This window comes from Triticum urartu, chromosome 4 (assembly GCF_003073215.2).
Source record: "Triticum urartu cultivar G1812 chromosome 4, Tu2.1, whole genome shotgun sequence".
Lineage (NCBI taxonomy): Eukaryota > Viridiplantae > Streptophyta > Magnoliopsida > Poales > Poaceae > Triticum > Triticum urartu.
This window is the reverse complement of record NC_053025.1, coordinates 583,920,689-583,992,777: the sequence shown is the minus strand read 5'-3', so window position 1 is coordinate 583,992,777 and position 72,089 is coordinate 583,920,689.

The window sequence follows — 72,089 nt, the reverse complement described above, 5'->3', positions numbered from 1 at the left end:
AACTTAGGCCAAAAGCCTAAGCTTGGGGTACATATTTCTCACCGACATTACATTCATGTTCATACACTCATGCCAGTAAATGACCACGGGTAGCCTAGCCGGCTTCCCCTGGCACTTCAGAAAAATTACAGGCCGAACAAGCCTCCAAGCTTCCAAGACATGGGGCCGTCTTCCCCCAGCCGGCTACCTCTCAAGCCGGCTGCGGAAAGGCAGCCCAGCCCTGAAATCCTTGAGAAACAAGACCACGAGAAGGCCGACTTCCAGAAGCCGGCCATAAAAGGGCCGACCCAGGAGCCGGCCCCTCAGCAGGCAGCTAATATCTTGCCCTCAGAGTCTGCACCCACATAACGGCGACGAGACGGGGCGTGGCTACAGTAAATCCCGCCACCCCCGAATCCCAGCACACGCATGGCCACAGTGCACCGTACGGGGCGGCCATCCCCGTCCGGCGCGGCACTGTTTCCACGATGATCATGACGTCACCCACGGCGAGGGGTCAGTACGACCCATGGGTGGCGGGCCCCCTCGGTCAGGGAGATCCCGAAGGCGGCTAGGCTTCCCACAGTCGGCCAATGATATGGCCGGCTTCCAACAGCCGGCCAGCTCTCTCCCTCCAAGGAGGTGCTTCATTAAGGAGACAAGAGAAGGTAAGGCTACAGTGATGAGCCGCGTCGCGGCGGCACTGTAGCCATGCTTACCACGACAAAGCCATCGTCACCAGGGGCAAGGTAACAGTAACCAGCCCCCGACAAGACCCCCGAGCGGTGGGGCCGGTCTGTCGGCCAAAGGGTCGGCAGCCGGCGGGCCCCACCAGTCGGCGGAGAAGCCGGCGGGCGTAGACACAGACGGTTGGGGCCCACGCCCAGCCGGATTACCATTGTACCCCTGGGGGGTAGGCCTATATAATCCCCCCAGGGTTCCCATGCAGGGGAGGTCACTTTTTGGATAGATTGGGCTTGCCTGGCCCTCCCTTATCCTTTCACCGAACATCTCAAGGAGCATTCTATAGCAACCCACCGAGCTAGTGATCATGTGGAGACCCCGCAGAGCAGCATTAGGGGTGTTATCTCCACGAAGAGCCCTGAAGCTGGGTAAGATTCGCCGGCGTGCATGTCTTCGCCTTATCCCGTTTCCAGGCACCGGCAATGTTTTATTGGCTCCCACAATGATAAGCCATCCATTGGCATATGTCGCACCAACCACCCGACATTTGGCGCCCACCGTGGGGCCAGGTGCACTGTTGTCCGGAGACCTGCTCTAGGCAGGAACCCTTTTCCTTCCCAACGTGCGTAGCCAGCCTGGCTCGCCCGATGGCGCTTGCCCCGACGCGCTGCAAGACATCGCCGACGCCTGCGCGGCGAGCTGCCTCGCCGATCTTCTTGGCGAGGCTCGCATCTCTGACAAGCCCGCATCCGACGCGGGCACAGACTGCCCCGAGAGCCACCTCGTCAGCCTCCTCGATCAACTCCACGTCTCCGGCGAGCTTGCCGCGAACTCGGTTGGCCCCACCGACCCGATGCTTGTCGACTCCAACACGGCATCCCTTGACGCCTTCCCCACCAACGTGGTGGTCATCAATGACCTTCTTCCTCAAGCCAACAGCAGCGGCAGCGCCATTACCGAGGTACTGGTTATCAGCCACGGCGCCTCCTCAAGTAGAAACGCCCACGACGCTCTGCAGGCGGCGCTGCACAACTTGTCCGTCCCCGTCCCGGCCGACACGGACGCCAAGACATTGGAGGCGCGCCCCCTCGCCCTCGTTGCGGAGGGCCAGAGGCTCGCCACCATGAGACGCCTCACCGAGGCTCACCAGCGCGAGGTCGACCGAGCCGCCTTTGGCACGCCGCCTCCCGACGGGCCGAGCCGTGTCGGTATTGTCAAGAAACTCGGCGCGGCTATCGCCGACATGCTCGTAGCAGACCGCCTAGTCTATGCCACGCCTCTCGAGAACTTCCGCGCCGCCCAGGCGGCCGCAAACGAGTTGAATGGGCTGGGGCTTGATGAGCTCTCTTACATGACCAGACGCATCCAGCAACTTATCGACGCGGCCACAGAGCGGCATGAAGCTGGCGTCCGCGCCGTGAGCATGGCGCGACGTCCCGAACACCGACTGTGGGCAACACCCGCGCGAGAAAAGAAAAGGAGCCGGCTGCCAACCGCAGCCGGACTCGAATCTCCATCGAGCGTGACGCCGAGGGCCGCCCTCGAGCCATGGAGTGGCGGGGCAACCCCCCTCCTCCTCCGCCTCGTGGGGGGAGATACCCTACCCCGCCGCCAGTCACGCAGCCGACTCTCAGCGGCTGGCTGGGTCGCCGCGAAGGAGTCGGTGAGAATGATGCCCGCCACCGGATCGACCACCTTGCGTGATCCTTGGCCCTGGAAGAAGAGATGATGTCGGCCCGTCTTGCTTCGGCCCCCGCATCTACGACGAGCCCTTCCCCAAAGGGTTCTCGCTCCCAAGAGACACGCCCAAGTACAATGGCTCCGTAAAGCCGGAAGATTGGTTGATCGACTACTCCACCGCGGTTAGCATCGCAAACGGCAACAGGCGTGTTGCCGTAAAATATGTGCCCCTCATGCTCCAAGGCACGACGTGCACCTAGCTTAACAGCCTCAAGCCTTACAGTGTCAACAGCTGGCTAGACTTCACTGAAGCCTTCATACGCAACTTCACCAGCACCTACAAGCGGGCTCCTAAGCCCCGACAGCTCTCCTTGTGCGTCCAAGGGCCCAATGAATTGACTCGCGACTACCTCACGCGGTGGGCCGAGCTCCGCAATTCCTGTGAGGGAGTGCACGAGGTCCAAGCTATAGAGTACTTCACCGCCGGGTGCCGAGAAGGCACCCTCCTCAAGCACCGACTCCTCTGCGACGAGCCAACTATGCTTGACGAGCTCCTGGTCATAGCTGATAAATACGCCACGGCCGATTCCTCGATGAAGACCGAGCTCTGAGTAGACGCCTCCGGGAAGGTGCTCGCTCCGAGTCCCAAGACGCCGGCTGGAGAATCCAGCCGACGCCCGCACCAGAACGACCACAAGCGCAAGGCTCCCATGCCGCCTTCCACCAGTCGGCAGGTGGCCACAGTTGAAGACGAACAACCCGAAGGACAACCCGCACCCAAGAAGCAGAAGGGCGGCAAGCCGGCGTGGCAGCCGGCTACCTCCTACGAACAAGCGCTTGATGCCCCCTGCAAGTTTCACAGCGGCGCAAACCTTCAAACCACACGACCAGAAAATGCCATTGGCTCACTCGGTTCTCCAAGGGTGAGGGGATGGCGCCGTCTCCGCCTGCTGGTCAGCCGCCTCCGGCTCCCCCGCAGCCGGCCGCTCGACCAGCGGTCGGGGCAGTTCAAGACGAGTACCCCGACGAGCATGCCGCCTATGTCGTCTTCACCAGCTAGCCAGAAGATCGGCGTAGCCGGCGCCGACAACACCAAAAAGTCAACGCAGTCACCTCCAACAACCCAGAATTCATGCACTGGTCAAAAAGGCCTATTAGCTGGAGCCGCACAGATCACCCAGAGGTAATGCTGTCTCCTGGATCCTACGCATTGGTTCTGGACGCCACCCTCGTTACGGAAAGGCGAGCCGCCCGTTTCTCCCATGTGCTGATAGATGGTGGGAGCAGCATCAATATCCTATACCGCGACACCATGGAGAAGCTGAGCATCAAGACAAAGCAGCTCATGCCCAGTCGGACTGTGTTCCATGGCATCGTACCCGGCTTGTCCTGCTCCCCAATCGGCAAGATCAAGATAGATGTCCTCTTCGGGGACAAGGATCATTTCCGCCGAGAGGCGGTGTGGTTTGAAGTGGTGGATCTAGAGAGCCCTTACCACGCGTTGCTTGGCCGACCTGCCCTGGCCAAGTTCATGGTTGTACCCCATTACACCTACCTCAAGATGAAGATACCAAGTTCCAAGGGCATCATCACCATAGCCGGAGACTACAACAAATCCTCCGAGTGCACGGCTGCCAGCAGCCGGCTGGCCAAGTCCCTTGTAATTGCTGAAGAGAAGAAGATATTGGACCGAGTCATGGCCATGGACGGCAAGCAGCTGGCCCTGTCCCCCACCCCCAAGGAGTGTGGTGCCTAAGGTTCCTTTCAGCCGGCCAAAGAAACAAAGAGGGTACCTCTAGACCCAGATCACCCAGAAAGGTTTGCCACCATCGGGGCAAACCTGGACTGCAGATAGGAAGGCAAGCTCGCCGATTTCCTCCGTGAGAATCAGGACATTTTCGCATGGTCCCCCAAGGACATGTCGGGTGTGCCGAAGGAATTCGCCGAGCACAAGCTACATGTCCGAGAAGGTGCGAAACCAGTCAAACAGCCTCTCAGCCGACTATCGTAAGATAAGAGAAGGATTATCGGAGAAGAGATAGCCCGGCTTCTGGCAGCCGGCTTCATTATGGAAGTTTTCTTCCCAGAATGGCTCGCCAACCCGGTCCTCGTGCTGAAGAAAAACAACAATTGGCGCATGTGTATAGACTACACTAGCCTCAACAAGGTTTTCCCCAAAGATCCCTTTGCCTTGCCAAGGATTGATCAAGTAATAGACTCCACAGCCGGATGCGAGCTGTTGAGCTTCTTGGATGCTTACTCAGGCTACCACCAGATAAAGTTGGATCTAGCTGACCGCCTGAAAACCGCCTTCATCACACCATTCGGAGCCTTCTGCTACCTGACTATGACATTCGGCTTGAGAAATGCCAGTGCCACTTTTCAGCGTTGCATGCAGAAATGCCTCCTCAAGCAGCTCGGCAGAAATGTTCACGTCTATGTAGACGATATTGTGGTGAAGATGGAGAAGCGCGGCACCTTGCTGGAAGACCTCAGAAAAACATTTGAAAACTTGCGCCGATTCCAAATCAAGCTCAACCTCGAGAAATGTGTGTTCGGAGTACCAGCCGGCCAGCTCCTAGGCTTCCTGGTCTCCGAACGCGGCATCGAGTGCAACCCAATAAAGATCAGGGCCATAGAGAGAATGGAGATTCCCACGAAGCTGCGGGATGTCCAGAAGTTCACCGGATGCCTGGCTTCCCTGAACCTCTTCATCAGCCGGCTCGGAGAGAAGGCCCTCCCCCTCTATCGACTCATGAAGAAGTCCACTCATTTCGAGTGGAACGACCAGGCGGACCAAGTCTTCCATGAGCTAAAGAAGATGCAGACCACACCGCATGTCTTGGCAGCTCCGGCTGAAAAGGAGCCATGCTCCTTTACATTGCCGCTACTAGCCGGGTGGTCAGCACTGTCATCATAGTCCAACTCCCAGAAGAAGGCCGGGCTCAGCTGGTTCAGAGGCCGGTGTATTATTTAAGCGAAGTCTTATCCACCTCGAAGCAGAACTACCCACACTACCAGAAGATGTGCTATGGTGTGTACTTCGCTGCCAAGAAGCTCAAGCCCTATTTTCAAGAGCACCCCATTACGGTCGTATGTACTGCTCCGCTTGCCGAGATCATAGGCAGCCGGGATGCATCCGGCCGAGTGGCCGAATGGGCCATTGAGTCGGCCCCCTACACGATCTTCTACCAGCCCCACTGAGGGAGTCCTAGATTAGGGGGTGTTCGGATAGCCGGACTATACCTTCAGCCGGACTCCTGGACTATGAAGATACAAGATTGAAGACTCCGTCCCGTGTCCGGAAGGGATTTCCTTTGGCGTGGAAGGCAAGCTTGGCGATACGGATATAAAGATCTCCTACCATTGTAACTGACTTTGTGTAACCCTAACCCTCTCCGGTGTCTATATAAACCGGAGGGTTTTAGTCTGTAGGACAACATACACGTAAACAATCATACCATAGGCTAGCTTCTAGGGTTTAGCCTCCTCGATCTCGTGGTAGATCTACTCTTGTACTACCCATATCATCAATATTAATCTAGCAGGACGTAGGGTTTTACCTCCATCGAGAGGGCCCGAACCTAGGTAAAACTCCGTGTCCCTTGCCTCCTGTTACCATCTGACCTAGACGCACAGTTCAGGACCCCCTACTCGAGATCCGCCGGTTTTGACACCGACATTGGTGCTTTAATTGAGAGTTCCTCTGTGTCGTCGCCATCAGGAAGGATGCCTCGCCCCGTCTCTAAAGACGGCACCGTTGCTAAGGGAGCTTTGGTTGTCGACCAAACCCTCCGGCTAGGTGGTTTTATTATGACCGCCTATTCGGCTTCTGCGCCGACGATGACCTCTCGAGCCATCAAAAAAAAATCTTCATGTCAGCTCGGAACTCGCCGAGCAGTTAGATCCAATGGAGCTTTCCTCCATCAACGAGCTCTTGGATCGCTTCGCCGCACTGGGAGTCGCTACGGATTACGACCAGATTGGGCCTAAAACCGATCTGAGAGAGATTACCTCTCCCCAAGTCACCCATCACGTTGTCGTGGTAGAGGGACAGTGCGGCGACCCTTCATCTATCTTAAAGACTCGCTACGTCCGGATTCCCGACCCCTCCAAGCCGGATACCCGCGGAGGGGAGGATATCACTCAAAACCTGAACTTAGAGTCAGGCGATGGGCTTGATTCATTAGACAACATCCAGGAATCCAAATTTTTGAGTTCCGAAATTCCTCGGCCTCTGAGCCTTAGATGGGGTGAGGCTTCGGAATTAATTCCACCCACCCACCCCAACATAAGCGATCTATCCAAAATCAGGCAAGAACCCGATGAAACAGTACATCATAATCGGCCTCTGGGCCAGATTCCTCCTGATTAAGAACAGGCTAAGGGACTGCCGCGAGGAAGACGCAATCACAATCTTCTGCAATAATTGCATGGACAAGGGAATACTCAACGCCATAAGTCGCCGTGATATTACACGCTTCGCTGACTTGGCGTCCATTGTACAAAAGTACTGTGCGATGGAAAGCGCCTGGAAAACCGAAATAAAATTTTGGGACAATCCGGCCCTGAATACAAACCCAGTCCGAAATAAAAGGGTGCATCATCACCAGTCACCCGGTTCAAGCACTAAAAAGCAAAAAACCCTCTATAGGGCATGGAACCGTACTGGAAGGATGGCTTAATGGACCCTGTAAAATTCACAGTACAGAGGACGCCACACCAACTCACACCCTCAGAGCATGTTGGATACTCCGACAGGTGGCCAAAATTGGCAAAAATCTCCTAATTCCGGAGGCCACAGAAAGCCACCCCAGAGACACCAATACGGTATTAACAGTCTTCGAGAATTTCGCATCGAATAATATGCGAAAAAGGACACTCCACAGCCTTGCCGAAGTCTACCAAATAGCAACAATAAACCCATGGAGTGACACGGCTATTACTTTTAACGCCAGTGATGAACCTAAATTCCGAACAGCCCGAGCATCAGCCGCATTAGTCCTCAGTCCAATAGTGGACGGCTTTCGGCTTACCAAGGTACTCATGGACGGCGGCAGCGGATTGAACCTCATTTATGAGGAGACCCTTCAAAAAATAGAAATAGACTGGAACCGCATTGAGCGAAGCAGCACAACCTATAGAGGAATAATCACCAGTCGGGAAGCGCGCTGTACAGGAAAAATCACACTAGATGTGGTGTTCGGCACGCCGGATAATTACAGGTCCGAAGAGGTCACGTTCCAGGTGGCTCTGTTCAGAAGCGGTTATCACGCTCTGCTAGGGCGGGAAGCGTTTACAATCTTCCAAGCAATACCCCATTACGGGTACATGAAGCTCAAGATGCCCGGGCCTAACGGGATCATCACTCTCGCTAGTGATCCAGACATAGCACTCCGCGCCGAAAACAAGACAGCCGCACTGGCCCTCGAGGCACTATCCGAAGCCCTAGCGGCTGAGGAGCTGACTGCGCTGCGCTCTACGGTGAATAGGGACGATGTGGTACTCGACAAAATATCCAAGTCCACCTCCTTTACACCGGCGGACGAAATAGTCAAATTCTAAGTCCATCCAACGGACCCCAATAAAACAGCATCCATCGGGGCACAGTTAAACCCTGATGTCGACGCCGCATTGTGAGAGTTCCTATGAGAGAACTGGGAAATTTTCGCCTGGCACCCTTCAGACATGCCAGGAATCCCACGCAAGCTGGCCGAGCACAGCTTAAATATCCAAACATGATTCAAACCTGTCAAACAGGCTCTTCGGCGTTTTTCCGAACCTAAGAGACAGGCCATGGGAGAGGAGCTAGCAAAGATATTGGAGGCCGGATTCATCAGAGATATAAAACATCCGGACTGGCTAGCAAACCTGGTGATGGTACCAAAGAAGGACAAATCTTGGCGCCTGTGTGTTGATTTTAAAGACCTTAACAAGACTTGCCCAAAGGATCCCTTCCCCCTCCCCCGCATCGATCAAATTATCGACGCTACCGCATGACACGATTCGTTGTGTTTCCTCGACGCATATTCTGGCTACCATCAAATCAAGATGGCAGAACCAGACCAAGCCGCAACGGCATTTATCACACCATACGGGCCATTCTGCTTCAACACGATGCCCTTCGGGCTCAAAAACGCCGGCGCAACATATCAGCGCATGATTCAGACATGTCTGGCAAGCCAGATCGGCAAAACAGTGGAGGCATATGTAGATGATGTGGTCGTCAAAACAAGACATGTTGAATCTCTAGTAGACGACTTGAGGCTCACATTTGATAACCTCCGAACATACGACATCAAGCTCAACCCGGAAAAATGCGTTTTCGGCGTTCCAGCCGGAAAGCTCTTGGGCTTCATTGTATCTGGTAGAGGAATTGAAGCAAATCCAACCAAGATCCGAGCTCTGTCGCAACTGGATATCCCAAAGGACCTCAAACAAATACAAAAGTTAACCGGATGCGTGGTGGCTCTAAGCCGCTTTATCTCCTGCTTGGGAGAAAAGGCCCTACCCCTTTACCGCCTCCTTCGGCGCACTGAACACTTCAAATGGACGGATGCAGCCATGCCCGGACTCGACGAAATAAAAGCCATACTGGCAACAAACCCAGTCCTGGCCGCGCCAAACATTGGCGAGCCAATGCTATTATACATCGTAGCAACACATCAGGTTGTAAGCGCAGTGCTCATCGTCGAACGAGAAGCGGACGGACACAAATTCCCCCTTCAAAAGCCGGTCTATTATGTGTCCACTGTCCTCACTCCCTGCAAATCACGGTACCCGCATTATCAAAAGATTGCATACGCGGTATTCATGGCATCCCAGAAGCTATGACACTACTTTCAAGAGTGTTCAATAACAGTAGCCTCGGAAGTACCACTTAACGATATTATAAAAAACCGTGACGCAACGGGACGGATTGCAAAATGGGCCATTGAGCTCCTCCCGTTCGACATAACTTATAAGCCACGACGAGCCATCAAGTCACAAGTCTTGGCCGACTTCGTCGCAGAATGGACGGAGGCCGAACTCCCTAAAGAGTACGGCACATATTCAAATTGGATCATGCATTTCGACGGCTCCAAGATGTTGGCCGGACTGGGGGCTAGCGTCGTTTTGACGTCCCCCATAGAAGATACGGTTCAATACGTACTACAGATTATGTACACGGACTCCAACAATGCAGCAGAATATGAGGCCCTTTTACATGGTCTCCGGATGGCAGTATCCATGGGCATCCAACGCCTAGAGGTGCGCGGGGACTCAAACCTCGCAATATCCCAAATAAATGGAGACTTTGATGCCAAGGATCCAAAAATGGCAGCTTACCGCAACGCTGTCCTAAAAATGTCAGCTCGGTTCGAGGGGCTTGAATTTCATGACATAGCCCGCAAAAATAATTAGGCGGCAGACGTCCTGGCACGCATCGGCGCAAAACGCGATGTAGTCCCCCCAACATCTTCTTGGAAAGGCTGTTCAAGCCATCCGTAGCATGGGAAGGGGAGCCGAACAATAACAGCCCGGACCCAATCGCACTGCCCGACACCGAACATTCTGACATAATCGGAGGCTCTGCCAATGAAATAACACCTTTAGCCCACGTAATAATGGCCATCATCGCCCCGTGAACAGAACCATTCCTCGCCTACCTTACTAGGCAGGAACTCCCCGAGGACCAAAATGAGGCACGCTGCATAGTGCGGCGATCCAAAGCCTACAGAGTCCACGAGGGAGAGCTTTATAAGAAAAGCACTACCGGAGTCCTTGAAAGGTGCATCTCCGAAGAGGAGGGGCGGAATCTCCTGGCTAAAATTCATGCCGGACTCGGCGGTCATCACACTCCAGCCCGGTCCCTTGTAAGCAAGGCCTTCCGTACAGGCTTTTATTGGCCGACGGCCCGGGAAGACGCTCAGGACTTAGTCCAACGATGCACCGGTTGCCAGCTCTTTGCAAACCAAAGCCATATGCCACCCACCGCCCTCCAAACTATCCCCATTACTTGGCCCTTCGCGGTCTGGGGGCTTGACATGGTTGGACCCCTTAATGGTGGAACCCACAAGCAAAAATACTTATTAGTCATGGTGGATAAGTTCACCAAATGGATAGAAGCCAAGCCTGTTAAGATGGCCGAATCCGCACCGGTGATAGACTTTATATCTGGGGTTGCACACCGTTACGCTGTCCCCCACAGCATCATCACTGATAACGGCACGAACTTCATGGCCAACGAGGTAAAACTCTGGTGCAAAAACATGGGCATCAAGCTCGATTATGCTTTCGCCTATCACCCACAAACTAACGGCCAAGTCGAACGCGCAAATGGTCTTATCATGAGCGGCATCAAACTCATATTAGTGCGGCCCCTCAAGGAATCTAACACGCAGTGGGTAGAGGAGCTCGACTCCGTACTCTGGGGGCTGCGGACCACGCCGAATCGCACCACCGGATACAACCATTCTTTATGGTGTACGGCGCAGAGGCAGTTTGGCCTTGCGACATAATCCGTGACTCACCTCGAGTGCGCATGTACGAAGAAAGAGAAGCCGAGCTCGATCGGCAGGACAGCTTGGACGCATTGGAGGAGGAGCGTGACGTGGCAAAAGCCCGTTCCGCATTCTATCAACAGCAGGCTCGAAGATACCAAAGCAGAGAAGTACGGGCCAAAAATTACAACGTTGGCGAATTAGTTCTACGACTACCGGACAAGAAAAAGGACAAACTCAAGCCCAAGTGGTATGGTCCCTTCATAATTGACCAAGCCCTGACTGGTGGAGCGTACCGCCTGCGGGATGCATCGGATAACCGACTCGAGCCAAACCCATGGAACGCAGCCCGTCTCCGAAGATTCTATGCCTAGCGCCGGACTCTGTGTTCGTCTCCTTCCTCTGTCCATTTTTTATATATTTTCTGTCTTGCATTTCTCTTGTTCTTCTCTCTCTCTCTCTTATAGCCTTTAAAGGCTCATAAAGTGACGCTCTATCCGCGCTCACTAAACCTAGGGGATTCTTTAAACAGAAGCTTATTCATACGGGCTTCATGCCCAACACATGTGTCACACTTCCGCATGTACGTTTCTTTCACCATTATATGCATCGATATGACTTAAGTTTTGGCCAAGCTGGGTTGCGTGGCTCCTGTGCTTACCCCTATGTTCCCGATTGTTCGGCTAGGTGGTAAAGGGGGCACCTCTGCGATTGTTACTGCCCTGTCAGCCGGATGTGTACCTCAGACTGGGTGAAGCCGAAAGCTAGCGTTCTTAAGGGAATATTCGATCCGTGAACTAAAGATGATCTTTTTTTATTTTTATTTATACGCCCCCAGATGTTTTTCCTGCGTTTCTTTTCGCAGCATGGACATGCACCTTAGGGCATGCCTCCCAGGGAAAGGAACCCCTAACGGAACTATTTTCCCTGGAAGATGTTTCTTACTAACCATGTAATATAACATACCTAGTCGGGCACTTGTCTGTTCACGCCCCAATGACCCCTACGCCTAGTCTCCATGCATTCCCCGGTTCCTATATAAGCGCATGGGAATTCGGACACACTCCGGACCGTCAGGTCCTGAGGCTGAAGCGAAAAGGTCGGCCATGACAAATGATCTACAATCCGGCTAGAAGGCATTATAAATGTCAATTAAATTACATAGTCATCTTGACTGGTTGTATTCCTCTTCAATACCATCTAACAGGCTGTCTAATTTACAGTCCTGCTGGGAATACTTTGCGGCCAACTCTACTTGGCCGTATACTAAGCTTACAGGGATCTCCTTCCCATCGGGCCCTATAGGACCGACCTGGGCCATGTGTTTGGGGTCAGCCTTTGCGTACCGTGTCTTCACCATGGCCCAGGCCTCCCTAGCGCCTTGACGGCAGGCTGATATCTTCCACAATCGGAAGCGCCGCCGTGCTCCCTTTAGCTTCTCTGCAAGCTCTCCAAGACCTTCGGGCATGGAGACGGATGGACACAGGGCCTGGGCGACGCCTTGCATCGCCTGTCGAACTCGATCGAGCAGTTGCGGGAGCTCGGGAAGAAGGTCACCCGTAGAACCGGGCATCTCCTCTGCAGGACGACCTGTTAGTACACCTACATACATTGCTCTGTTAGTCGACTTCCCCACCGAACTTTCTTTCAAAAGGTTCGTTCAAGCACTTACTAAATATGCCGCGCCGAAGCCGCTGATTCTCCTTCACGGAGTCTGACAGCTGGGCGCAAACATCTTTCAGCTTGACGCCCAGCTTGGTGTTGGCATCTTGGAGATCGTTCTTCTCCCCCATCACCTTTATCAGCACCCTCTCACCAGCCTTTAACTGGCGTAGGAGGTGTTGCCTTTCCGGATTCAATCCGGCGCCATCTGCAATTTCATTTGTCAGATTGGCATCAAAGAAGTGCTTGGCAAAATACTTATCTTTCGAAGTGTATATTACCCGAGGGGGTCTCCTTGGGCTCCCCTGTCGCGGCTAGTGCGGCCTCAAGTTGGGCTTTGCACTCTTCCAACTCCTTGGACAGTAGGGAATTCTTTTCCGTAAGAACCTGCATCACAAATGATCCTTAAATAAGTTATTCTAACTGTTTCAAGTCTCGGGGGCTACTGGTATATACATATAATTACCAGAATTTTCTTACCCGTATGTCTTTTACATACTGCTCCGTGGCTCTAGCTAGACCATTTTGAGCGGCACGGAGATACGCATCTCCCGAGTTGACGGCATCTAACGCCCCTTGGGAAAAACAAGTGTCGCGCAGAACTGTCCGGCGACGCCTGTGGTTCATGGCACTCTCCACCTCAGAGTTGGTGGCAGACAACCCGTCCACATCCTCCGTCAGAGGAGCGTCTGGCGCGCGCCTTGCGTTCGCCTCCGCCTCCTGACCAGGCTTCGGAGCCTGGCTGGCAGAGGCGCGATTGGCAGCCTCTCCGGATGTAGTCCGGCGAGGTCTCTTTGTCCTGAAAAGAGCGCGAGTGTCAATATGCCTCTAAGATATAACACCTGGGATAAGGGGGCGCGTCATACCTTTGCACTGACGCCTCAGTCCAGACTGCACTTCTTTTCTACCCGCGGGGCCCTACGGCCCCTCGTTGGCTTATCGCTGCAGGTTCGGCCTTCCGCCTTAAATACCTCCCCTGCAAAGTTCGGTTGCAATTAGGAAACTGAACACGAGTGGGCGGACACCTATTCAGGGTACTGGGACTTCGATCTCAGGTACCTGGGGCGTCAGGATTAGCCCTGGGTAATCGGCCGTAATGGCCACCAAGGCGTTGTCCTTGCTCAATTGATGGAACACTCCATCAATCAGCTCCACAGATATGTCCGGATCCTCTTGAGAGGCCGGGTCGAGGGCCGTCCTGGGTCCTCGGGTTGTGGAGGAGGGCTGCTTATTTCCTTAACATCCCGGCGCAGTTCCTGCGTTAAAGTCGTCAGACGGAATATTTAACAATGGGAATACAAAACGGATGGACAAGTAAATACGGCCGCTTACCCAGCTCGGGGGATTGTGCATGGAGAATCCACCCTGAGGGTTGACGCGGAGAAATTCCTCCTGTTCTCCCTTATACAAAGTGGACAAGATCTTTAGTAGAGCGGCAGCTGAATCCGGCCCCTTACGACCGTAGCGGGTGGCGTCTTCCTCCCCGTTGAAGTCCTACATGGGGTGGCTTCTATACTGAAGCAGCTGCACCCCCCGCATAATGCATTCGGCCATAACCCCGATCATGGTTAGTCCGGAATGTGCTAACAATCTTATTCGGCCCATCAGGTAAATGATGTCCCTGTCACTTTCCCTCTGAGGGCTCCGTGGGCGCCAGCTTAGGCGCTTCTTTAAGGGGGCACTGTTGAATTCAGGGAGGCCGGTCCGGACAGGATCCGGCAGCGGGACGTCTTCTACATAAAACCATTCTGAGGGCTAGTCTTCGGACGCCTTCTTTGGGGTTCCGGACAGATATCCGGTCCCGGGGATGTGCCACACTTCGGCTCCGCCCACTTGATACATTGACCCCTTCTTGGAACGGGGCACGAGGCAAAATAGCTCCGTCCACAGTCCGAAATGAGCTTCAACACCCAAGAACAGCTCGCAGAGGGCTACAAAGCCCGCGATATGCAATACTGAAGCAGGCGTGAGATGATGTAGCTAGAGGCCGTAGACCTCCAGCAGCCCTCGGAGAAATGGATGGATTGGAAATCTGAGCCCCCTTATTAAGTAAGGGACGAGGCACACCCGTTCTCCTTTGGAGGGATTAGGGGCATTCTCTGCTTGCTCTCCGCCGTTGTAGACAGCAAGACCGGCTCGGATCGGGACCATAGAGGCCGGGGGGAGAAATCCCTTGGTCTGAAGTGTCACTAGCTCGCTATGCGGGATGGAACATCTCTCCCAATATCCAGGCTTAGGGCTGGAAGGGCAAGGGGAGGAGTTGCGACTGCTGGCCATGGTGGAATGGACCTTTGTCTGATGCACTCTGATGAACACTCGCGGAGGGGAGAAGGTGTGGATTGGATCTAAATCCTCGTCCCCTTAAATAGGGCAGCTCCTTTACGCGACTGGGGGTGTGAATGTAAAAACACTCAGACTTTTCATACTCGTTTGACACGTGGGAAGTGGCCATTATTGGGCGCAGAAGCCAAGGAGCGCAAACATCTACAAGAAACCGGACTTTATTCAACAGGTACGCGGAATTTGGAGGAGAACCCGCCTTGCAGTGCCGAAGACAATCTGTGCGCCGGACTCATCGTCATTGAAGCCTGGTTCGGGGGCTACTGAGGGAGTCCTGGATTAGGGGGTGTTCGGATAGCCGGACTATACCTTCAGCCGGACTCCTGGACTATGAAGATACAAGATTGAAGACTTCGTCCCGTGTCCGGAAGGGATTTTCCTTGGCGTGGAAGGCAAGCTTGGCGATACGGATATAAAGATCTCCTACCATTGTAACCGACTTTGTGTAACCCTAACCCTCTCTGGTGTCTATATAAACTGGAGGGTTTTAGTTCGTAGGACAACATACACGTCAACAATCATACCATAGGCTAGCTTCTAGGGTTTAGCCTCCTCGATCTCGTGGTAGATCTACTCTTGTACTACCCATATCATCAATATTAATCAAGCAGGACGTAGGGTTTTACCTCCATCGAGAGGGACCGAACCTGGGTAAAACTTCATGTCCCTTGCCTCTTGTTACCATCCGTCCTAGACGCACAGTTCGGGACCCCCTACCCGAGATCCACCGGTTTTGACACCGACACCCGCACCGCCATTAAGTCCCAGGCACTGGCCAACTTCCTCATCGATTGGGCCGAAACCCAATACCTGCCACCGGCTCCCGACTCCACTCACTGGCGGATGCACTTTGATGGGTCCAAGATGCACACCGGCTTGGGAGCCGGCATCGTCCTCACCTCTCCCAAGGGCGACAAGCTCAAGTATACATTGCAAATTCATTTTGCCGCCTCCAACAATGTGGCCGAGTGCGAGGCGCTCATACACGGGCTCCGACTAGCCAAAGAACTCGGCATCCGCCGGATCTTGTGCTATGGCGACTCGGATTTGGTGGTTCAACAGTTATCCGGTGACTGGGACGCCAAAGACGCAAACATGGCGAGCTATCGTTTCCTCGTCCAGCAAATCAGTGGATACTTTCAAGGATGCGAGTTCCTTCATGTACCACGTGCCGACAACATGCAAGCGGATGCCCTTGCACGAGTAGGATCCACCCGGCAAGCCATTCCAGCCAGCATTTCTCTCCACCGACTCCTCAAGCCGTCTATCAAGCCATCTCCAAAATCTGATTCCATCTTCGTGCCGCATGACCCCAACACAGTCGGATCCGACTTGGGAAACCAAGCAGGCGGCGCGGGGACTCCAACAGGCGGCCCGGGGACTGCCATAGTCGCACCCGGCCTGGGGAATTCGGAACTCGGCCCGGGGACTACTGCAGCCGGCCCAGGGACTACATCAACACAACAGGCGATGGCCGACTCCGACCCCAACTCTTCACTACCCAGCCCACCCGCCCCTATCACAGTGGCAGTCCTGACAATAGAAGAAGTCACAGCTCCATCCTGGGCCCAGCCCATCCTCAACTTTTAGTAAACAGAGAGCTGCCAACTGACGAGATCTCGGCAAGACAAGTTCAACGCCGAGCCGGAGCCTACACAATCATCAATAGAGAGCTTGTTAGGCGCAGCGTCACTGGAGTCTTCCAGCGCTGCGTCGAACCAGAGAAGGGCACAGCAATCCTCAGGGACATCCACCAAGGAGAATGCGGCCACCATGCAGCCTCAAGATCACTCGTCTCCAAGGCTTTTCGCCACGGATTTTTCTGGCCGATTGCCTTGGAAGACGCCAAGGAAGTAGTCAAAAACTGCAAAGGGTGCCAAGTTTTCAGCTCCATGCAACACTTGCCGGCTTCTACACTCAAGACCATCCACCTCACCTGGCCCTTTGCCATCTGGGGGCTGGACATGGTGGGCCCGTTCAAGACGGCACGCGGCGGCATGACACATCTGCTCGTCGCTGTGGACAAATTTACCAATTAGATTGAGGCGAAGCCGATCAAAAAGCTGAATGGGCCGACTACCGTCACATTCATCGCAGATATTATAACCCGGTATGGCCTACCGCATAGCATCATCACCGACAACGGCACAAATTTTGCAAAGGGAGCACTGGCACGTTTCTGCGCAACACACGACATCCGGCTGGACCTAGCGTCCGTTGCCCACCCGCAGTCAAACGGCCAGGTCGAGCGAGCAAATGGCCTCATCCTCTCAGGCATCAAGCCCCGACTGGTCGTGCCACTGGAGCGTTCAGCCGGCTGCTGGCTCGATGAGCTGCCGGCCGTCCTCTGGAGTTTGCGCACTACCCCAAACATATCGACCGGCTTCACCCTTTTTTCCTTGTATATGGTGTTGAGGCCGTCATCCCAACTGACATCGAGTTCGACTCGCCTCGGGTCACCATGTACACGGAGGCGGAAACCAAGGAAGCATGAGAAGACGGCATCGACCTGCTGGAAGAGGGCCGGCTGTTAGCTCTCAGTCGGTCCGCCATCTATCAGCAGGGTCCGCGCCGCTGCCATAGCTGGAAGGTCAAGCCAAGATCTTTCCAAGAGGGCGACTGAGGGAGTCCTGGATTAGGGGGTGTTTGGATAGCAGGACTATACCTTCAGCCGGACTCCTGGACTATGAAGATACAAGTTGAAGACTCCATCCCGTGTCCGGAAGGGATTTTCCTTGGCGTGGAAGGCAAGCTTGGCGATACGGATATAAAGATCTCCTACCATTGTAACCGACTTTGTGTAACCCTAACCCTCCCCGGTGTCTATATAAACCGGAGGGTTTTAGTCCATAGGACAACATACACGTCAACAATCATACCATAGGCTAGCTTCTAGGGTTTAGCCTCCTCGATCTCGTGGTAGATCTACTCTTGTACTACCCATATCATGAATATTAATCAAGCAGGACGTAGGGTTTTACCTCCATCGAGAGGGCCCGAACCTGGGTAAAACTTCGTGTCCCTTGCCTCCTGTTACCACCCGGCCTAGTCACACAGTTCGGGACCCCCTACCCGAGATCCGCCGGTTTTGACACCGACATTGGTGCTTCCATTGAGAGTTCCTCTGTGTCGTCGCCATCAGGAAGGATGCCTCGCCCCGTCTTTAAAGACGGCACCGTTGCTAAGGGCGCTTTGGCTGTCGGCCAAACCCTCCGGTAGGTGGTTTTCTTATGACCGCCTGTTCGGCTTCTGCGCCGATGATGACCTCTCGAGCCATCGAAAACAATCTTCATGTCAGCTCGGAACTCGCCGAGCAGTTAGATCCAATGGAGCTTTCCTCCATCAACGAGCTCTTGGATCGCTTCGCCGCCCTGGGAGTCGCTACAGATTACGACCAGATTGGGCCTAAAACCGATCTGAGAGAGATTAACTCTCCCCAAGTCACCCATCACGTTGCCGTGGTAGAGGGACAGTGCGGAGACCCTTCATCTATCTTAAGGACTCGCTACGTCCGGATTCCTGACCCCTCCAAGCCGGATACCCACGGAGGGGAGGATATCACTCAAAACCTGAACTTAGAGTCAGGCGACGGGCTTGATTCATTAGACAACAACCAAGAATCCAAATTTTCGAGTTCTGAAATTCCTCGGCCTCTGAGCCTTAGATGGGGTGAGGCTTCGGATTTAATTCCACCCACCCACCCCAACATAAGCGATCTATCCAAAATCAAGGCAAGAACCCGATGAAACAGTACATCATTACTGGGCCAGATTCCTCCTGATTAAGAACAGGCTAAGGGACTGCCGCGAGGAAGACGCAATCTCAATCTTCTGCAATAATTGCACGGACAAGGGAATACTCAACGCCATAAGTCGCCGTGATATTACATGCTTCGCTGACTTGGCGTCCATTGTACAAAAGTACTGTGCGATGGAAAGCGCCTGGAAAACCGAAATAAAATTTTGGGACAATCCGGCCCTGAATACAAACCCAGTCCGAAATAAAAGGGTGCATCATCACCAGTCACCCGGTTCAAGCACTAAAAAGCAAAAACCCTCTACAGGGCATGGAACCGTACTGGAAGGATGGCTTAATGGATCCTGTAAAATTCACAATACAGAGGACGCCACACCAACTCACAGCCTCAGAGCATGTTGGATACTCCGGCAGGTGGCCAAAATTGGCAAAAATCTCCTAATTCCGGAGGCCACAAAAAGCCACCCCAGAGACACCAATACGGTATTAACAGTCTTCGAGACTTTCGCATCAAATAATATGCGAAAAAGGACACTCCACAGCCTTGCCGAAGTCTACCAAATAGCAACAATAAACCCATGGAGTGACACGGCTATTACCTTTAACGCCAGTGATGAACCTAAATTCCGAACAGCCCGAGCATCAGCCGCATTGGTCCTCAGTCCAATAGTGGACGGCTTTCAGCTTACCAAGGTACTCATGGACGGCTTTCGGCTTACCAAGGTACTCATGGACGGCGGCGGCGGTTTGAACCTCATTTATGAGGAGACCCTTCAAAAAATAGAAATAGACTGGAACCGCATTGAGCGAAGCAGCACAACCTTTAGAGGAATAATCACCAGTCGGGAAGCGCGCTGTACAGGAAAAATCACACTAGATGTGGTGTTCGGCACGCCGGATAATTACAGGTCCGAAGAGGTCACGTTCCAGGTGGCTCCGTTCAGCAGCGGTTATCACGCTCTGCTAGGGCGGGAAGCGTTTACAATCTTCCAAGCAATACCCCATTACGGGTACATGAAGCACAAGATGCCCGGGCCTAACGGGATCATCACTCTCGCTAGTGATCCGGACATAGCACTCTGCGCCGAAAACAAGACAGCCGCACTGGCCCTCGAGGCACTATCCGAAGCCCTAGCGGCTGAAGAGCTGACTGCGCTGCGCTCTACGGTGAATAGGGACGATGTGGTACTCGACAAAAGATCCAAGTCCACCTCCTTTAAATCGGCGGACGAAATAGTCAAATTCCAAGTCCATCCAACGGACCCCAATAAAACAGCTTCCATCGGGGCAAAGTTAAACCCTGATGTCGACGCCGCATTGCGAGAGTTCCTACGAGAGAACTGGGACATTTTCACCTAGCACCCTTCAGACATGCCAGGAATCCCACGCAGGCTGGCCGAGCACAGCTTAAATATCCAAACAGGATTCAAACCTGTCAAACAGGCTCTTCGGCGTTTTTCCGAACCTAAGAGACAGGCCATGGGAGAGGAGCTAGCAAAGCTATTGGAGGCCGGATTCATCAGATATATAAAACATCCAGACTGGCTAGCAAACCTGGTGATGGTACCAAAGAAGGACAAATCCTGGCGCCTGTGTGTTGATTTTAAAGACCTTAAGAAGGCTTTCCCAAAGGATCCCTTCCCCCTCCCCCGCATCGATCCATTTATCGATGCTACCGCAGGACACGATTCGTTGTGTTTCCTCTACGCATATTCTGGCTGCCATCAAATCAACATGGCAGAACCAGACCAAGCTGCAACGGCATTTATCACACCATACGGGGCATTCTGCTTCAACACGATGCCCTTCGGGCTCAAAAACGCCGGCGCAACATATCAGCGCATGATTCAGACATGTCTGGCAAGCCAGATCGGTAAAACAGTGGAGGCATATGTAGATGATGTGGTCGTCAAAACAAAACATGTTGAATCTCTAGTAGACGACTTGAGGCTCACATTTGATAACCTCCGAATATACGACATCAGGCTCAACCCGGAAAAATGCGTTTTCGGCGTTCCAGCCGGAAAGCTCCTGGGCTTCATTGTATCCGGTAGAGGAATTGAAGCAAATCCAGCCAAGATCCGAGCTCTGTCGCAACTGGATATCCCAAAGGACCTCAAACAAATACAAAAGTTAACTGGACGCATGGCGGCTCTAAGCCGCTTTATCTCCCGCTTGGGAGAAAAGGCGCTACCCCTTTACTGCCTCCTTCGGCGCACCGAACACTTCAAATGGATGGATGCAGCCACGGCCGGACTCGACGAAATAAAAGCCATACTAGCAACAAACCCAATCCTGGCCACCCCAAACATTGGCGAGCCAATGCTATTATACATCGCAGCAACACATCAGGTTGTAAGCGCAGTGCTCGTCGTCGAACGAGAAGCGGACGGACACAAATTCCCCCTTCAAAAGCCGGTCTATTATGTGTCCACTGTCCTCACTCCCTGTAAATCACGGTACCCGCATTATCAAAAGATTGCATACGTGGTATTCATGGCAGCCCGGAAGCTACGACACTACTTTTAAGAGTGTTCAATAACAGTAGCCTCGGAAGTACCACTTAAAGATATTATAAACAACCATGACGCAACGGGCCGGATTGCAAAATGGGCCATTGTGCTCCTCCCGTTCGACATAACTTATAAGCCACGACGAGCCATCAAGTCACAAGTCTTATCCGACTTCGTCGCAGAATGGACAGAGGCCGAACTCCCTAAACAGTACGGCACATATTAAAATTGGATCATGCATTTCGACGGCTCCAAGATGTTGGCCGGACTGGGGGCTGGCGTCGTTTTGATGTCCCCCATAGAAGATACAGTTCAATACGTACTACAGATTATGTACACGGACTCCAACCATGCAGCCGAATATGAGGCCCTTTTACATGGTCTCCGGATGGCAGTATCCATGGGCATCCAACACCTAGAGGTGCGCGGGGACTCGAACCTCGTAATATCCCAAATAAATGGAGACTTTGATGCCAAGGATCCAAAAATGGCAGCTTACCGCAACGCCGTCCTAAAAATGTCAGCTCAGTTCGAGGGGCTTGTATTTCACCACATAGCCCGCGAAAATAATCACGCGGCAGACGTCCTGGCACGCATCGGCGCAAAACGCGATGTAGTCCCCCCAACATCTTCTTGGAAAGGCTGTTCAAGCCATCCGTAACATGGGAAGGGGAGCCGAACAATAACAGCCCGGACCCAACCGCACTGCCCGACACCGAACATTCTGACACAATCGGAGGCTCTGCCAATGAAATAACACCTTCAGCCCACGTAATAATGGCCGTCATCGCCCCATGGACAGAACCATTCCTTGCCTACCATACTAGGCAGGAACTCCCCGAGGACCAAAATGAGGCACGCTCCATAGTACGGCGATCCAAAGCCTACAGAGTCCATGAGGGAGAGCTTCATAAGAAAAGCACTACCGGAGTCCTTCAAAGGTGCATCTCCGAAGAGGAGGGGCGGAATCTCCTGGCTGAAATTCATGCCGGACTCAGAGGTCATCACGCTGCAGCCCAGTCCCTCGTAAGCAAGGCCTTCTGTACAGGCTTTTATTCGCCGACGGCCCGGGCAGACGCTCAGGACTTAGTCCAACAATGCACCAGTTGCCAGCTCTTTGCAAACCAAAGCCATATGCCACCCACCGCCCTCCAAACTATCCCCATTACTTGGCCCTTCGCGGTCTGGGGGATTGACATGGTTGCACCCCATAAAGGCGGAACCCACAAGCAAAAATACTTACTAGTCGTGGTGGATAAGTTCACCAAATGGATAGAAGCCAAGCCCGTTAAGACGGCCGAATCCGGACTGGTGATAGACATTATATCCGGGGTTGTACACCGTTACGGCATCCCCCACAGCATCATCACTGATAACGGCACGAACTTCACGGCCGATGAGGTAAAACTCTGGTGCAAAAATATGGGCATCAAGCTCGATTATGCTTCCGTCTATCACCCACAAACTAACGGCCAGGTCGAACGCGCAAATGGTCTTATCATGAGCGGCATCAAACCCAGATTAGTGCGGTCCCTCAAGCAATCTAACACGCACTGGGTAGAGGAGCTCGACTCCGTACTCTGGGGGCTGCGGACCACGCCGAATCGCACCACCGGATACACACCATTCTTTATGGTGTACGGCGCAGAGGCAGTTTTGCCTTGCGACATAATACATGACTCACCTCGAGTGCGCATGTACGAAGAAAGAGAAGCCAAGCTCGATCGGCAAGACGGCTTGGACGCATTGGAGGAGGAGCGTGACGTGGCAAAAGCCCGTTCCGCATTCTATCAACAGCAGGCTCGAAGATACCAAAGCAGAGAAGTACGGGCCAAAAATTACAACGTTGGCGAATTAGTTCTACGACTACCGGACAAGAAAAAGGACAAACTCAAGCCCAAGTGGGAAGGTCCCTTCATAATTGACCAAGTCCTGGCTGGTGGAGCGTACCGCCTGCGGGATGCATCGAATAACCGACTCGAGCCAAACCCATGGAACGCAGCCCGTCTCCGAAGATTCTATGCCTAGCGCCGGACTCTGTGTTCGTCTCCTTCCTCTATCTATTTTTTATATATTTTCGGTCTTGCATTTCTCTTCTTCTCTCTCTCTCTCGTATAGCCTTTAAAGGCTCATAAAGTGACGCGCTATCCGGGCTCACTAAACCTAGGGGCTTCTTTAAACAGAAGCTTATTCATACGGGCTTCATGCCCAACACATGTGTCACACTTCCGCATGTACCTTTCTTTCACCATTATATGCATCAATATGACTTAAGTTTTGGCCAAGTTGGGTTGCCTGGCTCCTATGCTTACCCCTACGTTCCCGATTGTTCGGCTAGGTGGTAAAGGGAGCACCTCTGCGATTGTTACTACCGGGTCAGCCGGATGTGTACCTCAGACTGGGTGAAGCTGAAAGCTAGCATTCTTAAGGGAATATTCGGTCGGTGAACTAAAGATGATCTTTTTTTATTTTTATTTATATGCCCCCAGATGTTTTTCCTGCGTTTCTTTTCGCAGCATGGACATGCACCTTAGGGCATGCCTCCCAGGGAAAGGAACCCCTAACGGAACTATTCTCCCTGGAAGATGTTTCTTACTAACCATGTAATATAACATACCTAGTCGGGCACTTGTCTGTTCACGCCCCAATGACCCCTACGCCTGGTCTCCATGCATTCCCCGGTTGCTATATAAGCGCATGGGAATTCGGACACACTCCAGACCGTCAGGTCCTGAGGCTGAAGCGAAAAGGTCGGCCATGACAAATAATCTACAATCCGGCTAGAAGGCATTATAAATGTCAATTAAATTACATAGTCATCTTGAATGGTTGTATTCCTCTTCAATACCATCTAACAGGCTATCTAATTTACAGTCCTGCTGGGAATACTTTGCGGCCAACTCTACTTGGCCGTATACTAAGCTTACAGGGATCTCCTTCCCATCGGGCCCAACAGGACCGACCTCGGCCATGTGGTTGGGGTTAGCCTTTGCATACCGCGTCTTCAGCATGGCCCAGGCCTCCCTAGCGCCTTGACAGCAGGCTGATATCTTCCACAATCGGAAGCGCCGCCATGCTCCCTTTAGCTTCTCCGCAAGCTCTCCAAGACCTTCGGGCATGGAGACGGATGGCCACAGGGCCTGGGCAACGCCTTGCATCACCTGCCGAACTCGATCAAGCAGTTGCGAGAGCTCGGGAAGAAGGTCACCTGTAGAACTGGGCATCTCCTCTGCAGGACGACCTGTTAGTACACCTATAGACATTGCTCTGTTAGTTGACTTCCCCACCGAACTTTCTTTCAGAAGGTTCGTTCAAGCACTTACTAAATATGCCGCGCCGAAGCCGCTGATTCTCCTTCACGGAGTCTGACAGCTGGGCGCGAACATCTTTCAGCTCGACGCCCAGCTTGGTGTTGGCATCTTGGAGATCGTTCTTCTCCCCCATCACCTTTATCAGCACCCTCTCACCAGCCTTTAACTGGCGTAGGAGGTGTTGCCTTTCCGGATTCAATCCGGCGCCATCTGCAATTTCATTTGTCAGATTCGCACCAAAGCCGAGCTTGGCAAAATACTTATCTTTCGAAGTGTATATTACCAGAGGGGATCTCCTTGGGCTCCCCTGTCGCCGCTAGTGCGGCCTCAAGTTGGGCTTTGCGCTCTTCCAGCTCCTTGGACAGTAGGGAATTCTTTTCCGTAAGAACCTGCATCACAAATGATCCTTAAATCAGTTATTCTAACTGTTTCAAGTCTCAGGGGCTACTGGTATATACATATAATTACCAGAATTTTCTTACCCGTATGTCTTTAACATACTGCTCCGTGGCTCTGGCTAGACCATTTTGAGCGGCACGGAGATACGCATCTCCCGAGTTGAAGGCATCTAGCGCCCCTTGGGAGAAACAAGCGTCGCGAAGAACTATCCGGCGACGCCTGTGGTTCATGGCACTCTCCACCTCAGAGTTGGTGGCAGACAACCCGTCCACATCCTCCGTCGGAGGAGCGTCTGGCGCGCGCCTTGCGTTCGCCTCCGCCTCTTGACTAGGCTTCGGAGCCTAGATGGTAGAGGCGCGATTGGCAGCCTCTCCGGATGTAGTCCGGCGAGGTCTCTTTGTCCTGAAAAGAGTGCGAGTGTCAATACACCTCTAAGGTATAACACCTGGTATAACACCTGAAAATGATATCCCTGTCACTTTCCCTCTGAGGGCTCCGTGGGCGCCAGCTTAGGCGCTTCTTTAAGGGGGCACTGTTGAATTCAGGGAGGCCGATCCGGACAGGATCTGGCAGCGAGACGTCTTCTATATAAAACCATTCCGAGGGCCAGTCTTCGGACGCCTTCTTTGGGGTTCCGGACAGATATCCGGTCCCTGCGATGCGCCACACTTTGGCTCCACCCACTTGATACATTAACCCCTTCTTGGAACGGGGCACGAGGCAAAATAGCTCCTTCCACAGTCCGAAATGAGCTTCAACACCCAAGAACAGCTCGCAGAGGGCTACAAAGCCCGCGATATGCAATACTGAAGCAGGCGTGAGATGATGTAGCTGGAGGCCGTAGAACTCCAGCAGCCCCCGGAGAAATGGATGGATTGGAAATCCGAGCCCCCATATTAAGTAAGGGACGAGGCACACCCGCACTCCTTTGGAGGGATTAGGGGCATTCTCTGCTTGCTCTCCGTCGTTGTAGACAGCAAGACCGGCTCGGATCGGGACCATATAGGCCGGGGGGAGAAATCCCTTGGTCTGAAGCGTCACTAGCTCGCTATGCGGGATGGAACATCTCTCCCAATATCCAGGCTTAGGGCTGGAATGGCGAGGGGAGGAGTTGCGACGGCTGGCCATGGTAGAATGGACCTTTGTCCGATGCGCTCTGATGAACACTCGCGGAGGGGAGAAGGTGTGGATTGGATCTAAATCCTCGTCCCCTTAAATAGGGAAGCTCCTTTACGTGGCTGGGGGTGTGAATGTAAAAACACTCAGACTTTTCATATTCGTTTGACACGTGGGAAGCGGCAATTATTGGGCGCAGAAGCCAAGGAGCGCAAACATCTACAAGAAACCGGACTTTCACTAGTGCAGAACCGGGCAATAGCACCGGTTCGTAAGGCCCTTTAGTGCCGGTTCCATAACTAAATCCCCCCCCTTAGTACCGGTTCAGCACGAACCAGTGCTAAAGGGCAACCACGTGGCACGAGCCAGCTCCAGGGGCCGGGAGCCCTTTAGTACCGGTTGGTAACACCAACCGGTAATAAATGTTTGGGGGGTTTTTGGTTTTATGATTTCTTTTTCATTTAATTTTGTGTTTTCCATTTTAATTCTTTTTCGTTTGCTGGTATTTTACGATACTACACATTGTACACGTTATGCATATATATATATATATAAATAGAATTTCTAGTAGAACCAATCATATATATATCATCAATGTCTCACAAACCACCATATTAATTCACACATACACACATGTATAGCTATATACAATTTCTCCTACATATGCATGTTGCCTTCGGAGCCAGTGGCATTAGCCTAATTGGTGCCTTCAGAGCACGATGACAATTGGAAGTGGTTCATGACCTGGTCGATGGGGGCGGTGGCGGGTAATAGTGTTCTCCCTTCGGATTTATGATCTGGTCGAGCAAAAATCCTGCTATTTCCTCTTGAAGTGCTTCTACGCGCTCTATTTCTAGGAGCTTGTCCCGCACCTCTGTGAACTATTAAGAAGGAGATCAATATGCATGTGTATTAGTTGTGTGACTAGATATCGATAATGGTGTAAAAATTGTGAATAGTGTTCTGACAAGCGTACCCATTCCTGTCTTTGAGATCTGCTCCTTTCGGACGCCATCATGCGAATGTTCTCGCAAACGCAGAATGCACACAGATCAGTCCCCTGCGCCTGCTTCAGGGCCTTTATTACGAGAATGGAATTTAATTTGATCAGATAATAATTAATCAAGCATGATAATTAAAGAGATGGCAGCTAGCTAGCTAGTACTACTTAATTACTTACCTTGGGTCGAAACCATTTCAGCTGTCGTTTCCATTCGCCTTCCGTGACGCTGATGAACCTTGCCCAAGCCCTGCCCGCCGACAAAGAAAATGAATAAAGGTGTTATTAAATAGCTCATATCATGAAATGACGAAGTAAATAGGCCGAGATACATAGTTAATAATGATTGAAATTACCTGTTGACTATCCCAAACAAGATGTTATAGTCACTATTTGCTTTGAGTAGTGAGTCCAGTATTTCAACTGTTCCGGCGTCAACTTTAATGATACACAAGATCCAGTGAAATCTGCATGCACACACGTTTGCATGTCTTAATTAAGCGGGCATATGTAAGCAAAAACATGTAGCTAGCTAGTAGGCAAAAACAGAGAATTTGTAGTACAAGAAAGTGTGACTCACTGGAAGTTGTAAGGAAGTAGTATATCTTCATTGTATTTGAGGCGCTTCAAGAACTCTAGCATGTTGTCCTCTACCTGATTTTCATGATGCTTGTTTATTTTCCATGTGTATTCATTAACGGTGTTTGGGTCAATGAACCCAATGCCATAGCGTCCACCTTTTCTCATTTCATACATCTTCATCCTGCATAATACCACAGAAAAGAATATAGTGAGGATAATTACAGGTAATGATTGATCAAAAGGATCACTACAGCTAGCTTGAGACTTAAATTACAGAAAGAAATCACTTACAGACAATAGCAACCGACGATAGATTTGTCGAGTGCCTCTTGATTGTATAACTGAAACAGTTCAGAATACTCAACGGTCACAGGTTTCTGATGGTAGTAATGATCCTTCTTGACTTGCACCATGAGGGACTCTCGATCGGATCTCTTGGTAATGTCCATGTACCATTGATGCAATTCATACATTCTCGTTGGGAGCTTCTTGACCTCTTCTGGCTTGACCAAAGGTTGGCCCCGGGCATATTTCCGTTTTATTTCCTCCTCTGTAAGCACAGGCATGTCCTCGATCTTGAGGAGTTGTCCAACAGTGATGTTGAGAGTTTTAGCCTGCATTATATGCTCCTGGGTTATTACCACATCGCCCACCTCGGGAACGTAAACTGTTTGCCCACAATAATATTGGGCGCGCGTACTGTCACGTGTTGTTGGCGGCACAACAAACGGGGGGATCGATTGCGCCGCCTGTTCTCCCAGTGGGGCAATGGTTTTCCCGCATTTTTTGACAGCTGCTTGTTGTTTCTCGAGCTTGAGCTCGCCTCCTTCTGTAGATGTTGTCGATGTAACTTCCTGATGTGGCGTTCATAGTCTGTGTCAACAGGCTTAGGAGCTGGTGGTTGAGCCATACGAATGAAGTGGTCAACTACTTCCACAGGCACTTTCTCCCTTGGCGGCGGTGGCGGTTTTGGTCCAAAATGGGCGTCGACTTCTGCCCGCACTATGGCATTGGTTTGCTCCTCGGTCCTGTCGTAAGCCCTCTCAGGAAGAGGAGTAGTGAGGTTTGGACCATATTTATATCGCTTGCCTCCGCCTGTACTTCCTGTACTATGACCTCGACTCGTACCGCTATGCACCATAGCTGCGGGGTGTCTCTTCTGCGATTGCTGAGGCGGCGGAGACGGCTGACGGGGCTGAGTTGGACGAGGAGGAGTGGCTGAAGCTGTGCCGGACTTGGAGGAGGAGTGACCTGAGGTTGTGCCGGACTTGGAGGAGGAGTGGACGTCTGACGTTGTGTCGGACTTGGAGGAGGAGTGGCCTGACACTTTGCCGGACTTGGAGGAGGAGGAGTGGCCTCACGCATTGGTGGACTTGGAGGAGCGGGAGTCTGCTGACTCGGTGGCGGACTTCGATGAGGAGTCGGGTGACGCGGTGTCGGTGGCCTTTGAAAGATGATGCAATCCTTTCTCCATAGGATGATACGATGTTTGGCATCTCCAAGTGTGTGCTCCTCGTCACCTCCAGGAATGTCAAGCTCTAGCCCCGAATATTGGTCCACCACCTCATCAACCACGACACGAGCATAGCCTGCTAGAATCAGGTTGCAATGGAAGGTTGCATCGGGGGAATTTGTATAAGCAACGCCGTCCGCCACCTTCAAGGATATGTTCTTAATTTTGAAGTGTAGCTCGCAGTTAGTGTTCTCCGCGATGTCATCCATGGGGTATCTATCCAGCATTGCGTCAAACGGGGCGGAACCCACGCTGCTTCTCGGCATGGATGGGGCGGTGGTATCCAATGCTGGATCATCCGCTAGCTGCTGCAGCTGCTGAGACCCCCTTTGCTGGCTAAGTGAGTCGATCTGCTCCTGCTGCCGCTGGAATTTGACTACCAAGTCCGTGTGCTCTGATTCTAGGCCTTGAAGGCGTTCATAGTCCAGCTTCCTCTTCTCCTCCTCCATCTTCCTCTGCTTCTCCTCCGTAATCTTCCTTCTCGCATGGGTTCTGTAGTCAGCATTCCAGTCCAAAAACCCCTCATACCACGGAATAGCGCCCTTGCCTCGTGTTCTTCCCGGGTGTTCAGGATTTCCCAGGGCACGCGTAAGCTCGTCGTTCTCTCTGTTGGGCTGGAACACCCCCGTTCGAGCCTCTTCTATTACAACAAGTATATTATCGTCGACTCCGTTCAGACATGCCTTCGTCGAAACTTTGCCTGTCTTCGGGTCCAACTCCCCCCATGCGCATAGAACCAAGTCCTGCACCTGGGGGGCCAGCTCTTAGTAACCGGAGTGACACCTGCATCCTCCATCTCTTTCTCAGACTTATCCCACTTAGGCATTGCCACCGCGTAGCCACCTGGCCCCAGCTTATGGAACTTATCCTTTTTTTCGGCATTCTTCTTGTTTATTCTCGACCGTTCCTTAGCTAATTCTGAATCCTTGAATTTCACGAAATCATCCCAATGAGCACTTTAATTCTCTAGTGTTCCCTCGAATACTGGAGTCTTCCTTCCTCCCTTGACGTACTTGTCCCATTCACGATTCTTGTGGTTCTTGAATGCAACCGCCATCTTCCTAAGAGCAGCGTCCTTGACTTTCTGCACATCTGCTTCTGTGAAATGATCTGGTAGGGTGAAATATTCCATGAGAGTATCCCAAAGCAGACTTTTTGTCTGTCATCGACAAAAGTAAGATCTGGACGTGGCTTTGCTGGCTCTCTCCATTCTTGAAGGGAGATCGGGAGTTGGTCCTTCACAAGAACTCCGCACTGACGAACGAACTTGTCCGCAATCTTCTTAGGCACTAATGGTTCGCCATTAGGTTTGATTGCCTCGATATTATACTTTATACCCTCCCTCAACTTTTTGTTCGGGCCTCGTTTCGTCCTGTTGCCTGAAGATTTGCTCGATCCGGATGGCTGAAAGAAGAAACATCGATTCGTTAATATATCTTCAACTCATTTAAAACATGTGATGATCACCAGATGCCTGCTTATATAAATATATATACCTCACCAGTCATGACTTCATCAATTCGGTCGTCGCGATCGAATATCATATCACCCTCTCCGGTGTTGTTTAGAAATTCAGAGCCGTCATAATCTTCTTCATTCTGATCTTCATCTGGCCCGCGTATTATATCGAACATGGTCTGTTCTCCCTCTCTGTCGGTATTTTCCGCCATAGCTTTTATTTAACTATGCCAAAAGAAATAGAAAACAATTTAGTATTCAAATTACATCGTCTTGAATAATAGATATAATCTCAAATACATCGTCTCGAATAATAGATATAATCTCGAATACATCGTCTCGAATAATAGATATAATCTCGAATACATCATCTCAAATAATATATAATATTGAATAGTACATCACTGGCTAGGTAGCTAATTAAAGATCGAATACTACAGAAGAATCTAGGACACTCGCGGTTCCTGCGGCGCGGGCAGTGGACACCCAAAGAGAAGGAACCCTCACAGGATCATAGCTGAAGTGAGATCCCTGAAGAAACTGCCAGGTATTGGAGAACCTACCGCCCTCTAACGCAACCATGTAGCGATGGACGTGCTCGTCCTCCTCCCTGACACGGCGACGTACCACCTCCAGCGGGGCCGGCTCCCTCCGCACCGAAACTGGCCCACGCGAACGCCACCAAACGAGATCAGGGTCGACGACGGGACCCGGGGCCGGGTTCCTCATCAAGCGGCACGCCCCTCCAGGCAGCACCTCCCAGTGCCAGCCCGGCGGAGCCTAGTCCCGGACATGGGTCAGTCGGACGTCGTCGCGGACGGGTCGACGGCGAGGATGCGGGCCGGGCATCGTCGAGAACAAATACTAGCTATATGCCCGCAAAAAGTAACATTTTTTTAATGATTGGATTTTGATAACTAAAATTTCTAACATTTCTATATAACACTAATTATGCTATCATTGCATATGTCAAAATTCTATATGCTATTTCGTACTAATTAAGCATCTAACACTAAAAACAGAAGACACAACTTTTATACATCCATTAAAAACCTGAAAAACAATATTATATAAAAAAATTCCATACTAATTAAACACTAATTATATCCATCTAACATGCATTCATACATATATACTAGTGAAAAAATAATAATCTAAAAAATCTAAACTAATTAAACATACAAAATACGTATATACTAATATATACATGCATTAATTCATACATATGTACGTGTGTGTGTGTGTTCATCATGCTTGTGTGTGTGTATGGGCTCGGGGAGGGGCGGCGCCCATGGTGGCCGCCGGGGGCGAGGGAGAGGGGTTAGAGGGGGAGAGCTCACAGCGGGGCGACGGCGACGGCGAGGCGACGGCCGGGGGCGGCGACGGGCCGGGGCGTGACGCGGGGGCGGCGACGCGGGGACGGCGCGACGGGGACGGGCCCGGGGCGGCGACGGAGACGAGGGCGGCGACGGGGACGGGGGCGGCGACAGGGACGGGGGCGGCGACGGCGACGGCGTCGATCGATCGGGGCACGCGGGTGGTGCTTCAATGGGGAAATAGAGGAAGAAACAGAGGGAGAATGAAATTTTCGTAAGTGTTGCATATATAGAAGGCACCTTTAGTACCGGTTGGAGCCACCAACCAGTACTAAAGGCCTGTTTTGGCCAGGCCAAGCGGCGGGAACCGCACCCCCTTTAGTACCGGTTCGTGGCACCAACCGGTACTAAAGGCCCCCCTTTAGTACCGGTTGGTGCCACGAACCGGTACTAAAGGGGGTGCGCTTGGTGCAGGTGCGGTGTGCAAGTTTAGTCCCACCTCGCTAGCCGAGGGGCGACCGCACTGGTTTATAAACCCCCGTGCAGTAGCTCTCTCGAGCTCCTCTCAAAAGCAGGCCTACTGGGCCTACATGTTCTGTGCTGCCCTGTTGGCCTACTGGGCCTTTGCGGGCCTGCATCCTGGCCCAACAATAGGTTGGGTTTCTAGTCGTATGCAGGCCGCTCTGGCCTAGTAGGCGGGCTTTTTTTTTTGCTTTATTTATTTTTGAGTTGTTTTTTTGTGTATTTAGAGTTTCTTTGTGAATATTTTTGCTTTAGGTACAAAAATTACAAACTTTCTGTTAGTGCCCGTAGTTTTCAAATTTGAATAGTTTAAATTTTGAATTATTTGAAATTAGTGTGAATCACTAGTTTGTGAATAACTTAACTTTAAAAATCAGTAAAGGCATGAAAGAATTTGTTTGCACATAAAATTTCTTCGCGTTTCAAATGCCAAAACACATAATTAACTACCCTAACTATTACAGAGATTCCCTTCTGGGTGTGAAACACAGAAGAAAGTGATGATAGTGAAGCCGATCACATCCCAGATCTTTGGGTGTGAAACTTTTTCTTCGCGTGTGTCCCTTTGCGCCGTAACCATGGAAAATCTTCATCATTTAACGGGATGCTCGGGTCAATATTCACTGTGAATGGAGCAATTTCATCAAACTTTTCATAATCTTCTGACTTGTCTGTCTTGTCATCCACTCCCACGATGTTTCTCCTCCCAGAAAGAACTATGTGCCGCTTTGGCTCATCGTACGATGCATTCGCTTCCTTATCTTTTCTTTTTCTTGGCTTGGTAGACATGTCCTTCATATAGAAAACATGTGCCACATCATTGGCTAGGACGAATGGTTCGTCTGCATACGCAAGATTGTTGAGATCCACTGTTGTCATTCTGTACTGCGGGTCTTCCGTTACCCCGCCTCGTGTCATATTGACCCATTTGCACCAAAACAAAGGGACCTTCAAACCACGTCGATAGTCAAGTTCCCATATGTCCTGTATATAACCATAATATGTTTCCTTTCCCGTCTTGGTTTCTGCATCAAAGCGGACACCGCTGTTTTGGTTGGTTCTCTTCTTATCTTGGGCGATCATGTAAAATGTATTACCATTTATCTCGTACCCGTTGAAAGTCATTATATTCGAAGATGGTAACTGGGACAGCAAGTACAGGTCATCTTCAATAGAGGTGTCATGCATGGTACGTGTCTGCAACCAGCTGGCGAAACTCCTGGTTTGTTCACGTGTAATCCAGTCATCAGACCGCTTCGGGTGTTTGGAGCGTAGCAAATTCTTGTGTTCATCCATATACGGAGCCACCAAGGCGGAATTCTGTAGAACTGTGTAGTGTGCTTCAGTGAGAGAATGTCTATCCATACATATTATTTGTTCCCCTCCTAGCGTGCCTTTTCCATCCAGTCTGCCCTTATGCCGCGATTCAGGAACACCAATCGGCTTAAGGTCAGGAATAAATTCAATACAAAACTCAACGAACTCCTCATTTTGACGGCCCTTGGAGATGCTTCCTTCTGGCCTAGCACGGTTATGAACATATTTCTTTAAGACTCCCATGAACCTCTCAAAGGGGAACATATTGTGTAGAAATACAGGACCCTAAACGTTAATCTCTTCGCATAGGTGAACTAGGACGTGCGTCATGATGTTTAAGAAGGATGGTGGGAACACCAACTCGAAACTGACAAGACATTGCACCAAATCATTCTCTAACCTTGGTATGATTTTTCTGGATCGATTACCTTCTGAGAGATTGCATTGAGAAATGCACATAGCTTCACAATGGCTAATCGAACGTTTTCCGGTAGAAGCCCCCTCAATGCAACCGGAAGCAGTTGCGTCATAATCACGTGGCAGTCATGAGACTTTAGGTTCTGGAACTTTTTCTCTGCCATGTTTATTATTCCCTTTATATTCGACGAGAAGCCAGACGGTACCTTAATACTGAGCAGGCATTCAAAGAAGATTTCCTTCTCTTCTTTGGTAAGAGCATAGCTTGCATGACCCTGATGTATGCCGTCTTTTCCGTGCATACGTTGTTGGTCCTCTCGTGTCTCAGGTGTATCTTTTGTCTTCCCATACACGCCCAAGAAGCCAAGCAGGGTCACACAAAGATTCTTCGTCACGTGCATCACGTCGATTGCGGAGCGGACCTCTAGGTCTTTCCAATAGGGCAGGTCCCAAAATATAGATTTCTTCTTCCACATGGGTGCGCGTCCATCAGCGTCATTCGGAACAGGTTGTCCACCAGGACCCTTTCCAAAGACCACCTTCAAATCCTTGACCATATCATGTACATCAGCACCAGTACGGTGGCGAGGCTTCGTCCGGTGATCCGCCTCACCTTTGAAATGCTTGACTTTCTTTCTTACGGGATGCCTGCTCGGAAGAAATCGACGATGTCCCAGGTACATATTCTTCTTACAATTAGCCAAATATATACTGTCGGTATCGTCCAAACAGTGCGTGCATGCGTGGTATCCCTTGTTTGTCTGTCCTGAAAGGTTACTGAGAGCAGGCCAATCATTGATGGTCACGAACAGCAACGCCTTTAGGTCAAATTCTTCCCCCATGTGCTCATCCCACGCACGTACACCTGTTCCATTCCACAGTTGTAAGAGTTCTTCAACTAATGGCCTTAGGTACACATCAATGTCGTTGTCGGGTTGCTTAGGGCCTTGGATGAGCACTGGCATCATAATGAACTTCCGCTTCATGCACAACCAAGGAGGAAGGTTATACAAACATAGAGTCACAGGCCAGGTGCTATGGTTGCTTCTCTGCTCCCCAAAAGGATTAATGCCATCTGCGCTTAGACCAAACCATATGCTCCTTGCGTCATCTGCAAACTCCTTCCCGTACTTTCTTTCAATTTTTCTCCACTGCGACCCGTCAGCGGGTACTCTCAACTTTCCGTCTTTCTTACGGTCTTCTCTGTGCCATCGCATCGCCTTGGCATGCTCTTTGTTTTGGAACAAACGTTTCAACCGTGGTATTATAGGAGCATACCACATCACCTTGGCAGGAATCTTCTTCCTGGGGCGCTCGCCCTCGACATCACCAGGGTCATCGCGGCTGATCTTATAGCGCAATGCACCACATACCGGGCAAGCGTTCAAATCCTCGTACTCACCGCGGTAGAGGATGCAATCATTAGGGCATGCATGTATCTTCTGCACCTCTAACCCTAGAGGGCAGACAGCCTTCTTTGCTTCGTACGTACTCTCGGGCAATTCGTTGCCCTTTGGAAGCATATCCTTTATCATTACCAGCAACTTTCCAAATCCCTTGTCAGATACACCATTCTCTGCCTTACATTGCAGCAATTCCAGTGTGGTGCCCAGCTTTTTCTTGTCACCTACGCAATTCGGGTACAACAATTTTTTGTGATCCTCTAACATGCGCTGCAACTTCTTCTTCTCCAAATCACTTGCGCAGTTTCTCTTTGCATCGGCAATGGCCCGACCTAGATCATCAACGGGCTCATCTGATGCCTCTTCTTCAGCTTCTTCCCGCATTGCCGGCTCAGCTTCTTCCCCCATTGTTGTATCATCGTATTCAGGGAACCCATGGCCAGGATAGCTCTCGTCGTCCTCTTCTTCTTCATTGTCTTCCATCATAACCCCTCTTTCTCCGTGCTTGGTCCAAACATTATAGTGGGGCATGAAACCGGACTTAAACAGGTGGACGTGAATGGTTCTTGACGTAGAGTAATTCTGACCATTCTTACAGCCAGCACATGGACAAGGCATAAAACCATCTGCCCGCTTGTTTGCCTCAGCTGCAAGCAGAAAAGTATGCACGCCCTCAACGAACTGGGGAGAGCATCGGTCATCGTCCATCCATTGCCGGCTCATCTTCATTACACAACACCGAATAGACCAAATTAATACAAGTTCATACATAAAGTTCATACAACACTTAAATGCAACAAACAAATAAATCTCTAGCTAAAGCATTTAAATGCAACAACAAATGCGATCAAGATCGCAACTAAGGTAACAATGGATCCAATAGCATAATGATACCAAGCCTCACTATCGATGGCATATTTTCTAATCTTTCTAATCTTCAAGCGCATTTTCTCCATCTTGATCTTGTGATCATCGACAATATCGGCAACATGCAACTCCAATTCCATCTTCTCCCACTCAATTCTTTTCAATTTTTCTTTCAAGTACTCGTTTTCTCTTTCAACTAAATTTAACCTCTCGACAATAGGGTCGGTTGGAATTTCCGGTTCACATACCTCCTAGAAAAAATTTCTATGTCAACTTGATGGGCATAATTTGTCATAAACACGAAATGCAACTATTTTTAAAAGAGAATATATATACCACATCCGAATCATAACAAGGACGAGGGCCGACGGGGACGGATATCAAAACCATGGCACTATATGTATAACAAACAACGTACGGGTAAGATAATTATACGAGTAACTATATATCCAAATCACACAAACATCAATTTTTATATAAAATTTCATGAACAAGAGGCTCACCACAAGGTGGTGCCGGCGACGGGACGGTGCGGGCGATCGACGGTGGTTACGACGGAGATTTAGAAGACACTAAGTAAACCACACCTACATATGCAAACTAAGTGTTATTTTTGACCTCAAATTGCATATAAATCAAATACTAGCACATATATATATATATATATCCTCCCAAATTACTAAACTCACAAATTAATCACTATATAAAGCATTGCAAGAGCTAATCTAGCAATGAGAGATGAAAGGACAAAGTTGCTAACCTTTGTGATCATTTGAATGGATGGGAGCCTTCAAATCTTGACAAATTTTGGACAAAATGTGTGATGAGCTCGAGAGGAAGAGGGGAAGAACAGAGAGAGGAGAGGGGAAAGGGGAAGAACAGAGCGAGCTCGGGTGGACGAAGGGTTTATGTAGGACGACCTTTAGTACTGGTTCGTGCCAAGAACCGGTACTAAAGGGGCTGGAGGGGCCCCAGTCTGACAACATCCTGCCACCACTCTCATTAGTACCGGTTCATGGCACGAACCGGTGCTAAAGGTTCGCCACGAACCGGTACTAATGAAAGCGGCCCGGCTAGCCGTTGGAACCGGCACTAATGTATACATTAGTGCTGGCTCAAATACAAATCGGCACTAATGTGCTTCACGTTTGACCCTTTTTCTACTAGTGTTTATTCAACAGGTACACGGAATTTGGAGGAGAACCCGCCTTGCAATGCCGAAGACAACCTGCGCGCCGGACTCATCGTCATTGAAGCCTGGTTTGGGGGCTACTGAGGGAGTCCTGGATTAGGGGGTGTTCGGATACCCGGACTATACCTTCAGCCGGACTCCTGGACTATGAAGATACAAGATTGAAGACTCCGTCCCGTATCTGGAAGGGATTTTCCTTGGCGTGGAAGGCAAGCTTGGCGATACGGATATAAAGATCTCCTACCATTGTAACTAACTTTGTGTAACCCTAACCCTCTCCGGTGTCTATATAAACCGGAGGGTTTTAGTCCGTAGGACAACATACACGTCAACAATCATACCATAGGCTAGCTTCTAGGGTTTAGCCTCCTCGATCTCGTGGTAGATCTACTCTTGTACTACCCATATCATCAATATTAATCAAGCAGGACGTAGGGTTTTACCTCCATCGAGAGGGCCCGAATCTGGGTAAAACTTCGTGTCCCTTGCCTCCTGTTACCATCCGGCCTAAACGCACAGTTCATGACCCCCTACCCGAGATCCGCCGGTTTTGACACCGACAGCGACCTTGTGCTCCGGCTGATCCAGTGAACAGCCGGCCAGCACAAGCTCTTAGCCCCTTGGGAGGGCCCCTTCATCATCAACAGAGCTTTAGGCAACGACCCCTACTACCTAATCGACGCGCAGAAGCCGAAGGCACGCAATAGAGACGATTCCGGCAAGGAGTCGGACCGACCGTGGAACGCCAATCTCCTCCGAAAATTTTACAGTTAAAAAGCAGTACGTAGCACGCTACCTTTTGTACTAAGTACGAGACAAGGGGTGCCCCGAGGAGTACTCGGGGACTAGCCTCTTTTATCTATGAAAGATGAGTATCACGCATACGATTATGTTACTACACTTGCTTTCTTCGTCCGGCACCGGGTTCGACCAGTCGGCCCGGGGACTCGGCGCCTCAAGTTATATCTGAAGTTCCACCTGCAGCCAGACAAGTAGTGTGCCGGCACCCAAGCCCCCTCTTGCCAAAAGTCGCAGCTCGAAGATAGTGCAGGATCAAGTATCACTGTTCTCACATCCAACAATCGGTTGGATGGAAATTCCTTCAGTCAACCCAACAAGGTAAGATGACGACTGTTTTATTGTGAAACTGTTTTTTCCGTTATTTACTGTAGCAATTATATATTCAAGTCAATCAGAGGCAAGTGTTCGGCAGGTTCTATTATAGAAGCATAGACGCCAATAGTATTGATTCTTATCAGAACTTCTGAACCTGCATATGATAGAAGCCTCCTGATAATCGAGGCTATCTACGGTTCGATGAGTCACTGGTTCCTCGCAAGATTCAGAAACCCCTCCCCCATGGCAGTATAAGATTTGCGTATGACCTTAGCTGAGCCAACTTCCTATTCCGCTCCGTTGCAAACTCTGCAGCAAACCAGCAATTCAATAAGTTATGAGAAATCATTAACGGTTCATGGAATCAACATCTAGGATGAGGTACCACATTGTAAGCTAAGCATTTTCTAGAGACCCAAGCTAAGTTAACGGTTCATGGAACCAACATCTAGGATGAGGTACCACATTGTAAGCTAAGCATTTTCTAGAGACCCAAGCTAAGTCAATTTATTTCTGCAGCCACATAATCAATAAATTCTTTCTGTAGCCTTTTCGCATAATATGTGGTCTTGCATTTTGCAGGTGGTGCCGATTACGCATGGGCTACCGGATGCAGCAGAGGAGATGCAGGCCTTGCTTGCTCCTTACTCGTTCACTGCGCTTGATCTAGCTCTTAGGTCTTGCTAGCTACCAGTACTATGAGATTACATCCTATGTGGCATGCAAGTCGTGCCACCCTAGCCTACCAGCAATGGCAGTTCTATTTACTAGACTACGGAGGTGTTTGGTCCATGAGAACCGTAAACACAATGCAGTTATTGTTATCAGAATTGCTATATCACATCTAGATGTAATATTATCTCACATCTAAGTCCAAAACCATTGATCTTTGTTTGTCTTTAAAATTCGTACTAACATGATAGTCTGCCTTGCTTGCTCGTTCATGTCGCTTGTTCACGTTACGTGTCCTGTCCAAGTCCATGGTACTGTTGTTTGTCCCTTTCGTGGGCTTGTTTTTATGCATTGTTTTGTGGACTGGCCTGTCCGTGTACTTGTTGGCTGTATATTTTCTGAAGCAATGTGATTGACAGAGGAGAGAAGCAAAACAAGATATAGGTATGCTTCGTGAGTTATAAGACGCTAGGGTGCCAACTTGTAGTTTTTGTTCGGTCTTTTTGAAACAAGGCTTTTTTTCCTTTGATTATTTTCTAATTTTTATTTTGGTTTTTCAAATTTTGTTTTTCTTGGTTTTCTTGTTTTTTGGTCATTTTAAAATTCATGATTTAAAAAATCATAAGTACGTTCTAAATTCACAATATTTTTAAACGATATCTCGTCTAAATTGTTGTGCAAGCGCTTTATCTTTCACCTTGCTTGGCGCTGTTTATTTATTCGTATCGTGTTGGTTGGCCTAGGCCCGTTTAGCTTCACTTTTGTCGGTCTATTATAATAGCCTACTGTCAACACGTTCTCTGTGTTATTTCTAGACTGTGATGTAGAATTGGAAGAAAAGAAAAGCTCTATTGCGGTTGACATCTTTTTGTTTCATTTTGGCATTGTCTCACATTTCTTTTAAACTTCATTAAAATGAGATTTAGCAATGTCTCATCTAAGTTATTGTCTGTTGGATCTTTCTTTTTTTTAAATCTATTGGCACTTTATTGCATAACTGGAAAAGTTACATCCTTCGTTACATGCGGTAATAAAAAACCTGGAGGCTCATCCTCCCAGGAGAACTCTAACTGCATATCATACGCATGCCTAGCTATAAATTGTGCCAATATATTTGCTTCCCTAGGACAGTACATGAACTTCACGGTTGGTATTTCATGAGCCACTTGAAAACAATCAGCTAATAAAGCTGAGTATGATGCTCTAATTTCCTTCTCACCATTGCATGCTTCTATAATTTCTAGGCAGTTCGATTCTATAGTCACCCTTGAGCAGTTTTTCTCACTGGCCAGCAACAAGCCATGCCGTAGTGCTAGCACTTCCGCTGAAGCAACATCATGAGCATGAGCGAAGAGCTCTGTAGCCCCCGCTACTGCCTGTCCTCGAGAGTCTCTGATAATAGCAGCGATCGCTCCCGAGCCATCCTCAAAAAAAGAAGCATCTGTGTTTACCTTGTACGATCCTGGTGTCGGTTTCACCCATCGCTCGGAAAAAGAGATATTTTTCGGAATCTGACCAGTATGATTTGATGCAATTGCATGAATTGAGAATGCTGAACTGATGGGATTCTTGACAGCATCACCCTTCTTTGCTTCCCTACGTTCCCACCAAATATACCATGCACCAACCGCAACTACTTCTTGGAGACCCAGGTGACCTAGTATTGGTGGATCTCTGAACTGGCCACCTTAGAATCTCCTTCAAAATAACTGAGCCAGACCGATCCACAAGGAGAGCTTTCTCTATTTCATCCATAATGCCAAGTGCCTTCCACACTTTCCTCGCCCTACTACATGTGAATAACAGATGCCGGATGTCCTCGGCCCCCTCCCGACAGATAGGGCATTGTGGAGATACCTTTATGTGTCTGTGAGCAAGAACTCCCATCCCCGGGAACACGCCACGTAGTGCTCGCCACATATAAATTTTGATCTTACTTGGTACTTTCAGCTTCCATATAATTGACCACACTGGGTTCACCGATGAAGGGCCTTCAGTGCTCACCATGCGGGAGCCAAATTGATGTTCCCATTCTGTGTAGTATGCAGAACATACAGAAAACACATATGCTTTAGTTCGATGCCAAGCCACAAAGTCCTCCGTGAGGTGTTGTGATAAAGGAATTCTGAGAATTCTTTCCGCATCCATTGGGAGGAATATATTCCTAATCAATCGTTTATTGTCTGTTGGATCTTGTTAGTATAACTTTCATGAAAATTCTCTATCTCACGTTGTCAGCTAATGTATTTCTGTGTTGCATGTTCCGTTTTCTCGACTTTGTCGACCAGCTTGTGGTGCATGTCTGCTTTTTTGTCAGACTTTTTTCCTTGCGCTCTTGTGGCCCATTTTTTTACCTGGTCTGTGTTGTACTAGTGGAAGAGACGGGCTATGTCGCCTATTGTTGCCTTTTTTATTTTCTTCCAAGTTCAATGTTGAAGATATATGCTTTATGTAGAAAGGACAGGCTCTACCATTGCCGTCGATATGTAACCGGCCTGGTAAATTTTTGTTTCAATTATATATTCATCCTCAACACAAAACGAAGGCCATCAATTTTTTTCTAGTTGCAACTCCAGTCCTAATATGCAGTTTTTTTGTCCCAGTTGTAAATCTACATATGGTATGTAACTAGATTCGATCAATTTTTCTCTCATTTCTATGTCCACTCACGATACGCAATTGGGTCGATCCATTTTGTCTCATGCAACTCCACCCCGGCATGCAATTGGGATCCGCCTTTTTTCTTGTCCCAATTGCAAATCCACCCACGACACACAACATGGCCCGGCCCATTTTGTCCCATTTGCACATCCATCATCCACACGTAACAGGGAGGCCAACCGTTTATTGTTTGAGTTGCAAATCCACCTCCAACATGCAATTGAGGGGCCGCATTTTTTTTTGTTCTAGTTGCAAGTCCAGCCTCAACTCGCAACTGGGGTCGATCTTTTCTTCCCCAGGTATTAGTCCACCCTCGACTCGTAACTGGGGCCCGTCTTTTTTTGTCCCAATTGCAAGTCCATCCTCGACTCACAACTCGGGAACGACCTTTTTTGCCGGAGTTGCGATCCCACCCTCAAATCGTAACTAGGCCACAACAATTTTGTTGTTCCAGTTGCAATTCCACTCTCGACTCGCAACCGGGACCCACTTTTCTTTGTTGTAAGGGCATATTTATCCCTAATTGTTTTGGTGATTGATGGCAACGCGTTTGCGGACTAATCGTGTGCCTTGAGTATCCCAGACGTTTCATCGCTAGGCACAAGACGGTTGGGTGCCCCTCGGAGACTGTTGAAGACGGCGTCTTTTCTACGTTTCTTTTTGGTGGATTTGAGTCGTAGGAAAGCCGTACTATTAAGAGGGGGTCCGCGTTGAAAAGGTTTGGGTGGAATCATCACGTACACGTCTCCTTCTTGTCCCCTCCTTTTTCCCTAGGAGCTTCCTCCGCTTTCTCGCCTCCCTGGTTCTGGCTGCTGAGTTGGGTCGCGGTAGTACTGCTCCCAGGAAAGCGATAGTACCGTAGGCATCAGCGGTAGTACCGTGCGGTGGCGCGGTAGTACCGCAGGTGCCCACGGTAGTACCGCTCCCCTGGAGCTGCACTACCGCTGCCCACCAGGCTAGTACCGCTCCTTCACGGTAGTAGGGGCGGATATAATTTTTTACATCCGCACCTACCGCGGTAGTACCGCTTTCGCTCCGCGGTAGTACCGCGCTATGCTGTCAGGCAGTAGTACCACCCCTCGGCAGTACTACTGTGTCGGGTTTTTGCTTCTTCCATTTCTTTGCGGAAGTAGGCACGGATGTTTCCTCCCCCTTGCTAGGGGATTTCTGCCTTGCGGTAGTACCGCATGGAGGCACGGTAGTACCGCGCTTGCGGAAGTACCGCCCTCAGCTCCTGCGCGTCAGATCTGACCTTGCTGTCGCTGGGGTTGCGGCAGTACCGCGGGCCAGTACGGTAGTACCGCATGGCCATGCGGTAGTACCGCTTGGTAGCAAGCGGTAGTACCGCGCAGCCCTGCAGTAGTACCGCTGGCCTGGCGCGGGTAGTACCGCTGAGCGCGGGCTGGTTGGTGGGTAACGGTTGGATCTTTGTCCTACACTATATAAGGGGTCCCCTTCTTTCCCGTTGACTTATATCTTCCAACCCTAAGCTCCATTATTGCTCTAAGCTCCATTTTCGCCCGATCTCACTCCCTAGCCAATCAAACTTGTTGATTTGTTCGGGAGTGGTTGAGAAGGCCTCGATCCACACTTCCACCAAGAGAAATTTGATTCCCCCCACTAATCCCTTGCGGATCTTGTTACTCTTGGGTGTTTGAGCATCCTAGACGGTTGAGGTCACCGCGAAGCCATAGTCCATTGTGGTGAAGCTTCGTGGTGTCGTTGGGAGCCTCCAATTGAGTTGTGGAGATTGCCCCAACCTTGTTTGTAAAGGTTCGGTCGCTGCCTCCAAGGGCACAAATAGTGGAATCACAACACCTCGCATTGTGTGAGGGCGTGAGGAGAATACGGTGGCCCTAGTGGCTTCTTGGGGAGCATTGTGCCTCCACACCTCTCCAACGGAGACGTACTTCCTCTCAAAGGGAAGGAACTTCGGCAACACATCCTCGTCTCCACTCTTGGTTATCTCGTGCCTTTATTTGTGCAAGCTTATTTGTTTCATATCACTTGCTTGCTTGTGTTCCTATCCTTGTTGCATCATATAGGTTGCTCACCTAGTTGCATATCTAGACAACCTACTTTGATGCAAAGTTTAAATTGTTAAAGAAAAGCTAAAAATTGTTAGTTGTCTATTCACCCCCCATCTAGTCAACCATATCGATCATTTCAATTGGTATCAGAGCCTCGTCTCTTTATTAAGGACTTTACCGTCCGAAGAGTATGGTTGATACCGTAGACGGTATGGAGGAACACTCCGGTGCGAATCCGACCTCGTCTACGGGCGATGGGGGAACCTCGGTCTCTCGTGAGGAGTTCAATGTGGCCTTGAAGACATTGAAAACCTCCATGACGACCGAGGATGAAAGCATGTTACTAAATTCCTTGAGGGGCTTAAACTATCCACCGCACCGTTGAAAGTGGGTGATCCCACCGACAAGGTGACGGATGCTATCTCCGATAAGGGGGAAGCTAGTAGTGAAAAGTTTCCTTCTTCTAGTGGTAAAAATGGCACCGGCATCTTTGCTCATGTGGAACCACCACTTGTTTATGGTGGACCGGTTCTTTCCACTCATTTGAATCATGCCGGTCCTCCCCCTAAGATTGTGAAAAATGAGGACTTTGATTATTGGGTTTACCGCTTTAAACGTCATTTAAATCATGTGAACACTAACCTTTGGAGAATCATTGAAGAAGGTTTCTATCCGCATGATCCGAGCAATTTCACTCCTCGAGAAGCCGCAGATAATCAATTCAATGAGAATGCTCTCTTCATCATTCAAGATGCAATTCCACCCGAAGACCTACCTCATCTTTGGCCCTTCGCCTTGGCCAAAGACGCATGGCATTGTGTTGTCTCTCTCTACCGGGGAAGCGCAAGCATTCAATGCTCCAACTATGAAGTGGTGCAAGATGAGGCCGATGAGTTTGCAATGAAAGAAGATGAAGAACCTCGTGAGCTTTATCGGAGAGTAACCAAACTCGCGGTCTCACTATGAGATCACGGGAGCAAGGACACGGATGACAATTGGATCAAGCGCAAATTCCTCAAGGCAATGATGCCCTACCACAAGGCCATGTCCTCCGTCATTCGTCAAAGACCGGACTTCCACACTTTGACCTCAAGCGAAGTGTTGGATGAGTTTGTGGCCATGAACATTTTGGACAAGACCGTAGACAATGCGGTGCTTCGTTCTCAAAGGGCAAAGAAGCCCAACCTTGCATTGAAGGCCAAGCTCACCGTTGAAGAAGAAGAAGAGGAAGAAGAGGAGAGCAAACCCGAAGATACAAAGTATGCGTATCATGAACACATGGCACTCGCTTCAAGGCAATTTTGGAGCAAGAAAAACTCAAGGCCAAACTTTAGCAAAACCAACTCAAGTGGCACGAAGAGCAAGCAACGTGTAAGGACTTGCTACAATTGTGGCAACGTGAGTCATTTTTTTGCGGAGTGCCCGTATGAGAAGAGGGAAGACAATGGTGGCAAGCTCATCCGAAAGGACAAGGCCAAGTCGTTCCCTGACAAGAGCAACTTCACCAAGAAGACTCCTCCCAAGGCATTGGTGGTACAAGAAGAGTACAATGAGGATGATGACGATGATGAAGGTGATGAGTCGGTTGCCATGGCCTCCATTGCCATTGCGACGACTCCACGGGTGTCTCTCTTCGACTCACCCAATGAGAGCATCACCGCCAAGTGCCTCATGGCTAAAGCCACCAACAAGGTAACCCCCAACATCAAAACTACCATCATTAATCATCCTTCTTCGACGGATAGCATTAATGAACTTGAGGGAGCTAATGTGGAGGAAAATGAGTTTGAGGCCTTTATGGGCAAGCTTAAGGGAAAATCCAAGAAGCACTTTGTTGCTCTCTTGGAACAACTTGGTGAAGCCAATGACATGATCGAGGCTCACGAAGACACCATCGCTAAGATGGAAGGGCATAGTCGTGACTATGCCGATGAGATTTCGGATCTTTCCAATGATCTTGAGGAAGAGCGCGGTCTTCATTTGGCTCTTGAGGAGTCACACAACGTTGATCATGCTAAGTTAAAGAAAGATTATGATCATGTCCTCATTGTTTCTCATGTGCTAAACTCCGAGAAGGCCGAACTTGAGGTTGATCTTGCTAGACTCAAAGAGGAGTTTGATATACTTGACAAGGCTCACAAGGTCTTGAAGGGTGCTCATGCTAGCCTCAAAGAGTTTCATGATCAACTTCAAGTAAAGCTAACCAAGGAAAAAGCCACTTTTCCTCGTATGATGTTAATTGATAATGCAAATGCTACTAACCCGTGTTGTGAGCATGTGCATCTCGTTAAGGAGAACGCTAAGGTAAAGGGGCATCTTGAGAGAGGTCTTGCGACTTGCATACAAGGAAAGAAGAACCTCAACGACCTCTTGATCAACCAAAAGGGAGTTGTGGCCAAGGAAGGGGTTGGGTACATGTCCGACTCCAAGAACAAGAAGAAGAATGACAAGATCAAACGACCTCCTCCTCTCATGCAAACCTTTGTGAAGGAGGGAGAAAGTGCCTCCGAGGAGAAGAAGAGGAACAATGTGAAGGGTGGCGTTGTCAAAAAGGGCAATGTCACTCCTCGCATCAAAGCCGGTGACTTTAATCCTTCTTATGTGTTATGTCGTGCTAGTGATGGGCATGTCTATGCAAAATTCTTTTGTTCTCCTCATGAATACATTGAATGGTCTATTTGGGTTCCAAAGACCCTTGTTACTAACATCAAAGGACCCATTACAAAATGGGTACCTAAAACCAAGCATTAATCTCTTGTAGGTGTTTGCTTCCGGTGGGGGATCATGGTTGCTCGATAGCTGAGCTACAAATCATATGACCAGAAGCAAGGACTTGGTGGTGGACGTGCACAAGATTCCATCTATGCCCACCAATGTCGAGTGGGGTGACGCCTCATCCTCTAAGGTATTGGGACTTGGCAAGGTGGTCATCTCTTATGATCTCACGATCGAGAAGGTCATGCTTGTTGAGTCCCTTGCATACAATTTACTTTACGTTCATCAACTTGCAATCATGGGCTGCCACTTTCTTTGATATCGATACCGTGACCCTCTTGTGGAGCAGGACTCTTAAAGTAGCCTTTGTTGGGCATGTCGAGAACGGTCTATATGTGATTAACTTTTTGGAGCGACCCACTAAGACCGCGACATGCCTAATGGCTAAAGTTGATGTGGGATGGCTTTGGCATCGCCGTCTAGCCCATGTCAATATGAGATCTTTGCAAAGTCTCCTCAAGGGGGACCATGTCCATGGACTAACGAATGTTAGTTTTGCTAAAGATCGTGCTTGCAGTGCTTGTATTGAAGGAAAGCTACATGAGAAGGCTCACCCTCCCACAACTATCATTTACTCAAAGAGGCCTTTGGAGCTCCTTCACATGGATATCTTTGGGCCTCCATCCTTCGATAGTCTTGGGGGTAGGAAGTATTGCTTGGTGATTGTGGATGACTACTCAAGATACACTTGGGTGTATTTCTTCAAGAGGAAGAGCGAGACCCAACAAACCGTCATTGACTTTGCAAATGAAGCACAACATCAACACAATGCAAAGATCTTCACAATAAGAAGTGACAACGGCACCGAGTTCAAGAACTACACCTTGGATGAGTTTCTTACTGATGAGGGGATCAAGCATCAATATTCCGCATCTTACACCCCTCAACAAAACGGTGTTGCGGAGAGGAAGAACCGGACGTTGATGGATGCGGCAAGGATCATGATGGCAGAGTTCAAGTCTCCGTACAACTTTTGGGCCGAAGCCATCAACACCGCGTGTCATGCATCCAATCGGCTCTACCTCCGCAAGGGCTTGAACAAGACTCCATATGAGATACTCACCGGTAAAAAGCCCAACCTCAAGTACTTTCGGGTGTTCGGGTGTAAGTGTTTCATTCTCAAGAAAGGTGTTCGGTTGTCTAAATTTGAGGCTAGAGCTTATGAGGGCATATTTGTTGGTTATGCTACTAACTCTCATGCTTACCATGTCCTCAATAAATCCACGGGACTTATTGAGGAGACATGTAATGTGGAGTTTGATGAGAATAACGGCTCCCAAGTGGAGCAAAGTGGCACTTGTGATGTAGGTGATGAAATTCCTCCTCAAGCCATAAGAAGAATGGGTGTTGGCTTTATCCTACCCATTGAGGAACCCCTTGTGGCCGAAGGAGAAGGACAAAGCTCCACTCAAGTGGAGCCATCACCAACCCAAGGCCCACACGCTTTCGAAGAACAACATGAAGGCCCTCATCCTCAAGAACATGACCAAGGGCAAGATCATGCTCAAGACGGTGTTGACACATCAAATGATGCCCAAGGTCAAGTTCTATCCTCCAAGCAAGTTCAAGAACAAGAACAAGCTCAAGACGACGCTCAAGATGAGCAAGTGACCACTCCTCGTCTCACCCCCGCGGAGGAATTGGAGCGTCATGCCGCCAAGGTTGCTTCCAAGCTCTCCACCAAGGATCATCTCATGACGAATGTGCTTGGAAGCTTAAGAAAGGGGGTAAGCACTCGTAGACAATTAGCAAACTATTGTGAGCATCACGCGTTTGTCTCTTGTGTCGAACCCCATAAGGTCTATGAGGCGCTAGAATATCCGGATTGGCTCAATGCCATGCATGAAGAACTCAACAACTTCGAGCGCAACAAAGTGTGGAGATTGGTGCCAAGACCGACGGGGAACCACAATGTCATTGGAACCAAGTGGATATTTAAGAACAAGCAAGACGCCCATGGGATTATCATTCGCAACAAGGCTCGTTTGGTAGCACAAGGCTACTCCCAAGTCGAGGGTATCGACTACGGTGAAACCTTTGCTCCTGTTGCTCGTCTTGAATCTATTCGCATGTTGATTGCTTATGCTTCTCATCATAACTTTAAGTTACAACAAATGGATGTGAAGAGTGCTTTTCTTAATGGTCCCATTAATGAATTGGTTTATGTCAAGCAACCCCCCGGGTTCGAGGATCCCTACTTTCCCGATCATGTGTATCAACTCGATAAGGCACTCTATGGCCTTAAACAAGCCCCACGTGCGTGGTATGACCACCTTACCGAGTTGTTACAAGACCGTGGTTTTGAAGTTGGGCTAATCGACCCCACTCTTTTTACTAAGAAGGTCAAAGGGGAGTTGTTTGTGTGCCAATTATATGTTGATGATATCATCTTTGGTTCCCCTAACAAAGCTTTCAATGAGGAATTTGCCGCTCTCATGACCTCAAAGTTTGAGATGTCTTCCATGGGAGAGTTGAAGTTCTTTCTAGGGTTCAAAGTGAAGCAAAGAAGAGAAGGAACCTTCATCAATCAAGCCAAATATACTCAAGACATGCTCAAAAGATTCAAGCTAAGTGATGTCAAGCCAGCTTCCACTCCAATGCCCACCAAGTGCCAACTTGACATAGATCCCAATGGTAAAGCGGTGGATCAAAAGGAATATCGCTCCATGATAGGCTCCTTGCTTTACCTTTGTGCATCTAGACCGGATATCATGTTGAGTGTGGGAATTTGTGCACAGTTTCAAGCCGCATCTAAGGAAATTCACTATGTGGTGGTCAAACGAATCTTTCGATATTTGGCTCATACCCCAAACTTTGGCTTATGGTACCCAAGAGGAGAAAACTTCAAGCTTGTAGGGTATTCGTATTCCGATTGGGCGGGAGACAAAGTGGATAGGAAGTCCACTTCCGGAGGGTGCCAATTCCTTGGTTGCTCTTTGGTAAGTTGGTCTTCCAAAAAGCAAAGTTGTGTGTCTCTCTCGTCCACCGAAGCGGAGTATGTGGCGGGCAGTAGTTGTTGTGCACAACTCTTATGGATGAGTCAAACTTTAAAGGATTACGGTGTCATTTGTGACAAAGTGCCTCTTTGGTGTGACAATGGAAGTGCCATCAAGATCTCTCTCAACCCGGTGCAACATTTCAAGACGAAGCATATCGAGATCCGGTATCACTTCATCCGGGATCACATTAGGCGGGGAGAGATGGAGCTCAACTATGTCAACACTCATGATAACCTTGCAGATATTTTCACGAAGCCCTTGGATGAAGCAAGATTTCGCGAGTTAAGGCATGAGTTAAATATCATTGATTCGAGCAATGTTACTTGAACCCTTGCACACCCCACCATACTCAACGTGTTGTCTTGTTTAGATGTAGGCATGGACATAGGGGGAGTGTTGTTCTCTCAATGAACTCTCCCTCCCCCCATTATGCATAAATTGATCAAGTCTTTCACATTAGCCATGTTTGATGGTACTTGTGCTTCAAAGACGAGTTTTGGTCATGGACCCAAGGATAATTCTTTGCGGTGCCATACCAATTGACTCAAACATAGGTGGCTACGGCCACTGCCCTCTCTTTGGAGAGGTGGTGTCTCGTGGTTGTTTCGTTTTGTCGTGTGCCTTTCTGCCTTTGTGTGTAGCGTGGTCTTGTGGTGTTGTGTTGCCTCGGAGTGTTTGTGCAAAGACCCCGTTTTTCATGTGCTTGAAACGTGCATCTTCTTGAGCCCATGGTACTACCGCGTCTTGCCGCGGTACTACCGCTTTGAGAGGCACGATACTACCGCTCAGGTGCGGTACTTCGGAAGTACCACGCCGAGCGGTACTACCGTGATGGGGCACGGTACTACCGCGCCGTCGAGGGAGCGTGGGGGTTATGACTCGGGCAGGGGAGTTCCAACTCCCCATACCCATTCACTTGTCTCTCTCCCCACGTCTCTCTCTCTCTTGCTCAAGAACAGCGCCGGAGGCCCTCGCCGGATCTTCGTCTCCGGCCACTCTCCTCGGATTCCGACCGGTGGGATCGTTCCCCACCACTTCCTCTTGCCATGGACCAAGGTTTTTCCCCAAATCCCTCTTTTTCTTGGTTGTTCTCTCGCTTCTAGATTTTTGGGGAGATGCTTGTTGTTCTTGAGATTTTAGGCCAAATCTATGCAAGAGTAGGATGTAGGAGAGTCGTGTTGCGTAGGAATCATACTTGATATGTTTTCTTGTGGTAGATTTGTCCAACCGTAGTAACGCCGCGGTTTCGCGGGCTTTTCTTAGATTTCAACTTGTTCGGATCTGACGCGGTGCGGTACTACCGTGTCTCATGTGCGGTACTACCGCTCGTGCGGTACTACCACCCGTTAGGTGCGGTACTACCGCGCTAGCTCGTGCGGTACTACCGCTCATCAGACGCGGTACTACCTCGCTAGCTGAGGCACTAAGCTTGTACTACTGCTCCTAGACCCGGTACTACCGTGACCTTACACGGTACTACCGCGTCTAAGAGAGGTACTACTATCTTAGTTCCGCAGCACTTGGCAGTACTACCGTAGGGGTCAAATCTCTCTCTAGGCAATTATCTTGTGTGCTTTCTGCATGTTTCTTTTGCTTTGTTGTGGTCTTTGCATTGATCCCTCTTGTTTGTCGTGGGTGTTTTGTGTTTTGTGTCTCAGGTGGTGGCTCTCGCCGTTCCAATCCCAGTCGTGACACTGGCTCCAAGCGTCTGCGCAATCCCCAAGATGAAGCCCCAGAGGGCTCCAATGCCCCCAAGCGCAATGTCAAGACCACTGCCAGCAAGCAAAAGGAACCTGCTAAGGGCATGGATGAGATTTTAGTCTCTGAGTATGTCGAACGCCGGAGGATCAATCCCTATGTGAATCCTCGGGCCATCCTCAGGGGCACCGAGTTGTTCTGGACCAAGCAACAGGCTCTCATCTATCTGGATGTGATCAAGAGCAAGCAGAATACCTTTGTGGATGTCAAGTGGATTGACATGCATCACATGCGGAAGGACAAGTTTCGTGACTATTTTGGAGAGGCTCTGGACTTGGTGGAGCAGTTTGCTATTGAGCCGGTGATCTCCTTTCACCTTGACTATGACCCTGAGCTTATCTGTCAGTTCTTTGCCTCAGTGTACTTTCATCCCGGGGATGAGCGCAGGATGACCTGGATGACCAACGACCGTCAGCTGTCTGCTACATGGAAAGAGTTCATGGATCTGCTTCACATTCCTGATGACGGGCTTCACACCCCCGTTGGTGTTCGCCCCCACACCAACTCTGAGTTTGCCAACAAGAACCTGCTTTAGCCTTTCCTTATTGAGAAGGTGCTCCCCAATGGCAAGTCAACTTGGGTGTTGAACTCCTTTCTGGATATCATGCATCGCATCTTCCGCAACACTCTGTTCCCACGCATTGGCGACAAGGACAAGGTCCATGCCTATCTAGTGGACATGTTGCTCCTGTGTGCAGAGGCACGTTCATCTCAGACTCAGCCACTTGATGTCTCACACATCATGTGGTGTGAGCTTCAGTTTGCGGTGTTCACTCGCAAGGTACCTATCTATGGACTGTACCTGTTTCTGCTGCTCTCCACCACTTGGGAGAAGATGTACCCTGGTGATGAGTTCCTTGCTCAAAACTGGATTCGCCATGAGTCCATCAGCATCCGCATCAAGCCCAACTGGGCCAACACCACTACCCGTGCTGAGGCCTCTTCTGCTAGGAGGGCTGCTGGTGAGGAGGAGGCTGCTGCTGAGAATATTGCTGAGGACCGTGCTGCTAGGTCCACCACAGCTTCCTCTGAGCCGTCGTGGGCCAAAAAGTTAAAGGACAAAATGAAGACTCTTCTGCATGCAGGCAAAGGGACAGTACAGGGCTCACGTGGCAGACAAGGAGAGTCGCCGCCATGACAAGAAGGTTATGAGGCTCTTTGGAGAGGATGTGTCTGGCGGGTCTGAGGACATCATCACACCTGAGGCTGTCTGGATGTCGAAGCAGGGATACAAGTGGACCAGTTCATAGGAAGACATCGAGGAGACCATCCTCGCCGCTAAGTCTGACGAGGAGCACGAGGAGCAGTGGGACGACTTCTCTGCCTGAGCCACCCGTGTGTGTAGGTGTTCTCTCTGCCTTTTTGGCGTCTCGATGCCAAAGGGGGAGAGAGAGAGTAGGGATTTCGTTGTGTTGTGCTTGTTGTGTTTGTTTGCTTTGTCATTTGGACCTCGTTTTCTTTTGTTTGGTTTGTGCCTTCGAGACCTATCCTACATATGGTGTAAGACATATGCACTCTATCTATCTTAGTTAACTTATGTTTGTGCTATCTTGTCTAGTGATAGATATGCCTTGTCTCTATAATATAGGGGGAGCTTTGATCCTAGTATGTGTGCCGTGCAGTACAAAGCACTCATCTAGGTGGCACACATCTAGGGGGAGCCCGTCTATATTCTAGAGAGGAGGGGTTTGCGGTTACTTAATATTATTTCCCTTGTGCAAATCCTGTATTGTCACCAATCCACCAAAAAGGGGGAGATTGTAAGGGCATATTTATAACTAAGGTGTTTTGGTGATTGATGACAACGCGTTTGCGGACTAATCGTGTGCCTTGAGTATCCCAGACATTTCATCTCTAGGCACAAGACGGTTGGGTGCCCCTCGAAGACTGTTGAAGACGGCGTCTTTTCTACCTTTCTTTTTGGTGGATTTGAGTCGTAGGAAAGCTGTACTATTAAGAGGGGGTCCGCGTTGGAAAGGTTTGGGTGGAATCATCACGTACACGTCTCCTTCTTGTCCCCTCCTTTTTCCCTTGGAGCTTCCTCCGCTTTCTCGCCTCCCTGGTTCTGGCTGCTGAGTTGGGTCGCGGTAGTACTGCTCCCAGGAAAGCGGTAGTACCGTAGGCATCAGCGGTAGTACCGTGCGGTGGCGCGGTAGTACCGCAGGTGCCCACGGTAGTATCGCTCACCTGGAGCTGCACTACCGCCGCCCACCAGGCTAGTACCGCTCCTTCGCGGTAGTAGGGGCGGATGTAATTTTTTACATCTGCACCTACCGCGGTTGTACCACTTTCGCTCCGCGGTAGTACCGCGCTATGCTGTCAGGCAGTAGTACCGCCCCTCGGCAGTACTACTGTGTCGGGTTTTTGCTTCTTCCGTTTCTTTGCGGAAGTAGGCACGGATGTTTCCTCCCCCCTGGCTAGGGGATTTCTGCCTTGCGGTAGTACCGCATGGAGCGCGCAGTAGTACCGCGCTTGTAGAAGTACCGCCCTCAGCTCATGCGCGTCAGATCTGACCTTGATGTCGCTGTGGTTGCGGCAGTACCGCGGGCCAGTACAGTAGTACCGCATGGCCATGCGGTAGTACCGCTGGGTGCGGGCTGGTTGGTGGGTAACGGTTGGATCTTTGTCCTACACTATATAAGGGGTCCCCTTCTTCCCCGTTGACTTATCTCTTCCAACCCTAAGCTCCATTATTGCTCTAATCTCCATTTTCGCTCGATCTCACCCCCTAGCCAATCAAACTTGTTGATTTGTTCGGGAGTGGTTGAGAAGGCCTCGATCCACACTTCCACCAAGAGAAATTTGTTTCCCCCCACTAATCCCTTGCAGATCTTGTTACTCTTGGGTGTTTGAGCATCCTAGACGGTTGAGGTCACCGCGAAGTTATAGTCCATTGTGGTGAAGGTTCGTGGTGTCGTTGGGAGCCTCCAATTGAGTTGTGGAGATTGCCCCAGCCTTGTTTGTAAATGTTCGGTCGCCGCCTCCAAGGGCACCAATAGTGGAATCACGGCATCTTGCATTGTGTGAGGGCGTGAGGAGAATACGGTGGCCCTAGTGGCTTCTTGGGGAGCATTGTGCCTCCACACCTCTCCAACGGAGACGTACTTCCTCTCAAAGGGAAGGAACTTCGGCAACACATCCTCGTCTCCACCGTCTCCACTCTTGGTTATCTCGTGCCTTTACTTGTGCAAGCTTATTTGTTTCATATCACTTGCTTGTTTGTGTTCCTATCCTTATTGCATCATATAGGTTGCTCACCTAGTTGCATATCTAGACAACCTACTTTGATGCAAAGTTTAAATTGTTAAAGAAAAGCTAAAAATTGTTAGTTGCCTATTCACCCCCCCTCTAGTCAACCATATCGATCCATTCATTTGTCTTAGTTGTAAGTCCACCATTGACTCGCAACTACAACTTGATATTGTTTAGTCCCAATTGCAAGTCTGCCCTCGACTCACAACTAGGGCACAACTTTTTTTGTCCCAGTTGCAAGTCCACCACACGCTCACTTTTTTTGTCCGAGTTGATAGTCTAACCTCCACTCGCAATTGGACCAAACCTTTTTTGTCCAAGATGTAAGTCCATCCTCGACTCGCAACTATGAACCAACCTCTTTTTTCCTAGTTGCAAGTCCAACCTCGACCCGCAATGGGACAAACTTTTTTTGTCCCAGATACAAGTCCACGCTCAACTCGCAACTGGGCCTGACCTTTTTTTTGTCCTAGTTGCAAGTCCGTCCTCGACTCGCAACTAGGGTCTGATCTTCTATCTATCCCAGTTGTAAGTACATGTTCAACTCGCAATTAGGGCCCGACCTTTTTTTTGTCCCACGTGCAAGTCCACCCTCGACTCGTAGTTGGAGCACAAATATTTTCTCCAAGAATCAAGTCCACAATCGACTCACAACTGGGGTGCGACATTTTTTCTTCCGTTGCAAGTCCATCCTTGACTCACAACTAAGCCCTGGTCTTTTTTGTCCCAGTTGCAATCCCACTCTCGATTCGCAACTCGGGGGGGGGGGGGGGGGGGGGGGGACGACTTTGTTTTGTTTCAGTTGCAAGTCCACCCTCGACTCACAACTGCGCCCGTAGTTTGTTCTTTTCCCGGTTACAAGTCCATCATCAACTCGCAACTGAGCCCGTTGTTTGTTCTTTTCCCTGTTGCATGTCCATCATGTACTCGCAACTGGGCTTGTGTTTTTTTTTCAACCCAGTTGCAAGTCCATCGTCAACTCACAAAATAGGCTGATTTTTTGTCTCTTACGTGACTAAGCCCTATAATTCATTTTTGGAATGTAGAGTTTTTTTGTTATTTGTAGGATACACGTGCATGTCAAGGTAGATACTAGTACGTGCATATATGCAAGGCCAAGGTATAAAAGGCTACACGACAATCAACGCATACAAATACGCACTAAAAAGTTAAAAAGGTTCACTATACACTAAAAAGTTTAGTTTGTTAAAGTAAATGTTTATCGTATATTAAAAGTAGTTCATCCTACGCTAAAAAGTTTGGTTTGTATATAAGAAATGTTTAATGTCGAAACATGTTTCCATTTAAATTTCAGGTTTGCAAAAAACATTCGGGAATTTTAAAAAATGTCCCCATTTTCAGAAAAATGTGGTTTTGCTAAAGTGTTCAGGTTTTCACAAAAAAATTTGTTTTTTCAAAAATTGTTCATATTTCAAAAAATGTTCAGAATTACAAGTATTTGTTCACACTTTTCAAAAAATGTTCGGAGTTCCAAAAATTCTATGCATTTTCAAAAAATATTTAGAATTTTCAAATGTATTCACAAATTTTCAATAAATGTTCAAAAAAGGTTTCCAGATCTGACGCTACATTGAGTTATTAACTATTCATGTTTACCTTAAGCCAACAATAGTCGTTAGTTCTAGTGGCTACAAGAGCGTGCTTTGCTGTCTGATGTTGGCAGTTTGATTCTTCCATTATGCCCGCTACATTTTGTGTCTTTTTTGCAGGAACCGAGACAAAAAAAGTGAAATAGCGGGCGAGCTGGATAATTAAAGAAGGAAAAAACAAAACAAGCAAAGAAATTTGTCGACAAAAGGACCACGAATCATCTTAGATGTGATATAATATCTCACATCTACATGAGATATAGACAGACCCTATTGTTATATGTTGTTATGATGCGCCAACAAGACCTAAAGTTGTTTGGTTACGGAATGTAGAGTTAACTAGATATTTCCCTCAAGAAAACGCTAGCTTATCTTGACGCCACTCGCTTTTGCAGACTCCGGTATCTTGACGCCACTCTTGTGCAGATTCTCGTATAGGACCTCAAGAAAACGCTAGCATTCCTGCCTGTTTTTCTATTGTTTTACATATTCTTCTAGCTTTCCTGATTTTGCATTCTTTTTGTATATTCTTTTTTCTCTTCATTTTCTTTGTATTTTTATTTTTATTTCCTTCTAAAATACACGAACTTCTCAAATTCATGACTTTTTTGAGAACTTTTAGTCAAATTCACTAAAAAATCAATTTTTTTGAACTTTTTACCTTAAATTCGTGAACCTTTTCCATCAAACACGTGAACTTTTCTCAAATCCATATTTTTTTGTTTCGAAATTGATGAAATTTGTTCAAATTCATGAACATTGTTTTGTTCAAATCCATGAAGTTTTTTTTCCAATTTCATGAACTTTTTATCAGTTTTCTTTGAAAATTTCCAAATTACAAAACTTTTTCAGATTCATCAATTACTGTTTCAAATTCACAAACTTGTTTTAGATTCATGATTTTTTTCGAAATTATGAACTTTTTCTTTTTTGTGAATTTTTTATTGCATTAACGTTTTTTCAAATTCTTGAACTTTTTTAGTTTTATTTTTTGAACTTTTTTGAAAAGTCAATAGTCAACATGGGTCCTCATCAACGGTAAACAGCGGTTGGTCATCTGGAAACCGAGTGAACCAAGGAAATAAAAAAAACCGACCGAAACATGCCCTTTTTTGAGCGAGCGAGTTCTTCTAACAACATTCACAACTTTTTACTTGGGCCGGCCCAAGAGCGGAGGTGCGTGAGTGCCAGTTCTCCTAACCGGCGAAGTAGGCGCCAATAAGAAGCACTCGTCAACAACAACCGAGCAAAAGCATACCCCAAGCCCTCCTCGTTACGCTTTCGGTCTACGAGGATACGTGGACACACTCTCCCCTCTCGTTGCTATGCATCTCCTAGATAGATCTTGCGTGAGCGTATGAATTTTTTTTGAAATTGCATGCTACATTCCCCAACAGAATGACTGAACCAATCTTAATCATTGGATCAAAGCACAAACAGATTTTACAAACCTTAGCCTTACAGTCAGAATTTCTTTCTAATGGTAATGTTGTCGATGATGGAATGGAGGACCATGTTGTAGAGGGTGTCGTAACGGATCTAAGTGAAGCAATTCTCCTCCTGATCTCTCTTCCTCTGTCTCGGCAATGGTTGTGTATATTCTGTGTGTCCTCTCCTCCCGCCACAGTAGTGAAAATTGTTTCTGTATATGAGGGGAAGGGATGGACCTGGTATGACCATTGGTATAAGTAGGCACACTTGTACCACACGTCGCCTTCGCTTCTATTAACGCCAACTGAAGATTTTCCCAAAGGTAAAGTGGCCCAACAGTTCTCTGGGATGAACAACAATGGTGGAGGCACTTCCGCCTAGGGAAACAATCGTCGATAAATACGAGGGTGTCTCAGAATCAATATATAGCCATGTGCGAGAGAGAGAGAGAGAGAACAAAGGCTAGGTGGGCCCATATGCCCCTATGTAGGTGCCCTAGGGCTCTCAACACCTAGGGTTTGCGTTTGGAGGCCCTAGGCACCCCATGGCTAATCCCCAGGTTCCTATGGGTCCTTGTGAGGCACATATACTCATGCTATTTTCATTTTATGTTTTACCATCAGATCTTCACATCAATAGATAACACCATAGAAAGTCTGCTGAAAACAAAATTAGTCCTGATTAGTTTTATTCACCCAAGCAAGTTTTGATGGTAAAAGCTATGCAAACGTATCATAACCTCAGCTCTCTCACGCGTCTCGTGTAGCACCATCTTCGCCGCTCCCACGCACTCCCGAACCATCACCGATGTGCCATTTGGTCACTAGCGTTCAGACATCAGCAGTGCTACTAACACGCGGGCCTGGGTGTGGGGTGGTTAGCCCTAACCCTTCCCTATTGGTGAGAGTCTGGCCCGTTAGTCCCTTTACTAAAGAAAACTATTAGAACAATAAGGAGAGAATGACATGTGGGCCTACAAAGTCCAGTTTGACCAGCTCCAGATGGCTTGCAAGCTTTGACATCTGGCCCCAGCCTATCATTATATGTGGTATGTACACAGTGTGTGAGAAAAATTTAGGTTATTTTAAAATCAGAAATTATTTCAAGAAATTCTGGAACAACATTTAAACTGGAGACTTCATAACTATTTCGCCACGACACAAAAAATATGTATAATATATCAAAATGTTTAGAAAAATATCACTTATATGTTCATGCCATTTTTATTTATGGCAAAGAAACTGGACTATCTTTTTAGGTTAAACATCGTTAATGCCCTTTTAATAATTATTGGAGTTGTTGGAAATGCTGTCAGTAGTGAATTTCAACTTCAATTGACATGTTAATTGTTGTATTAGGTCATTTTCAAAGAACCTTTTGCCTTTTAGGTCATTTTCAAAGTATTGTCATACATTGCATATCATTATCATGTTGATGTCTTTGTCATAGTGGTAAAATGTCATGTCTTGCTATTTCTAGTGTTTCTGCTTCTTTGCGATAGGATTCGGAGATGACTAGCATGCAAGAACTGGGTAGTGGCAAATCATCGATAATAGGAAAGCAAACCCACTTTGATCATGTTGAATACCAATACTTTAAAAACTTACATTTGTGTCTCCTCCACTATAACTGCATTCAGTTTAGCTAATAATATATCGATAGGTCGTTGTTTAGCCTATTCGTTTGCATAACCTAATCATTGTAATCCTTTATGTATTGTTTTTACAATCCTAGCTAGTATGATTAGGAGTTGCTTTATATTTACCACTTCACAGTCTTCCATATTGTGATATGCTTAGTCATGCTTGTTAGAGGTCATATTGTGATTCATCGAATGGGTTTTATGAATCACAATTTGTAGTGGACATGAGTAGTGAGACGTGATTAAAATCACTGGGATTAATCAAGATAAACATGCTTAAAGGTCAATATGAGGGGCCATGTTGGAGACATGATGGTTTGTCTTATTTATGCCGCTCTTAGGACCCAAGTTCTCATATCTTTGAACCAAAAATGAGCGTACTACCACACGTGTCCTCATGAAGGACAACCCTCGACCTACTAACTTGGGTCAAATTGGTCCAGAAGTCGCACCTGGTTTGGGATTTCATGACATACACATGGAAAAGAATGATAAGATGGTTTGATTGCATAATATAGGGATGCATCACATCTGCTAACTGGGTGAAACATCTTTCAAGAGGGCTTAGGTTGTCCATACAACACCTGGGTTTATATCATAGATTCAGCCAAATTCATGATTATGGATTAAATTCAGTTGGCCGACTCCCTGGACTAGAGTCGATTGTAAGGTAAGAGTCATAGTGACTCACCTTCTCCCGTCGCATAATGTGAAGTGCGCTATTTGTACTAATGCTAAGAGACTGTCGACGCATGTGGGAAAAGGACTACACCATTGAAGGGTTAAATCTACATGAATAACCGTGTTCACAGTTATGTGACTCCTTGGTGATTTATGCCTGGACTAGACAACTTCAATGGTTGCCTGAAAACTAGCAACATAAGTGTGAGATTTAGCTCTGACAGAGTGCCATGGATTGCTTCGTCATGGCTGAGTCGAGGGAGTATTCATGGTAGTTTATGGGTGTGGTGAGTTAAGTTTAGATGGTACTCAAAGAAAAGCTATCTCATCTAGATACAAAATGCTCAGTAGTTGTTCCACTTTTACTTAAAAAGCATAGTTTGTGTTGGGGAACGTAGCATGCAATTTCTAAAAATTTCCTACGATCACGCAAGATCTATCTAGGAGATTCATATCAACAAGAGGGCGAGAGTGTGTCCACGTACCCTCGTAGACCGAAAGCAGAAGCGTTAGGTTAACACGGTTGATGTAGTCGAACGTCTTCACGATCCAACCGATCCAAGTACCGAACGTACGGCACTTCCGTGTTCAGAACACGTTCAGCTCGATGATGTCCCTCGAACTCTTGATCCAGTAGAGGGTCAAGGGAGAGCTACGACGGTACGACAGCATGGTGACGGTGACGGTGATGTGATCCACGCAGGGCTTCACCTAAGCACTACGACGCTATGACCGGAGGAGTAAACTGTGGAGGGGGGCACCGCACATGGCTAAGAGAACAACTGTTGTGCCTTTGGGGTGCCCCCTGCCCCCGTATATAAAGGAGAGGGGGAGGAGGTGGCCGGCCTAGGAGGGCCGCATCAAGGGGGAGAGTCCTACTAGGATTCCATTCCTAGTAGGATTCACCCCCTTCCTTCCAACGGAGAGGGGGAAAGGGGAAAGAGGGGAGAGGGAGAAGGAAAGGGGGGACGCGCCCCCATGCCTTGTCCAATTTGGATTGCTAGGGGGCGCCACCTCCCGTGGCCTGCCTCCTCTCCTCCACTATGGCCCATTAGGCCCATTAACTATCCCGGGGGGTTCCATTCCCGGGGGGTTGCGATAGCCTCCCGATACTCCGATAAATCCCCAAACCTCTTCGGAACCATTCCGGTGTCTGTATATAACCTTCCAATATATGAATCTTTACCTCTCGACGATTTCGAGACTCCTCGTCATGTCCGTGATCTCATCCGGGACTCTAAACAAACTTCGGTCACCCAAACACATAACTCATAATACAAATCATCATCGAACATTAAGCGTGCAGACCCTACGGGTTCAAGAACTATGTAGACATGACCGAGACACATCTACGGTCAATAACCAATAGCGGAACTTGGATTCTCATATTGGTTCCTACACATTCTACGAACATCCTTAACGGTCAAACTGCATAACAACATACGTCATTCCCTTTGTCATCGGTATGTTACTTGCCCGAGATTCAATCGTCGGTATCATCATACCTAGTTCAATCTCGTTACCGGCAAGTCTCTTTACTCGTTCTATAATGTATCATCCCGCAACTAACTCATTAGTCACATTGTTTGCAAGGCTTATAGGGATGTGCATTACCGAGTGGGCCCAGAGATACCTCTCTGATGCACGGAGTGACATATCCTAATCTCGATCTATGCCAACCCAACAAACACCTTCGGAGACACATGTAGAGCATCTTTATAATCACCCAGTTATGTTGTGACGTTTGATACAACACAAGGTGTTCCTCCGGTATTCGGGAGTTGCATAATCTGATAGTCAGAGGAATATGTATAAGTCGTGAAGAAAGCAATAGCAATAAAACTAAACGATCATAACGCTAAGCTAATGGATCGGTCTTTTCCATCACATCATTCTCTAATAATGTGATCCCGTTCATCAAATGGCAACACATGTCTATGGTCAGGAAACTTAACCATCTTTGATTAACGAGCTAGTCAAGTAGAGGCATACTAGGGACACTTTGTTTGTCTATGTATCCACACATGTATCAAGTTTCCGGTTAATAAAATTCTAGCATGAATAATAAACATTTATCATGATATAAGGAAATATAAATAACAGCTTTATTATTGCCTCTAGGGCATATTTACTTCAGTCTCCCACTTGCACTAGAGTCAATAATATAGTTCACACCGCCATGTGATTCAACACCAATAGTTCACATCATCATGTGACCAACACCCAAAGGGTTTACTAGAGTCAATAATCTAGTTCACATCACCATGTGATTAACACCCAAAGAGTACTAAGGTGTGATCATGTTTTGCTTGTGAGAGAAGTTTAGTCAACTGGTCTGCCACATTCAGATTCGTATGTATTTTGCAAAGTTCTATGTCCACAATGCTCTGCATGGAGCTACTCTACCTAATTGCTCCCACTTTTAATATGTATCTAGAATGAGACTCAGAGTCATCCAGATCAGTGTTAAAGCCTGCATCGACGTAACTCTTTATGATGAACTCTTTATAACCTCCATAACCGAGAAATATTTCCTTAGTCCTCTAAGGATAATTTTGACCGCTATCTAGTGATCTACTCCTGGATCACTATTGTACCCCTTTGCCAAACTCATGGCAAGGTACACAACAGGTCTGATGTACAGCATGCATACTTTATAGAACCTATGGCTGAGGCATAGGGAATGACTTTCATTCTTTCTCTATCTTCTGCCACGGTCGGGTTTTGAGTCTTACTCAACTTCATACCTTACAACTCAGGCAAGAACTCCTTCTTTGACTGATCCATTTTGAACTCCTTAAAAATCTTATCAAGGTATGTACTCATCAAAAGTCTTATCAAGCGTCTTGATCTATCTTCATAGATCTTGATGCCCAATATGTAAGTAGCTTCACCGAGGTCTTTCTTTGAAAAAACTCCTTTCAAACACTCCTTTATGATTTCCAGAAAGTTCTACATCATTTCTGATCAACAATATGTCATTCACATATACCTATCAGAAAGGTTGTAGTGCTCCCACTCACTTCCTTGTAAATACAGGCTTCACTGCAAGTCTGTACAAAACTATATGCGTTGATCAACTCATCAAAGCGTATATTCCAACTCTGAGATGCTTGCACCAGTCCATAGATGGATCGCTAGAGCTTGCACACTTTGCTAGCACCTATAGGATTGAGAAAACCTTCTGGTTGCATCATATACAACTCTTCTTTAATAAATCCATTAAGGAATATAGTTGTGACATCCATTTTCCAGATTTCATAAAATGCGGCAATTGCTAACATGATTCAGACAGACTTTAAGCATCGATATGAGTGAGAAAATCTCATCGTAGTCAACACCTTGAACTTGTTGAAAACCTTTTGCGACAATTCAAGCTTTGTAGATAGTAGCACTACTATCATCGTCTGTCTTCCTCTTGAAGATCCATTTATTCTCAATGGCTCGCTGATCATTGGGAAAGTCAATCAAAGTCCATACTTTGTTATCATACATGGATCCCATCTCAGATTTCACGGCCTCAAGCCATTTCACGGAATCTGGGCTCATCATCGCTTCCTCATAGTTCGTAGGTTCGTCATGGTCTAGTAACATGACTTCCGAAACAGGATTACCGTACCACTCTGGTGCGAACCGTACTCTTCTTGACCTACGAGGTTCGGTAGTAACTCGATCTGAAGTTTCATGATCATCATCATTAACTTCCTCACTAATTGGTGTAGGAATCACTGGAACTGATTTCTGTGATGAACTACTTTCCACTTCGGGAGAAGGTACAATTACCTCATCAAGTTCTACTTTCCTCCCACTCACTTCTTTCGAGAGAAACTCCTTCTCTAGAAAGGATCCATTCTTAGCAACGAATATCTTGCATTCGGATCTGTGATAGAAGGTGTACCCAACAGTTTCCTTTGGGTATCCTATGAAGACACATTTCTCCGACTTGGGTTCGAGCTTATCAAGTTGAAGCTTTTTCACATAAGCATCGCAGCCCCAAACTTTAAGAAATGACAGCTTAGGTTTCTTGCTAAACCACAATTCATATGATGTCATCTCAACAGATTTAGATGGTGCCCTATTTAATGTGAATGCAGTCGTCTCTAAAGCATAACCCCAAAACGATAGCGGTAAATAGGTAAGAGACATCATAGATCGCACCATATATAATAAAGTACGGTTACGGCATTCAGACACACCATTACGCTCTGGTGTTCCAGGTGGCGTGAGTTGCAAAACTATTCCACATTGTTCCAAATGAAGACCAAACTCGTAACTCAAATATTCACCTCCACGAACAGATCGTAGAAACTTTATTTTCTTGTTACGATGATTTTCCACTTCACTCTGAAATTCTTAGAACTTTTCAAATGTTTCACACTTATGTTTCATTAAGTAGATATACCCATATCTGCTCAAATCATCTGTGAAGGTCAGAAAATAACGATACCCGCCGCGAGCCTCAACACACATCAGACCGCATACATTAGTATGTATTATTTCCAATAAGTCTGTGGCTCGCTCCATTGTTCCGGAGAACGGAGTCTTTGTCATCTTGCCCATGAGGCATGGTTCGCAAGCATCAAGTGATTCAGAATCAAGTTATTCCAAAAGTCCATCAACATAGAGTTTCTTCATGTGCTTTACACCAATATGACATAAACGGCAGTGCCACAAATAAGTTGCACTATCATTATTAACCTTGCATCTTTTGGCTTCAATATTATGAATATGTGTATCACTATAATCGAGATTCAACAAAAAAAGACCACTCATCAAGGGTGCATGACCATAAAAGATATTACTCATGTAACTAGAACAACCATTATTCTCTGATTTAAATGAATAACCGTCTCACATTAAACAAGATCCAGATATAATGTTCATGCTCAACGCTGGCACCAGATAACAATTATTCAGGTCTAAAACTAATCTCGACGGTAGATGTAGAGGTAGCATGCCGACGGCGATCACATCAACCTTGGAACCATTTCCGACGCGCATCGTCACCTCGTCCTTAGCCAATCTTCGTTTAATTCATAGACCCTGTTTCGAGTTGCAAATATGAGCAATAGAACCAGTATCAAATACCCAGGCGCTACTACGAGCATTAGTAAGGTACACATCAATAACATGTATATCAAACATACCTTTCACTTTCGAGTCAAAAAAACATACCTTTCACTTTGCCATCCTTCTTATCCGCCAAATACTTGGGGCAGTTCCGCTTCCAGTGACCAGTTCCTTTGCCGTAGAAGCACTCAGTTTCAGGCTTAGGTCCAGACTTGGGCTTCTTCCCTTGAGCAGCAACTTGCTTGCTATTCTTCTTGAAGTTCCCCTTCTTCCCTTTGCCTTTTTTCTTGAAACTAGTGTTCTTGTTAACCATCAACACTTGATGCTCCTTCTTGATTTCTACCTCCGCAGCCTTTAGCATTGCGAAGAGCTCGGAATTGTCTTTTCCATCCCTTGCATATTATAGTTTATCACAAAGCCTTTATAGCTTGGTGGCAGTGATTGAAGAACTCTGTCAATGACACTATCATCAGGAAGATTAACTCCCAGCTGAGTCAAGTGGTTATGGTACCCAGACATTCTGAGTATGTGTTCACTGACGGAACTATTCTCCTCCATCTTGCAGCTATAGACCTTATTGGAGACTTCATATCTCTCAACTCGGGCATTTGCTTGAAATATCTACTTCAACTCCTGGAACATCTCATATGCTCCATGACGTTCAAAACGTCTTTGAAGTCCCGATTCTAAGCCGTAAAGCATGGCACATTGAACTATCGATTAGTCATCAGCTTTGCTCTGCCAGACGTTCATAACGTCCGGAGTTGCTCCTGCAGCGGGTCTTGCACCTAGCGGTGCTTCCAGGACGTAATTCTTCTGTGCAGCAATGATGATAATCCTCAAGTTATGGACCCAGTCCGTGTTGTTGCTACCATCATCTTTCAACTTAGCTTTCTCTAGAAACGCATTAAAATTCAAGGGAACGGTAGCACGGGCCATTGATCTACAACAACATAGATATGCAAAAACTACCAAGACTTAGTTCATGATAAATTAAAGTTCAATTAATCATATTACTTAAGAACTCCCACTTAGATAGACATCCCTCTAGTCATCTAAATGATCACGTGATCCATATGAACTAAACCATGCCCGATCATCACGTGAGATGGAGTAGTTTTCAATGGTGAACATCACTATGTTGATCATATCTACTATATGATTCACGTTCGACCTTTCGGTCTCAGTGTTCCGAGGCCATATCTGCATATGCTAGGCTCGTCAAGTTTAACCCGAGTATTCTACATGTGCAAAACTGGCTTGCACCCGTTGCATGTGAATGTAGAGCTTATCACACCCGATCATCACGTGGTATCTCGGCACGACGAACTGTAGCAACGGTGCATACTCAGGGAGAACACTTATACCTTGAAATTTAGTGAGGATCATCTTATAATGCTCCCACCGTACTAAGAAAAATAATATGCATAAAATATAAACATCACATGCAATCAAAATATGTGACATGATATGGCCATCATCATCTTGTGCATTTGATCTCCATCTCCAAAGCACCGTCATGATCTCCATCGTCACCGGCTTGACACCTTGATCTCCATCGTAGCGTCGTTATCGTCTCGCCAACTATTGCTTCTACGACTATCACTACCGCTTAGTGATAAAGTAAAGCAATTACATGGCGATTGCATTTCATACAATAAAGCGACAACCATAAGGCTTCTGCCAGTTGCTGATAACTTTTACAAAACATGATCATCTCATACATCAATTTATATCTCATCACATCTTGACCATATCACATCACAACATGCCCTGAAAAAACAAGTTAGACGTCCTCTACTTTATTGTTGCAAGTTTTAGGTGGCTGCTACGGGCTTCTAGCAAGAACCGTTCTTACCTACGCATCAAAACCACAACGATTTTTTGTCAAGTGTGCTGTTTTAACCTTCAAGAAGGACCGACCATAGTCAAACTCGGTTCAACTAAAGTTGGAGAAACAGACACCCGCCGGCTGTGACACCCCTGATTCAATCGTACACTAATCATACATGCAAACATGTACGATCAAGATGAGGGACTCACGGGAAGATATCACAACACAACTCTACAAATAAAAATGAGTCATACAAGCATCATATTACAAGCCAGGGGCCTCGAGGGCTCGAATACAAGAGCTCGATCATAGACGAGTCAGCGGAAGCAACAATATCTGAGTACAAACATAAGTTAAACAAGTTTGCCTTAAGAAGGCTAGCACAAACTGGGATACAGATCGAAAGAGGCGTAGGCCTCCTGCCTGGGATCCTCCTAGACTACTCCTGGTCGTCGACAGCGGGCTGCACGTAGTAGTAGGCACCCCCAGTGTAGTAGGAGTCATCGTCGAGGGTGACGTCTGGCTCCTGGACTCCAGCGTCTGGTCGCAGAGATCGGGTATAGAAAGGGGGAAAAGAGGGAGCAAGGCAACCGTGAGTACTCATCCAAAGTAATCGCAAGCAAGGAGCTACACTACATATGTATGAATTGGTATCAAATGGAATAAGGCTATAATATGTGGACTGAACTGTAGAATGCCGGAATAAGAGGGGGATAGCTAGTCCTATCGAAGACTACGCTTCTGGCCACCTCCATCTTGCAGCATGTAGAAGAGAGCAGAAGGTAAGTCCACCAAGTAGCATCGTGTAGCATAATCCTACCCGGCGATCCTCTCCTCGTCGCCCTGTTAGAGAGCGGCCACCGGGTTGTATCTGGCACTTGGAAGGGTGTGTTTTATTAAGTATCCGGTTCTAGTTGTCATAAGGTCAAGGTACAACTCCAAGTCGTCATGTTACCGAAGATCATGGCTATTCGAATAGATTAACTTCCCTGCAGGGGTGCACCACATTTCCCAACACGCTCGATCCCCTTTGTCCGGACACACTTTTCTGGGTCATGCCCGGCCTCGGAAGATCAACACATCGCAGCCCTACCTAGGCACAACAAAGAGGTCAGCACGCCGGTCTAAATCCTATGCGCGCAGGGGTCTGGGCCCATCGCCCATTGCACACCTGAACGTTGCGTACACGGCCGGTGAGCAGACCTAGCAACCTCAATTACAAAGGAAGTTGCGTTACGCGGTCCAACCCGGTGCGCGCCACTCAGTCGCTGACGTCACGAAAGCTTCGGCCGATACCACGACGTCGAGTGCCCATAACTGTTCCCACGTAGTTGGTTACTGCGTAGGCCAGTGGCCAGACTCAGATCAAATACCCAGATCTCGTTAAGCGTGTTATTTTGAAATAACCACGGAAGCCGACCAGGGCCAGGCCCACCTCTCTCCTAGGTGGTCTCAACCTGCCCACGTCGCTCCGCCACAAAGATCCACCCATAGGGCCGTCGGGACAAAGGTCCTTTCAGGCCCCAATCCGTGAATCACTCGCGGGTACTCTACGAGCCGACCCGACTTTAGTCACCACAAGTATCATATAATATGTATATAAGTATATGCCCGTGATCACCTCCCGAGTGATCACGGCCCGATAGTATAGCATGGCAAACAGACAAGAATGTAGGGCCACTGATGATAAACTAGCATCCTATACTAAGCATTTAGGATTGCAGGTAAGGTATCAATAACTGTAACAACAATGATAGGCTATGCATCAATATAGGATTTACGGAAAGCAGTAACATGCTACACTACTCTAATGCAAGCAAGTAGAGAGAAGAGTAGGCGATATCTGGTGATCAAAGGGGGGGCTTGCCTGGTTGCTCTGTCAAGAGAGAGGGGTCGTCAACACCGTAGTCGTACTGGGTAGCAGCGGCGTCGGTCTCGGTGTCTAGCGAGAGAAGAGGGGGAAGAAATAATAAATATTAAGCAAACAGATGCATGACGATGCAGGACATGACAAAGCGTGATGTAGGGGTGCCCTAACGCGGTAAGAGGTGGTACTGGTGAAAGGGGGGAAACATCCGGGAAAGTATCCCCGGTGTTTCGCGTTTTCGGGCAGAGGTACCGGAGGGGGAAAGTTGCGTGTTTGCTATGCTAGGGATGTGTGGCGGACGAACGGGCTGCGTATCCGGATTCATCTCGTCGTCCTGAGAAACTTTCATGTACAAAGTTTTTTCATCCGAGCTACGGTTTATTTTATATTAATTTTAAAATATTTAAATCATTTTTAGGATTTATCTAATTATTTTAATTCAACATTGTCCAAAATAGTGTTTGCTGACGTCAGCATAATGTAAGCAGTCAACAGGGGGTTGACTGGTCAAACTGACGTGTGGGACCCACTTGTCATACTCTATTTAGATAATTAACAGTTAATTAAGTTAATTAGTGTTTAGGTTATTCTAAACAGAATTAATTAAGTTAATTAAGTAATTAGTTAATTAATTAATTAAAGCTTTTAGTAGTTATTGTTATTTTTAATTATTTTTAATTATTATTATTATTATTTTAAACCGTGCTGGTCGTGGGGGCCCCCTGTCATAGGCACAGGGGGCCTTAACGGGTTTTGGGTGCTGGGCGATGGTTGTCGCCCGAACGGGCGCATGCCTGAGGGACGCTGGGTGCCGCCGGGGCGGACCTGAGCGACGGCGGCAGCGATGCCACAGACCGGGGCCGGGCGGCACGAGGCCGGAGGCCGGCCGCAGTGAGCGGCGGCGCGGGCGGCCAGGCAGCTGCGGGCCAAGGCGGCCGGAGGGGGAAGGGCGCGGGGACGAGCGCCAGAGTGGGGCAGCCATGCAGGATGAGGCCGGCACGGCGAGCGGGCGGCACGGCGAGCGGGCGCGGGGCTCCGGCGCCGGCGGCAGTGGCCGCGGCCACGACTCGGTGGTGGCGTTGTGGGGCACGGGGCTAACAGAGCGGTGCCGAGGCGAGCGCCAAGGCGAGGCAGGGAGGGGCAAAAGGAGAAGAATCGGGGGCAAGGCGAGGAGGACTCGGGGCGCAGCGGCGACTGCGGTGGTGAGCCCGCGCGTCGACGGGCGGCTCGAACAGGCGCAGGGCCAGCGACGCGGGAGAGTAGGGCGGCGCGCGCAGGTGGCGCGAGGGGCCGCGGACGGGCGTAGCGGCGTGCGGGCGTGGACGGCGCGGTCGACGGCGAGCAGAATGGGGGAAGGACAGGGGGGAGGCCCGAGGCCTCACCGGGGGCTGTAGGGGTCCGGGCAGCGGGGGTCGAGGTGGTTGACGGGGACGACGGCGATGGGGAGGCAGGCCGTCGGGGACGAGACGAGGTCGAGGCGGCGTCGATCCAGGCGGCGGGGTCGTCAGGCTCCGAGGCACGCGCGTGCGAGCCCCGATCCGATCTGGATCGGGGGGAAGGAGGGGAACAACGTGGGGGGAGAGTGGTGGGTTGTTTAGGTCACGGGGGAGGAAGGGCCATATAGGCCACATGGTTGGGCCGGCCTGGTGGCCAGCTGGGTCATTTGGCCCAGTTGGCGGGGGAGCCCTTTTTTCTTTCTTTTATTTTTGTTTAGTACTTTTTATTTTCTTTTATTTATTTCTCTTTTCTGTTTTATTTAGTTTAAAGCACTTAGGCACTTTGTAAAATTATGTCTTCTTCACTATAATTACCATAGCAATATTTGACACACCGAACATCTTTGTTTTAATGTTTTGAAAACTTTGACTGTTTGCTAAATTAAAATTTTGAATTTAGAGTGTTTTGAACTAACACGCGAATACCAACAATAAACGGGATGACGTGGCATCATTAGCGAAGTTTTACTGTAGCTTAATTATCCGGGCGTTACACCAGCCACCCGTGTGCAAAGCACGTCGGTAGAACTGGTCTCATGAACATGGTCATGTAATGTTGGTCCGCACCGCTTCATCCAACAATACCTCCGAATCAAAGTAAGACGTTGGTGGTAAGCACTATGACTATTATCGCCCACAACTCTTTGTGTTCTACTCGTGCATATCATCTACGCATAGACCTGGCTCGGATGCTACTGTTGGGGAACATAGCATGCAATTTCAAAAAAATTCCTACGATCACGCAAGATCTATCTAGGAGATGCATAGCAACGAGAGGGGGAGAGTGTGTCCATCGACTCTCGTAAACCGAAAGCGAAAGCGTTAGGTTAACGCGGTTCATGTAGTCGAACGTCTTCATGAGCCAACCGATCCAAGTACCGAACGTACGACACCTCCGTGTTCAGCACATGTTCAGCTCGATGACGTCCCTCGAACTCTTGATCCAGTAGAGGGTCGAGGGAGAGTTCCGATAGCACGGCGGCGTGGTGACGGTGATGGTGATGTGATCCGCGCAGGGCTTCGCCTAAGCACTACGACACTATGACCGGAGGAGTAAACTGTGGAGGGGGCACCGCACACGGCTAAGATAACAATTGTTGTCCCTTTGAGGTGCCCCCTACCCCCGTATACAAAGGAGAGGGGAGGAGGTGGCCAGCCTAGGAGGGGCGCGCCAAGGGGGGGTCCTACTAGGACTCCACTCCTAGTAGCATTCACCCCCCTTCCTTCCAACGGAGAGGGGGAAAGGGGAAAGAGGGGAGATGGAGAAGGAAAGGGGGGCGCTCCCACCCCTTATCCAATTCGGATTGGCAAGGGGGGGCGCCACCTCCCATTAGGCCCATTAACTTTCCCGGGGGGTTCCGATAGCCTCCCGGTAGTCCGATAAATCCCCGAACCTCTTTGGAACCATTCCGGTGTCCGTATATAACCTTCCAATATATGAATATTTACCTCTCGACCATTTAGAGACTCCTCGTCATGTCCATGATCTCATCCGGGACTCCGAACAAACTTTGGTCACCAAAACACATAACTCATAATACAAATCGTCATCGAACGTTAAGCGTGCGGACCCTCTAGGTTCGAGAACTATGTAGACATGACCGAGACACATCTCCGGTCAATAACCAATAGCGGAACTTGGATTCTCATATTGGTTCCTACACATTCTACGAAGATCCTTAACG